The following is a 72,089-nucleotide window of genomic DNA, read 5'->3' on the forward strand; positions in this document are numbered from 1 at the left end:
GTGTGTTTCTGGAGACTGTGTATTGTCAGGTGCAAGAGAGATCTGCATGGACGCTTACACAACTGCATGAAGATTGCAGGGATGTATGTAAGATCACCTGTGGTAAGGGTTAATTGGAGTTTTGAACATGTAGGAACTACCTCACCCATTGCAGGAGTGGAAGGAAAATCTACCCTGTTGTTTTCAAATGTGTTACAATTTGCCTCTCATCTGTGAGATAGTGATTTGTGCTGAATGCTAACCATCACAGTTCAAGAAAACAAGCTGCCCCTTTCCTACGAGTGCAAGTCTTACAGAACAAGAGCAACACAAATTAAATCTCTGACAACAATTCCTGTGTGCACACAGACTCATGGTGTGATTCTCGGCAGAAAACGATATTTGATTGGCAATTTCAAAGCACACTTACTACTGTGGTAGAGCAAGTGATAATTACTGTAACAGCCTGACACATTTTCCTTATAGTTTAGAGAGGTAGAAAAGAGCACATGTCCTAACAGCTACTTGAGACCATGAGCATGTGGAACCTGGGTGAGTGATTAGACTAGAGCAAAGGAAATGAGCCTTGGGGATGTTGAATGTGTTAGCATTACACACTGCTATCAGAAATACCACACAGTGCTAAATAGTAAGCATGGGAATGCAGGAGAAGCAGCTGCCTGTGTGCTAAGAGTGTGTTTCTGGAGACTGTGTAATGTCAGGTGCAAGAGAGATCTGCATGGACACTTGCACAACTGCATGAAGACTGCATAGATGTATGTAAGATCACCTGTGGTAAGGTTTAATTGGAGTTTTGAACATGTAGGAACTACCTCACCCATTGCAGGAGTGGAAGGAAAATCTACCCTGTTGTTTTCAAATTTGTTACCATTTGCCTCTCATCGGTGAGATAGTGATTTGTGCTGAATGCTAACCATCACAGTTCAAGAAAACAAGCTGCCCCTTTCCTACGAGTGGAAGTCTTACAGAACAAGAGCAACACAAATTAAATCTCTGACAACAATTCCGGTGTGCACACAGACTCATGGTGTGATTCTAGGCAGAAAACGATATTTGATTGGCAATTTCAAAGCACATTTACCACTGTGGTAGAGCAAGTGATAATTACTGTAACAGCCTGACACATTTTCCTTATAGTTTAGAGAGGCAGAAAAGAGCACATGTCCTAACAGCTACTTGAGACCATGAGCATGTGGAACCTGGGTGAGTGATTAGACGAGAGCAAAGGAAATGAGCCTTGGTGATGTTGAATGTGTTAGCGTTACACACTGCTATCTGAAATACCACACAGTGCTGAATAGTAAGCATGGGAATGCAGGAGAAGCAGCTGCCTGTTTGCTAAGAGTGTGTTTCTGGAGACTGTGTATTGTCAGGTGCAAGAGAGATCTGCATGGACGCTTGCAAAACTGCATGAAGACTGCAGAGATGTATGTAAGATCACATGTGGTAAGGATTAATTGCAGTTTTGAACATGTAGGAACTACCTCACCCATTGCAGGAGTGGAAGGAAAATCTACCCTGTTGTTTTCAAATGTGTTACCATTTGCCTCTCATCTGTGAGATAGTGATTTGTGCTGAATGCTAACCATCACAGTTCAAGAAAACAAGCTGCACCTTTCCAACGAGTGCAAGTCTTACAGAACAAGAGCAACACAAATTAAATCTCTGACAACAATTCCTGTGTGCACACAGACTCATGGTGTGATTCTAGGCAGAAAACGATATTTGATTGTCAATTTTAAAGCACATTTACCACTGTGGTAGAGCAAGTGATAATTACTGTAACAGCCTGACACATTTTCCTTATAGTTTAGAGAGGCAGAAAAGAGCACATGTCCTAACAGCTACTGGAGACCATGAGCATGTGGAACCTGGGTGAGTGATTAGACTAGAGCAAAGGAAATGAGCCTTAGTGATGTTGAATGTGCTAGCGTTACACACTGCTATCAGAAATACCACACAGTGCTGAATAGTAAGCATGGGAATGCAGGAGAAGCAGCTGCCGGTGTGCTAAGAGTGTGTTTCTGGAGACTGTGTATTGTCAGGTGCAAGAGAGATCTGCATGGACGCTTATACAACTGCATGAAGACTGCAGAGATGTATGTAAGATCACCTGTGGTAAGGGTTAATTGGAGTTTTGAACATGTAGGAACTACCTCACCCATTGCAAGAGTGGAAGGAAAATCTACCCTGTTGTTTTCAAATGTGTTACCATTTGCCTCTCATCTGTGAGATAGTGATTTGTGCTGATCGCTAACCATCACAGTTCAAGAAAACAAGCTGCCCCTTTCCTACGAGTGCAAGTCTTACAGAACAAGAGCAACACGAATTAAATCTCTGACAACAATTCCCGTGTGCACACAGACTCATGGTGTGATTCTCGGCAGAAAACGATATTTGATTGGCAATTTCAAAGCACATTTACTACTATGGTAGAGCAAGTGATAATTACTGTAACAGCCTGACAAATTTTCCTTATAGTTTAGAGAGGCAGAAAAGAGCACATGTCCTAACAGCTACTTGAGACCATGAGCATGTGGAACCTGGGTGAGTGATTAGACGAGAGCAAAGGAAATGAGCCTTGGTGATGTTGAATGTGTTAGCGTTACACACTGCTATCTGAAATACCACACAGTGCTGAATAGTAAGCATGGGAATGCAGGAGAAGCAGCTGCCTGTTTGCTAAGAGTGTGTTTCTGGAGACTGTGTATTGTCAGGTGCAAGAGAGATCTGCATGGACGCTTGCAAAACTGCATGAAGACTGCAGAGATGTATGTAAGATCACATGTGGTAAGGATTAATTGCAGTTTTGAACATGTAGGAACTACCTCACCCATTGCAGGAGTGGAAGGAAAATCTACCCTGTTGTTTTCAAATGTGTTACCATTTGCCTCTCATCTGTGAGATAGTGATTTGTGCTGAATGCTAACCATCACAGTTCAAGAAAACAAGCTGCACCTTTCCAACGAGTGCAAGTCTTACAGAACAAGAGCAACACAAATTAAATCTCTGACAACAATTCCTGTGTGCACACAGACTCATGGTGTGATTCTAGGCAGAAAACGATATTTGATTGTCAATTTTAAAGCACATTTACCACTGTGGTAGAGCAAGTGATAATTACTGTAACAGCCTGACACATTTTCCTTATAGTTTAGAGAGGCAGAAAAGAGCACATGTCCTAACAGCTACTGGAGACCATGAGCATGTGGAACCTGGGTGAGTGATTAGACTAGAGCAAAGGAAATGAGCCTTAGTGATGTTGAATGTGCTAGCGTTACACACTGCTATCAGAAATACCACACAGTGCTGAATAGTAAGCATGGGAATGCAGGAGAAGCAGCTGCCGGTGTGCTAAGAGTGTGTTTCTGGAGACTGTGTATTGTCAGGTGCAAGAGAGATCTGCATGGACGCTTATACAACTGCATGAAGACTGCAGAGATGTATGTAAGATCACCTGTGGTAAGGGTTAATTGGAGTTTTGAACATGTAGGAACTACCTCACCCATTGCAAGAGTGGAAGGAAAATCTACCCTGTTGTTTTCAAATGTGTTACCATTTGCCTCTCATCTGTGAGATAGTGATTTGTGCTGATCGCTAACCATCACAGTTCAAGAAAACAAGCTGCCCCTTTCCTACGAGTGCAAGTCTTACAGAACAAGAGCAACACGAATTAAATCTCTGACAACAATTCCCGTGTGCACACAGACTCATGGTGTGATTCTCGGCAGAAAACGATATTTGATTGGCAATTTCAAAGCACATTTACTACTATGGTAGAGCAAGTGATAATTACTGTAACAGCCTGACAAATTTTCCTTATAGTTTAGAGAGGCAGAAAAGAGCACATGTCCTAACAGCTACTTGAGACCATGAGCATGTGGAACCTGGGTGAGTGATTAGACTTGAGCAAAGGAAATGAGCCTTGGTGATGTTGAATGTGTTAGCGTTACACACTGCTATCTGAAATACCACACAGTGCTGAATAGTAAGCATGGGAATGCAGGAGAAGCAGCTGCCTGTTTGCTAAGAGTGTGTTTCTGGAGACTGTGTATTGTCAGGTGCAAGAGAGATCTGCATGGACACTTGCACAACTGCATGAAGACTGCAGAGATGTATGTAAGATCACCTATGGTAAGGATTAATTGGAGTTTTGAACATGTAGGAACTACCTCACCCATTGCAGGAGTGGAAGGAAAATCTACCCTGTTGTTTTCAAATGTGTTACCATTTGCCTCTCATCTGTGAGATAGTGATTTGTGCTGAATGCTAACCATCACAGTTCAAGAAAACAAGCTGCCCCTTTCCTACGAGTGCAAGTCTTACAGAACAAGAGCAGCACGAATTAAATATCTGACAGCAATTCCTGTGTGCACACAGACTCTTGGTGTGATTCTAGGCAGAAAACGATATTTGATTGGCAATTTCAAAGCACATTTACTACTGTGGTAGAGCAAGTGATAATTACTGTAACAGCCTGACACATTTTGCTTATAGTTTAGAGAGGCAGAAAAGAGCACATGTCCTAACAGCTACTTGAGACCATGAGCATGTGGAACCTGGGTGAGTGATTAGACTAGAGCAAAGGAAATGAGCCTTAGTGATGTTGAATGTGCTAGCGTTACACACTGCTATCAGAAATACCACACAGTGCTGAATAGTAAGCATGGGAATGCAGGAGAAGCAGCTGCCTGTGTGCTAAGAGTGTGTTTCTAGAGACTGTGTATTGTCAGGTGCAAGAGAGATCTGCATGGACGCTTACACAACTGCATGAAGACTGCAGAGATGTATGTAAGATCACCTGTGGTAAGGGTTAATTGGAGTTTTGAACATGTAGGAACTACCTCACCCATTGCAAGAGTGGAAGGAAAATCTACCCTGTTGTTTTCAAATGTGTTACCATTTGCCTCTCATCTGTGAGATAGTGATTTGTGCTGATCGCTAACCATCACAGTTCAAGAAAACAAGCTGCCCCTTTCCTACAAATGCAAGTCTTACAGAACAAGAGCAACACGAATTAAATCTCTGACAACAATTCCCGTGTGCACACAGACTCATGGTGTGATTCTCGGCAGAAAACGATATTTGATTGGCAATTTCAAAGCACATTTACTACTATGGTAGAGCAAGTGATAATTACTGTAACAGCCTGACACATTTTCCTTATAGTTTAGAGAGGCAGAAAAGAGCACATGTCCTAACAGCTACTTGAGACCATGAGCATGTGGAACCTGGGTGAGTGATTAGACTTGAGCAAAGGAAATGAGCCTTGGTGATGTTGAATGTGTTAGCGTTACACACTGCTATCTGAAATACCACACAGTGCTGAATAGTAAGCATGGGAATGCAGGAGAAGCAGCTGCCTGTGTACTAAGAGTGTGTTTCTGGAGACTGTGTATTGTCAGGTGCAAGAGAGATCTGCATGGACGCTTACACAACTGCATGAAGACTGCAGAGATGTATGTAAGATCACCTGTGGTAAGGGTTAATTGGAGTTTTGAACATGTAGGAACTACCTCACCCATTGCAAGAGTGGAAGGAAAATCTACCCTGTTGTTTTCAAATGTGTTACCATTTGCCTCTCATCTGTGAGATAGTGATTTGTGCTGAATGCTAACCATCACAGTTCAAGCAAACAAGCTGCCCCTTTCCTACCAGTGCAAGTCTTACAGAACAAGAGCAACACAAATTAAATCTCTGACAACAATTCCTGTGTGCACACAGACTCATGGTGTGATACTCGGAAGAAAACGATATTTGATTGGCAATTTCAAAGCACATTTACTACTATGGTAGAGCAAGTGATAATTACTGTAACAGCCTGACACATTTTCCTTATAGTTTAGAGAGTCAGAAAAGAGCACTTGTCCTAACAGCTACTTGAGACCATGAGAATGTGGAACCTGGGTGAGTGATTAGACTAGAGCAAAGGAAATGAGCCTTGGTGATGTTGAATGTGTTAGCGTTACACATTGCTATCTGAAATACCAGACAGTGCTGAATAGTAAGCATGGGAATGCAGGAGAAGCAGCTGCCTGTGTGCTAAGAGTGTGTTTCTGGAGACTGTGTATTGTCAGGTGCAAGAGAGATCTGCATGGACGCTTACACAACTGCATGAAGACTGCAGAGATGTATGTAAGATCACCTGTGGTAAGGGTTAATTGGAGTTTTGAACATGTAGGAACTACCTCACCCATTGCAGGAGTGGAAGGAAAATCTACCCTGTTGTTTTCAAATGTGTTACCATTTGCCTCTCATCTGTGAGATAGTGATTTGTGCTGAATGTTAACCATCACAGTTCAAGAAAACAAGCTGCCCCTTTCCTGCGAGTGCAAGTCTTACAGAACAAGAGCAACACAAATTAAATATCTGACAGCAATTCCTGTGTGCACACAGACTCATGGTGTGATTCTAGGCAGAAAACAATTTTTGATTGGCAATTTCAAAGCACATTTACTACTGTGGTAGAGCAAGTGATAATTACTGTAACAGCCTGACACATTTTGCTTATAGTTTAGAGAGGCAGAAAAGAGCACATGTCCTAACAGCTACTTGAGACCATAAGCATGTGGAACCTGGGTGAGTGATTAGACTAGAGCAAAGGAAATGAGCCTTAGTGATGTTGAATGTGCTAGCGTTACACACTGCTATCTAAAATACCACACAGTGCTGAATAGTAAGCATGGGAATGCAGGAGAAGCAGCTGCCTGTGTCCTAAGAGTGTGTTTCTGGAGACTGTGTAATGTCAGGTGCAAGAGAGATCTGCATGGACGCTTGCACAACTGCATGAAGACTGCAGAGATGTATGTAAGATCACCTGTGGTAAGGGTTAATTGGAGTTTTGAACATGTAGGAACTACCTCACCCATTTCAGGAGTGGAAGGAAAATCTACCCTGTTGTTTTCAAATGTGTTACCATTTGCCTCTCATCTGTGAGATAGTGATTTGTGCTGAATGCTAACCATCACAGTTCAAGAAAACAAGCTGCCCCTTTCCTACGATTGCAAGTCTTACAGACCAAGAGCAACACAAATTAAATCTCTGACAACAATTCCTGTGTGCACACAGACTCATGGTGTGATTCTAGGCAGAAAACGATATTTGATTGGCAATTTCAAAGCACATTTACCACTTTGGTAGAGCAAGTGATAATTACTGTAACAGCCTGACACATTTTCCTTATAGTTTAGAGAGGCAGAAAAGAGCACATGTCCTAACAGCTACATGCGACCATGAGCATGTGGAACTTGGGTGAGTGATTAGACTAGAGCAAAGGAAATGAGCCTTGGTGATGTTGAATGTGTTAGCGTTACACACTGCTATCTGAAATACCACACAGTGCTGAATAGTAAGCATGGGAATGCAGGAGAAGCAGCTGCCTGTGTGCTAAGAGTGTGTTTCTGGAGACTGTGTATTGTCAGGTGCAAGAGAGATCTGCATGGACGCTTACACAACTGCATGAAGACTGCAGAGATGTATGTAAGATCACCAGTGGTAAGGGTTAATTGGAGTTTTGAACATGTAGGAACTACCTCACCCATTGCAGGAGTGGAAGGAAAATCTACAATGTTGTTTTCAAATGTGTTACCATTTGCCTCTCATCTGTGAGATAGTGATTTGTGCTGAATGCTAACCATCACAGTTCAAGAAAACAAGCTGCCCCTTTCCTACGAGTGCAAGTCTTACAGAACAAGAGCAGCACAAATTAAATATCTGACAGCAATTCCTGTGTGCACACAGACTCTTGGTGTGATTCTAGGCAGAAAACGAAATTTGATTGGCAATTTCAAAGCACATTTACTACTGTGGTAGAGCAAGTGATAATTACTGTAACAGCCTGACACATTTTGCTTATAGTTTAGAGAGGCAGAAAAGAGCACATGTCCTAACAGCTACTTGAGACCATGAGCATGTGGAACCTGGGTGAGTGATTAGACTTGAGCAAAGGAAATGAGCCTTGGTGATGTTGAATGTGTTAGCGTTACACACTGCTATCTGAAATACCACACAGTGCTGAATAGTAAGCATGGGAATGCAGGAGAAGCAGCTGCCTGTGTGCTAAGAGTGTGTTTCTGGAGACTGTGTATTGTCAGGTGCAAGAGAGATCTGCATGGACGCTTACACAACTGCGTGAAGACTGCAGAGATGTATGTAAGATCACCAGTGGTAAGGGTTAATTGGAGTTTTGAACATGTAGGAACTACCTCACCCATTGCAGGAGTGGAAGGAAAATCTACCCTGTTGTTTTCAAATGTGTTACCATTTGCCTCTCATCTGTGAGATAGTGATTTGTGCTGAATGTTAACCATCACAGTTCAAGAAAACAAGCTGCCCCTTTCCTGCGAGTGCAAGTCTTACAGAACAAGAGCAACACAAATTAAATATCTGACAGCAATTCCTGTGTGCACACAGACTCATGGTGTGATTCTAGGCAGAAAACAATATTTGATTGGCAATTTCAAAGCACATTTACTACTGTGGTAGAGCAAGTGATAATTACTGTAACAGCCTGACACATTTTGCTTATAGTTTAGAGAGGCAGAAAAGAGCACATGTCCTAACAGCTACTTGAGACCATAAGCATGTGGAACCTGGGTGAGTGATTAAACTAGAGCAAAGGAAATGAGCCTTAGTGATGTTGAATGTGCTAGCGTTACACACTGCTATCTGAAATACCACACAGTGCTGAATAGTAAGCATGGGAATGCAGGAGAAGCAGCTGCCTGTGTGCTAAGAGTGTGTTTCTGGAGACTGTGTAATGTCAGGTGCAAGAGAGATCTGCATGGACGCTTGCACAACTGCATGAAGACTGCAGAGATGTATGTAAGATCACCTGTGGTAAGGGTTAATTGGAGTTTTGAACATGTAGGAACTACCTCACCCATTGCAGGAGTGGAAGGAAAATCTACCCTGTTGTTTTCAAATGTGTTACCATTTGCCTCTCATCTGTGAGATAGTGATTTGTGCTGAATGCTAAACATCACAGTTCAAGAAAACAAGCTGCCCCTTTCCTACGAGTGCAAGTCTTACAGAACAAGAGCAACACAAATTAAATCTCTGACAACAATTCCTGTGTGCACACAGACTCATGGTGTGATTCTAGGCAGAAAACGATATTTGATTGGCAATTTCAAAGCACATTTACCACTTTGGTAGAGCAAGTGATAATTACTGTAACAGCCTGACACATTTTGCTTATAGTTTAGAGAGGCAGAAAAGAGCACATGTCCTAACAGCTACTTGAGACCATAAGCATGTGGAACCTGGGTGAGTGATTAAACTAGAGCAAAGGAAAGGAGCCTTAGTGATGTTGAATGTGCTAGCGTTACACACTGCTATCTGAAATACCACACAGTGCTGAATAGTAAGCATGGGAATGCAGGAGAAGCAGCTGCCTGTGTGCTAAGAGTGTGTTTCTGGAGACTGTGTAATGTCAGGTGCAAGAGAGATCTGCATGGACGCTTGCACAACTGCATGAAGACTGCAGAGATGTATGTAAGATCACCTGTGGTAAGGGTTAATTGGAGTTTTGAACATGTAGGAACTACCTCACCCATTGCAGGAGTGGAAGGAAAATCTACCCTGTTGTTTTCAAATGTGTTACCATTTGCCTCTCATCTGTGAGATAGTGATTTGTGCTGAATGCTAACCATCACAGTTCAAGAAAACAAGCTGCCCCTTTCCTACGAGTGCAAGTCTTACAGAACAAGAGCAACACAAATTAAATCTCTGACAACAATTCCTGTGTGCACACAGACTCATGGTGTGATTCTAGGCAGAAAACGATATTTGATTGGCAATTTCAAAGCACATTTACCACTTTGGTAGAGCAAGTGATAATTACTGTAACAGCCTGACACATGTTGCTTATAGTTTAGAGAGGCAGAAAAGAGCACATGTCCTAACAGCTACTTGAGACCATAAGCATGTGGAACCTGGGTGAGTGATTAGACTAGAGCAAAGGAAATGAGCCTTAGTGATGTTGAATGTGCTAGCGTTACACACTGCTATCTAAAATACCACACAGTGCTGAATAGTAAGCATGGGAATGCAGGAGAAGCAGCTGCCTGTGTCCTAAGAGTGTGTTTCTGGAGACTGTGTAATGTCAGGTGCAAGAGAGATCTGCATGGACGCTTGCACAACTGCATGAAGACTGCAGAGATGTATGTAAGATCACCTGTGGTAAGGGTTAATTGGAGTTTTGAACATGTAGGAACTACCTCACCCATTGCAGGAGTGGAAGGAAAATCTACCCTGTTGTTTTCAAATGTGTTACCATTTGCCTCTCATCTGTGAGATAGTGATTTGTGCTGAATGCTAACCATCACAGTTCAAGAAAACAAGCTGCCCCTTTCCTACGAGTGCAAGTCTTACAGAACAAGAGCAACACAAATTAAATCTCTGACAACAATTCCTGTGTGCACACAGACTCATGGTGTGATTCTAGGCAGAAAACGATATTTGATTGGCAATTTCAAAGCACATTTACCACTTTGGTAGAGCAAGTGATAATTACTGTAACAGCCTGGCACATTTTCCTTATAGTTTAGAGAGGCAGAAAAGAGCACATGTCCTAACAGCTACATGAGACCATGAGCATGTGGAACTTGGGTGAGTGATTAGACTAGAGCAAAGGAAATGAGCCTTGGTGATGTTGAATGTGTTAGCGTTACACACTGCTATCTGAAATACCACACAGTGCTGAATAGTAAGCATGGGAATGCAGGAGAAGCAGCTGCCTGTGTGCTAAGAGTGTGTTTCTGGAGACTGTGTATTGTCAGGTGCAAGAGAGATCTGCATGGACGCTTACACAACTGCATGAAGACTGCAGAGATGTATGTAAGATCACCAGTGGTAAGGGTTAATTGGAGTTTTGAACATGTAGGAACTACCTCACCCATTGCAGGAGTGGAAGGAAAATCTACAATGTTGTTTTCAAATGTGTTACCATTTGCCTCTCATCTGTGAGATAGTGATTTGTGCTGAATGCTAACCATCACAGTTCAAGAAAACAAGCTGCCCCTTTCCTACGAGTGCAAGTCTTACAGAACAAGAGCAGCACGAATTAAATATCTGACAGCAATTCCTGTGTGCACACAGACTCTTGGTGTGATTCTAGGCAGAAAACAAAATTTGATTGGCAATTTCAAAGCACATTTACTACTGTGGTAGAGCAAGTGATAATTACTGTAACAGCCTGACACATTTTGCTTATAGTTTAGAGAGGCAGAAAAGAGCACATGTCCTAACAGCTACTTGAGACCATGAGCCTGTGGAACCTGGGTGAGTGATTAGACTAGAGCAAAGGAAATGAGCCTTAGTGATGTTGAATGTGCTAGCGTTACACACTGCTATCAGAAATACCACACAGTGCTGAATAGTAAGCATGGGAATGCAGGAGAAGCAGCTGCCTGTGTGCTAAGAGTGTGTTTCTAGAGACTGTGTATTGTCAGGTGCAAGAGAGATCTGCATGGACGCTTACACAACTGCATGAAGACTGCAGAGATGTATGTAAGATCACCTGTGGTAAGGGTTAATTGGAGTTTTGAACATGTAGGAACTACCTCACCCATTGCAAGAGTGGAAGGAAAATCTACCCTGTTGTTTTCAAATGTGTTACCATTTGCCTCTCATCTGTGAGATAGTGATTTGTGCTGATCGCTAACCATCACAGTTCAAGAAAACAAACTGCCCCTTTCCTACGAGTGCAAGTCTTACAGAACAAGAGCAACACGAATTAAATCTCTGACAACAATTCCCGTGTGCACACAGACTCATGGTGTGATTCTCGGCAGAAAACGATATTTGATTGGCAATTTCAAAGCACATTTACTACTATGGTAGAGCAAGTGATAACTACTGTAACAGCCTGACACATTTTCCTTATAGTTTAGAGAGGCAGAAAAGAGCACATGTCCTAACAGCTACTTGAGACCATGAGCATGTGGAACCTGGGTGAGTGATTAGACTTGAGCAAAGGAAATGAGCCTTGGTGATGTTGAATGTGTTAGCGTTACACACTGCTATCTGAAATACCACACAGTGCTGAATAGTAAGCATGGGAATGCAGGAGAAGCAGCTGCCTGTGTGCTAAGAGTGTGTTTCTGGAGACTGTGTATTGTCAGGTGCAAGAGAGATCTGCATGGACGCTTACACAACTGCGTGAAGACTGCAGAGATGTATGTAAGATCACCAGTGGTAAGGGTTAATTGGAGTTTTGAACATGTAGGAACTACCTCACCCATTGCAGGAGTGGAAGGAAAATCTACCCTGTTGTTTTCAAATGTGTTACCATTTGCCTCTCATCTGTGAGATAGTGATTTGTGCTGAATGCTAACCATCACAGTTCAAGAAAACAAGTTGCCCCTTTCCTACGAGTGCAAGTCTTAAAGAACAAGAGCAACACGAATTAAATCTCTGACAACAATTCCTGTGTGCACACAGACTCATGGTGTGATACTCGGCAGAAAACGATATTTGATTGGCAATTTCAAAGCACATTTACTACTATGGTAGAGCAAGTGATAATTACTGTAACAGCCTGACACATTTTCCTTATAGTTTAGAGAGGCAGAAAAGAGCACTTGTCCTAACAGCTACTGGAGACCATGAGCATGTGGAACCTGGGTGAGTGATTAGACTAGAGCAAAGGAAATGAGCCTTGGTGATATTGAATGTGTTAGCGTTACACACTGCTATCTGAAATACCACACAGTGCTGAATAGTAAGCATGGGAATGCAGGAGAAGCAGCTGCCTGTGTGCTAAGAGTGTGTTTCTAGAGACTGTGTATTGTCAGGTGCAAGAGAGATCTGCATGGACGCTTACACAACTGCATGAAGACTGCAGAGATGTATGTAAGATCACCTGTGGTAAGGGTTAATTGGAGTTTTGAACATGTAGGAACTACCTCACCCATTGCAGGAGTGGAAGGAAAATCTACCCTGTTGTTTTCAAATGTGTTACCATTTGCCTCTCATCTGTGAGATAGTGATTTGTGCTGAATGTTAACCATCACAGTTCAAGAAAACAAGCTGCCCCTTTCCTGCGAGTGCAAGTCTTACAGAACAAGATTAACATGAATTAAATATCTGACAGCAATTCCTGTGTGCACACAGACTCATGGTGTGATTCTAGGCAGAAAACGATATTTGATTGGCAATTTCAAAGCACATTTACCACTTTGGTAGAGCAAGTGATAATTACTGTAACAGCCTGACACATTTTCCTTATAGTTTAGAGAGGCAGAAAAGAGCACATGTCCTAACAGCTACATGAGACCATGAGCATGGGGAACTTGGTTGAGTGATTAGACTAGAGCAAAGGAAATGAGCCTTGGTGATGTTGAATGTGTTAGCGTTACACACTGCTATCTGAAATACCACACAGTGCTGAATAGTAAGCATGGGAATGCAGGAGAAGCAGCTGCCTGTGTGCTAAGAGTGTGTTTCTGGAGACTGTGTATTGTCAGGTGCAAGAGAGATCTGCATGGACGCTTACACAACTGCATGAAGACTGCAGAGATGTATGTAAGATCACCAGTGGTAAGGGTTAATTGGTGTTTTGAACATGTAGGAACTACCTCACCCATTGAAGGAGTGGAAGGAAAATCTACACTGTTGTTTTCAAATGTGTTACCATTTGCCTCTCATCTGTGAGATAGTGATTTGTGCTGAATGCTAACCATCACAGTTCAAGAAAACAAGCTGCCCCTTTCCTACAAGTGCAAGTCTTACAGAACAAGAGCAGCACGAATTAAATATCTGACAGCAATTCCTGTGTGCACACAGACTCTTGGTGTGATTCTAGGCAGAAAACGAAGTTTGATTGGCAATTTCAAAGCACATTTACTACTGTGGTAGAGCAAGTGATAATTACTGTAACAGCCTGACACATTTTGCTTATAGTTTAGAGAGGCAGAAAAGAGCACATGTCCTAACAGCTACTTGAGACCATGAGCATGTGGAACCTGGGTGAGTGATTAGACTAGAGCAAAGGAAATGAGCCTTAGTGATGTTGAATGTGCTAGCGTTACACACTGCTATCAGAAATACCACACAGTGCTGAATAGTAAGCATGGGAATGCAGGAGAAGCAGCTGCCGGTGTGCTAAGAGTGTGTTTCTGGAGACTGTGTATTGTCAGGTGCAAGAGAGATCTGCATGGACGCTTATACAACTGCATGAAGACTGCAGAGATGTATGTAAGATCACCTGTGGTAAGGGTTAATTGGAGTTTTGAACATGTAGGAACTATCTCACCCATTGCAAGAGTGGAAGGAAAATCTACCCTGTTGTTTTCAAATGTGTTACCATTTGCCTCTCATCTGTGAGATAGTGATTTGTGCTGATCGCTAACCATCACAGTTCAAGAAAACAAGCTGCCGCTTTCCTACGAGTGCAAGTCTTACAGAACAAGAGCAACACGAATTAAATCTCTGACAACAATTCCCGTGTGCACACAGACTCATGGTGTGATTCTCGGCAGAAAACGATATTTGATTGGCAATTTCAAAGCACATTTACTACTATGGTAGAGCAAGTGATAATTACTGTAACAGCCTGACACATTTTCCTTATAGTTTAGAGAGGCAGAAAAGAGCACATGTCCTAACAGCTACTTGAGACCATGAGCATGTGGAACCTGGGTGAGTGATTAGACTTGAGCAAAGGAAATGAGCCTTGGTGATGTTGAATGTGTTAGCGTTACACACTGCTATCTGAAATACCACACAGTGCTGAATAGTAAGCATGGGAATGCAGGAGAAGCAGCTGCCTGTTTGCTAAGAGTGTGTTTCTGGAGACTGTGTATTGTCAGGTGCAAGAGAGATCTGCATGGACACTTGCACAACTGCATTAAGACTGCAGAGATGTATGTAAGATCACCTATGGTAAGGATTAATTGGAGTTTTGAACATGTAGGAACTACCTCACCCATTGCAGGAGTGGAAGGAAAATCTACCCTGTTGTTTTCAAATGTGTTACCATTTGCCTCTCATCTGTGAGATAGTGATTTGTGCTGAATGCTAACCATCACAGTTCAAGAAAACAAGCTGCCCCTTTCCTACGAGTGCAAGTCTTACAGAACAAGAGCAGCACGAATTAAATATCTGACAGCAATTCCTGTGTGCACACAGACTCTTGGTGTGATTCTAGGCAGAAAACGATATTTGATTGGCAATTTCAAAGCACATTTACTACTGTGGTAGAGCAAGTGATAATTACTGTAACAGCCTGACACATTTTGCTTATAGTTTAGAGAGGCAGAAAAGAGCACATGTCCTAACAGCTACTTGAGACCATGAGCATGTGGAACCTGGGTGAGTGATTAGACTAGAGCAAAGGAAATGAGCCTTAGTGATGTTGAATGTGCTAGCGTTACACACTGCTATCAGAAATACCACACAGTGCTGAATAGTAAGCATGGGAATGCAGGAGAAGCAGCTGCCTGTGTGCTAAGAGTGTGTTTCTAGAGACTGTGTATTGTCAGGTGCAAGAGAGATCTGCATGGATGCTTACACAACTGCATGAAGACTGCAGAGATGTATGTAAGATCACCTGTGGTAAGGGTTAATTGGAGTTTTGAACATGTAGGAACTACCTCACCCATTGCAAGAGTGGAAGGAAAATCTACCCTGTTGTTTTCAAATGTGTTACCATTTGCCTCTCATCTGTGAGATAGTGATTTGTGCTGATCGCTAACCATCACAGTTCAAGAAAACAAGCTGCCCCTTTCCTACAAATGCAAGTCTTACAGAACAAGAGCAACACGAATTAAATCTCTGACAACAATTCCCGTGTGCACACAGACTCATGGTGTGATTCTCGGCAGAAAACGATATTTGATTCGCAATTTCAAAGCACATTTACTACTATGGTAGAGCAAGTGATAATTACTGTAACAGCCTGACACATTTTCCTTATAGTTTAGAGAGGCAGAAAAGAGCACATGTCCTAACAGCTACTTGAGACCATGAGCATGTGGAACCTGGGTGAGTGATTAGACTTGAGCAAAGGAAATGAGCCTTGGTGATGTTGAATGTGTTAGCGTTACACACTGCTATCTGAAATACCACACAGTGCTGAATAGTAAGCATGGGAATGCAGGAGAAGCAGCTGCCTGTGTGCTAAGAGTGTGTTTCTGGAGACTGTGTATTGTCAGGTGCAAGAGAGATCTGCATGGACGCTTACACAACTGCATGAAGACTGCAGAGATGTATGTAAGATCACCTGTGGTAAGGGTTAATTGGAGTTTTGAACATGTAGGAACTACCTCACCCATTGCAAGAGTGGAAGGAAAATCTACCCTGTTGTTTTCAAATGTGTTACCATTTGCCTCTCATCTGTGAGATAGTGATTTGTGCTGAATGCTAACCATCACAGTTCAAGAAAACAAGCTGCCCCTTTCCTACGAGTGCAAGTCTTACAGAACAAGAGCAACACAAATTAAATCTCTGACAACAATTCCTGTGTGCACACAGACTCATGGTGTGATACTCGGCAGAAAACGATATTTGATTGGCAATTTCAAAGCACATTTACTACTATGGTAGAGCAAGTGATAATTACTGTAACAGCCTGACACATTTTCCTTATAGTTTAGAGAGGCAGAAAAGAGCACTTGTCCTAACAGCTACTTGAGACCATGAGCATGTGGAACCTGGGTGAGTGATTAGACTAGAGCAAAGGAAATGAGCCTTGGTGATGTTGAATGTGTTAGCGTTACACATTGCTATCTGAAATACCAGACAGTGCTGAATAGTAAGCATGGGAATGCAGGAGAAGCAGCTGCCTGTGTGCTAAGAGTGTGTTTCTGGAGACTGTGTATTGTCAGGTGCAAGAGAGATCTGCATGGACGCTTACACAACTGCATGAAGACTGCAGAGATGTATGTAAGATCACCTGTGGTTAGGGTTAATTGGAGTTTTGAACATGTAGGAACTACCTCACCCATTGCAGGAGTGGAAGGAAAATCTACCCTGTTGTTTTCAAATGTGTTACCATTTGCCTCTCATCTGTGAGATAGTGATTTGTGCTGAATGTTAACCATCACAGTTCAAGAAAACAAGCTGCCCCTTTCCTGCGAGTGCAAGTCTTACAGAACAAGAGCAACACAAATTAAATATCTGACAGCAATTCCTGTGTGCACACAGACTCATGGTGTGATTCTAGGCAGAAAACAATATGTGATTGGCAATTTCAAAGCACATTTACTACTGTGGTAGAGCAAGTGATAATTACTGTAACAGCCTGACACATTTTGCTTATAGTTTAGAGAGGCAGAAAAGAGCACATGTCCTAACAGCTACTTGAGACCATAAGCATGTGGAACCTGGGTGAGTGATTAGACTAGAGCAAAGGAAATGAGCCTTAGTGATGTTGAATGTGCTAGCGTTACACACTGCTATCTAAAATACCACACAGTGCTGAATAGTAAGCATGGGAATGCAGGAGAAGCAGCTGCCTGTGTCCTAAGAGTGTGTTTCTGGAGACTGTGTAATGTCAGGTGCAAGAGAGATCTGCATGGACGCTTGCACAACTGCATGAAGACTGCAGAGATGTATGTAAGATCACCTGTGGTAAGGGTTAATTGGAGTTTTGAACATGTAGGAACTACCTCACCCATTGCAGGAGTGGAAGGAAAATCTACCCTGTTGTTTTCAAATGTGTTACCATTTGCCTCTCATCTGTGAGATAGTGATTTGTGCTGAATGTTAACCATCACAGTTCAAGAAAACAAGCTGCCCCTTTCCTGCGAGTGCAAGTCTTAGAGAACAAGAGCAACACAAATTAAATATCTGACAACAATTCCTGTGTGCACACAGACTCATGGTGTGATTCTAGGCAGAAAACGATATTTGATTGGCAATTTCAAAGCACATTTACCACTTTGGTAGAGCAAGTGATAATTACTGTAACAGCCTGACACATTTTGCTTATAGTTTAGAGAGGCAGAAAAGAGCACATGTCCTAACAGCTACTTGAGACCATAAGCATGTGGAACTTGGGTGAGTGATTAGACAAGAGCAAAGGAAATGAGCCTTGGTGATGTTGAATGTGTTAGCGTTACACACTGCTATCTGAAATACCACACAGTGCTGAATAGTAAGCATGGGAATGCAGGAGAAGCAGCTGCCTGTGTGCTAAGAGTGTGTTTCTGGAGACTGTGTATTGTCAGGTGCAAGAGAGATCTGCATGGACGCTTACACAACTGCATGAAGACTGCAGAGATGTATGTAAGATCACCAGTGGTAAGGGTTAATTGGAGTTTTGAACATGTAGGAACTACCTCACCCATCGCAGGAGTGGAATGAAAATCTACAATGTTGTTTTCAAATGTGTTACCATTTGCCTCTCATCTGTGAGATAGTGATTTGTGCTGAATGCTAACCATCACAGTTCAAGAAAACAAGCTGCCCCTTTCCTACGAGTGCAAGTCTTACAGAACAAGAGCAACACGAATTAAATCTCTGACAACAATTCCTGTGTGCACACAGACTCATGGTGTGATACTCGGCAGAAAACGATATTTGATTGGCAATTTCAAAGCACATTTACTACTATGGTAGAGCAAGTGATAATTACCGTAACAGCCTGACACATTTTCCTTATAGTTTAGAGAGGCAGAAAAGAGCACTTGTCCTAACAGCTACTGGAGACCATGAGCATGTGGAACCTGGGTGAGTGATTAGACTAGAGCAAAGGAAATGAGCCTTGGTGATATTGAATGTGTTAGCGTTACACACTGCTATCTGAAATACCACACAGTGCTGAATAGTAAGCATGGGAATGCAGGAGAAGCAGCTGCCTGTGTGCTAAGAGTGTGTTTCTAGAGACTGTGTATTGTCAGGTGCAAGAGAGATCTGCATGGACGCTTACACAACTGCATGAAGACTGCAGAGATGTATGTAAGATCACCTGTGGTAAGGGTTAATTGGAGTTTTGAACATGTAGGAACTACCTCACCCATTGCAGGAGTGGAAGGAAAATCTACCCTGTTGTTTTCAAATGTGTTACCATTTGCCTCTCATCTGTGAGATAGTGATTTGTGCTGAATGTTAACCATCACAGTTCAAGAAAACAAGCTGCCCCTTTCCTGCGAGTGCAAGTCTTACAGAACAAGATTAACACGAATTAAATATCTGACAGCAATTCCTGTGTGCACACAGACTCTTGGTGTGATTCTAGGCAGAAAACGATATTTGATTGGCAATTTCAAAGCACATTTACTACTGTGGTAGAGCAAGTGATAATTACTGTAACAGCCTGACACATTTTGCTTATAGTTTAGAGAGGCAGAAAAGAGCACATGTCCTAACAGCTACTTGAGACCATGAGCATGTGGAACCTGGGTGAGTGATTAGACTAGAGCAAAGGAAATGAGCCTTAGTGATGTTGAATATGCTAGCGTTACACACTGCTATCAGAAATACCACACAGTGCTGAATAGTAAACATGGGAATGCAGGAGAAGCAGCTGCCGGTGTGCTAAGAGTGTGTTTCTGGAGACTGTGTATTGTCAGGTGCAAGAGAGATCTGCATGGACGCTTATACAACTGCATGAAGACTGCAGAGATGTATGTAAGATCACCTGTGGTAAGGGTTAATTGGAGTTTTGAACATGTAGGAACTACCTCACCCATTGCAAGAGTGGAAGGAAAATCTACCCTGTTGTTTTCAAATGTGTTACCATTTGCCTCTCATCTGTGAGATAGTGATTTGTGCTGATCGCTAACCATCACAGTTCAAGAAAACAAGCTGCCGCTTTCCTACGAGTGCAAGTCTTACAGAACAAGAGCAACACGAATTAAATCTCTGACAACAATTCCCGTGTGCACACAGACTCATGGTGTGATTCTCGGCAGAAAACGATATTTGATTGGCAATTTCAAAGCACATTTACTACTATGGTAGAGCAAGTGATAATTACTGTAACAGCCTGACACATTTTCCTTATAGTTTAGAGAGGCAGAAAAGAGCACATGTCCTAACAGCTACTTGAGACCATGAGCATGTGGAACCTGGGTGAGTGATTAGACTTGAGCAAAGGAAATGAGCCTTGGTGAAGTTGAATGTGTTAGCGTTACACACTGCTATCTGAAATACCACACAGTGCTGAATAGTAAGCATGGGAATGCAGGAGAAGCAGCTGCCTATTTGCTAAGAGTGTGTTTCTGGAGACTGTGTATTGTCAGGTGCAAGAGAGATCTGCATGGACGCTTACACAACTGCATGAAGACTGCAGAGATGTATGTAAGATCACCTGTGGTAAGGGTTAATTGGAGTTTTGAACATGTAGGAACTACCTCACCCATTGCAGGAGTGGAAGGAAAATCTACCCTGTTGTTTTCAAATGTGTTACCATTTGCCTCTCATCTGTGAGATAGTGATTTGTGCTGAATGCTAACCATCACAGTTCAAGAAAACAAGCTGCCCCTTTCCTACGAGTGCAAGTCTTACAGAACAAGAGCAGCACGAATTAAATATCTGACAGCAATTCCTGTGTGCACACAGACTCTTGGTGTGATTCTAGGCAGAAAACGATATTTGATTGGCAATTTCAAAGCACATTTACTACTGTGGTAGAGCAAGTGATAATTACTGTAACAGCCTGACACATTTTGCTTATAGTTTAGAGAGGCAGAAAAGAGCACATGTCCTAACAGCTACTTGAGACCATGAGCATGTGGAACCTGGGTGAGTGATTAGACTAGAGCAAAGGAAATGAGCCTTAGTGATGTTGAATGTGCTAGCGTTACACACTGCTATCAGAAATACCACACAGTGCTGAATAGTAAGCATGGGAATGCAGGAGAAGCAGCTGCCTGTGTGCTAAGAGTGTGTTTCTAGAGACTGTGTATTGTCAGGTGCAAGAGAGATCTGCATGGACGCTTACACAACTGCATGAAGACTGCAGAGATGTATGTAAGATCACCTGTGGTAAGGGTTAATTGGAGTTTTGAACATGTAGGAACTACCTCACCCATTGCAAGAGTGGAAGGAAAATCTACCCTGTTGTTTTCAAATGTGTTACCATTTGCCTCTCATCTGTGAGATAGTGATTTGTGCTGATCGCTAACCATCACAGTTCAAGAAAACAAGCTGCCCCTTTCCTACAAATGCAAGTCTTACAGAACAAGAGCAACACGAATTAAATCTCTGACAACAATTCCTGTGTGCACACAGACTCATGGTGTGATTCTCGGCAGAAAACGATATTTGATTGGCAATTTCAAAGCACAGTTACTACTATGGTAGAGCAAGTGATAATTACTGTAACAGCCTGACACATTTTCCTTATAGTTTAGAGAGGCAGAAAAGAGCACATGTCCTAACAGCTACTTGAGACCATGAGCATGTGGAACCTGGGTGAGTGATTAGACTTGAGCAAAGGAAATGAGCCTTGGTGATGTTGAATGTGTTAGCGTTACACACTGCTATCTGAAATACCACACAGTGCTGAATAGTAAGCATGGGAATGCAGGAGAAGCAGCTGCCTGTGTGCTAAGAGTGTGTTTCTGGAGACTGTGTATTGTCAGGTGCAAGAGAGATCTGCATGGACGCTTACACAACTGCATGAAGACTGCAGAGATGTATGTAAGATCACCTGTGGTAAGGGTTAATTGGAGTTTTGAACATGTAGGAACTACCTCACCCATTGCAAGAGTGGAAGGAAAATCTACCCTGTTGTTTTCAAATGTGTTACCATTTGCCTCTCATCTGTGGGATAGTGATTTGTGCTGAATGCTAACCATCACAGTTCAAGAAAACAAGCTGCCCCTTTCCTACGAGTGCAAGTCTTACAGAACAAGAGCAACACAAATTAAATCTCTGACAACAATTCCTGTGTGCACACAGACTCATGGTGTGATACTCGGCAGAAAACGATATTTGATTGGCAATTTCAAAGCACATTTACTACTATGGTAGAGCAAGTGATAATTACTGTAACAGCCTGACACATTTTCCTTATAGTTTAGAGAGGCAGAAAAGAGCACTTGTCCTAACAGCTACTTGAGACCATGAGCATGTGGAACCTGGGTGAGTGATTAGACTAGAGCAAAGGAAATGAGCCTTGGTGATGTTGAATGTGTTAGCGTTACACATTGCTATCTGAAATACCAGACAGTGCTGAATAGTAAGCATGGGAATGCAGGAGAAGCAGCTGCCTGTGTGCTAAGAGTGTGTTTCTGGAGACTGTGTATTGTCAGGTGCAAGAGAGATCTGCATGGACGCTTACACAACTGCATGAAGACTGCAGAGATGTATGTAAGATCACCTGTGGTAAGGGTTAATTGGAGTTTTGAACATGTAGGAACTACCTCACCCATTGCAGGAGTGGAAGGAAAATCTACCCTGTTGTTTTCAAATGTGTTACCATTTGCCTCTCATCTGTGAGATAGTGATTTGTGCTGAATGTTAACCATCACAGTTCAAGAAAACAAGCTGCCCCTTTCCTGCGAGTGCAAGTCTTACAGAACAAGAGCAACACAAATTAAATATCTGACAGCAATTCCTGTGTGCACACAGACTCATGGTGTGATTCTAGGCAGAAAACAATATTTGATTGGCAATTTCAAAGCACATTTACTACTGTGGTAGAGCAAGTGATAATTACTGTAACAGCCTGACACATTTTGCTTATAGTTTAGAGAGGCAGAAAAGAGCACATGTCCTAACAGCTACTTGAGACCATAAGCATGTGGAACCTGGGTGAGTGATTAGACTAGAGCAAAGGAAATGAGCGTTAGTGATGTTGAATGTGCTAGCGTTACACACTGCTATCTAAAATACCACACAGTGCTGAATAGTAAGCATGGGAATGCAGGAGAAGCAGCTGCCTGTGTCCTAAGAGTGTGTTTCTGGAGACTGTGTAATGTCAGGTGCAAGAGAGATCTGCATGGACGCTTGCACAACTGCATGAAGACTGCAGAGATGTATGTAAGATCACCTGTGGTAAGGGTTAATTGGAGTTTTGAACATGTAGGAACTACCTCACCCATTGCAGGAGTGGAAGGAAAATCTACCCTGTTGTTTTCAAATGTGTTACCATTTGCCTCTCATCTGTGAGATAGTGATTTGTGCTGAATGTTAACCATCACAGTTCAAGAAAACAAGCTGCCCCTTTCCTGCGAGTGCAAGTCTTACAGAACAAGAGCAACACAAATTAAATATCTGACAACAATTCCTGTGTGCACACAGACTCATGGTGTGATTCTAGGCAGAAAACGATATTTGATTGGCAATTTCAAAGCACATTTACCACTTTGGTAGAGCAAGTGATAATTACTGTAACAGCCTGACACATTTTCCTTATAGTTTAGAGAGGCAGAAAAGAGCACATGTCCTAACAGCTACATGAGACCATGAGCATGTGGAACTTGGGTGAGTGATTAGACTAGAGCAAAGGAAATGAGCCTTGGTGATGTTGAATGTGTTAGCGTTACACACTGCTATCTGAAATACCACACAGTGCTGAATAGTAAGCATGGGAATGCAGGAGAAGCAGCTGCCTGTGTGCTAAGAGTGTGTTTCTGGAGACTGTGTATTGTCAGGTGCAAGAGAGATCTGCATGGACGCTTACACAACTGCATGAAGACTGCAGAGATGTATGTAAGATCACCAGTGGTAAGGGTTAATTGGAGTTTTGAACATGTAGGAACTACCTCACCCATCGCAGGAGTGGAAGGAAAATCTACAATGTTGTTTTCAAATGTGTTACCATTTGCCTCTCATCTGTGAGATAGTGATTTGTGCTGAATGCTAACCATCACAGTTCAAGAAAACAAGCTGCCCCTTTCCTACGAGTGCAAGTCTTACAGAACAAGAGCAACACGAATTAAATCTCTGACAACAATTCCTGTGTGCACACAGACTCATGGTGTGATACTCGGCAGAAAACGATATTTGATTGGCAATTTCAAAGCACATTTACTACTATGGTAGAGCAAGTGATAATTACTGTAACAGCCTGACACATTTTCCTTATAGTTTAGAGAGGCAGAAAAGAGCACTTGTCCTAACAGCTACTGGAGACCATGAGCATGTGGAACCTGGGTGAGTGATTAGACTAGAGCAAAGGAAATGAGCCTTGGTGATATTGAATGTGTTAGCGTTACACACTGCTATCTGAAATACCACACAGTGCTGAATAGTAAGCATGGGAATGCAGGAGAAGCAGCTGCCTGTGTGCTAAGAGTGTGTTTCTAGAGACTGTGTATTGTCAGGTGCAAGAGAGATCTGCATGGACGCTTACACAACTGCATGAAGACTGCAGAGATGTATGTAAGATCACCTGTGGTAAGGGTTAATTGGAGTTTTGAACATGTAGGAACTACCTCACCCATTGCAGGAGTGGAAGGAAAATCTACCCTGTTGTTTTCAAATGTGTTACCATTTGCCTCTCATCTGTGAGATAGTGATTTGTGCTGAATGTTAACCATCACAGTTCAAGAAAACAAGCTGCCCCTTTCCTGCGAGTGCAAGTCTTACAGAACAAGATTAACACGAATTAAATATCTGACAGCAATTCCTGTGTGCACACAGACTCTTGGTGTGATTCTAGGCAGAAAACGATATTTGATTGGCAATTTCAAAGCACATTTACTACTGTGGTAGAGCAAGTGATAATTACTGTAACAGCCTGACACATTTTGCTTATAGTTTAGAGAGGCAGAAAAGAGCACATGTCCTAACAGCTACTTGAGACCATGAGCATGTGGAACCTGGGTGAGTGATTAGACTAGAGCAAAGGAAATGAGCCTTAGTGATGTTGAATGTGCTAGCGTTACACACTGCTATCAGAAATACCACACAGTGCTGAATAGTAAGCATGGGAATGCAGGAGAAGCAGCTGCCGGTGTGCTAAGAGTGTGTTTCTGGAGACTGTGTATTGTCAGGTGCAAGAGAGATCTGCATGGACGCTTATACAACTGCATGAAGACTGCAGAGATGTATGTAAGATCACCAGTGGTAAGGGTTAATTGGAGTTTTGAACATGTAGGAACTACCTCACCCATCGCAGGAGTGGAAGGAAAATCTACAATGTTGTTTTCAAATGTGTTACCATTTGCCTCTCATCTGTGAGATAGTGATTTGTGCTGAATGCTAACCATCACAGTTCAAGAAAACAAGCTGCCCCTTTCCTACGAGTGCAAGTCTTACAGAACAAGAGCAGCACGAATTAAATATCTGACAGCAATTCCTGTGTGCACACAGACTCTTGGTGTGATTCTAGGCAGAAAACGAAATTTGATTGGCAATTTCAAAGCACATTTACTACTGTGGTAGAGCAAGTGATAATTACTGTAACAGCCTGACACATTTTGCTTATAGTTTAGAGAGGCAGAAAAGAGCACATGTCCTAACAGCTACTTGAGACCATGAGCATGTGGAACCTGGGTGAGTGATTAGACTAGAGCAAAGGAAATGAGCCTTAGTGATGTTGAATGTGCTAGCGTTACACACTGCTATCAGAAATACCACACAGTGCTGAATAGTAAGCATGGGAATGCAGGAGAAGCAGCTGCCTGTGTGCTAAGAGTGTGTTTCTAGAGACTGTGTATTGTCAGGTGCAAGAGAGATCTGCATGGACGCTTACACAACTGCATGAAGACTGCAGAGATGTATGTAAGATCACCTGTGGTACGGGTTAATTGGAGTTTTGAACATGTAGGAACTACCTCACCCATTGCAAGAGTGGAAGGAAAATCTACCCTGTTGTTTTCAAATGTGTTACCATTTGCCTCTCATCTGTGAGATAGTGATTTGTGCTGATCGCTAACCATCACAGTTCAAGAAAACAAACTGCCCCTTTCCTACGAGTGCAAGTCTTACAGAACAAGAGCAACACAAATTAAATCTCTGACAACAATTCCCGTGTGCACACAGACTCATGGTGTGATTCTCGGCAGAAAACGATATTTGATTGGCGATTTCAAAGCACATTTACTACTATGGTAGAGCAAGTGATAACTACTGTAACAGCCTGACACATTTTCCTTATAGTTTAGAGAGGCAGAAAAGAGCACATGTCCTAACAGCTACTTGAGACCATGAGCATGTGGAACCTGGGTGAGTGATTAGACTTGAGCAAAGGAAATGAGCCTTGGTGATGTTGAATGTGTTAGCGTTACACAATGCTATCTGAAATACCACACAGTGCTGAATAGTAAGCATGGGAATGCAGGAGAAGCAGCTGCCTGTGTGCTAAGAGTGTGTTTCTGGAGACTGTGTATTGTCAGGTGCAAGAGAGATCTGCATGGACGCTTACACAACTGCGTGAAGACTGCAGAGATGTATGTAAGATCACCAGTGGTAAGGGTTAATTGGAGTTTTGAACATGTAGGAACTACCTCACCCATTGCAGGAGTGGAAGGAAAATCTACCCTGTTGTTTTCAAATGTGTTACCATTTGCCTCTCATCTGTGAGATAGTGATTTGTGCTGAATGTTAACCATCACAGTTCAAGAAAACAAGCTGCCCCTTTCCTGCGAGTGCAAGTCTTACAGAACAAGAGCAACACAAATTAAATATCTGACAGCAATTCCTGTGTGCACACAGACTCATGGTGTGATTCTAGGCAGAAAACAATATTTGATTGGCAATTTCAAAGCACATTTACTACTGTGGTAGAGCAAGTGATAATTACTGTAACAGCCTGACACATTTTGCTTATAGTTTAGAGAGGCAGAAAAGAGCACATGTCCTAACAGCTACTTGAGACCATAAGCATGTGGAACCTGGGTGAGTGATTAGACTAGAGCAAAGGAAATGAGCCTTAGTGATGTTGAATGTGCTAGCGTTACACACTGCTATCTGAAATACCACACAGTGCTGAATAGTAAGCATGGGAATGCAGGAGAAGCAGCTGCCTGTGTGCTAAGAGTGTGTTTCTGGAGACTGTGTAATGTCAGGTGCAAGAGAGATCTGCATGGACGCTTGCACAACTGCATGAAGACTGCAGAGATGTATGTAAGATCACCTGTGGTAAGGGTTAATTGGAGTTTTGAACATGTAGGAACTACCTCACCCATTGCAGGAGTGGAAGGAAAATCTACCCTGTTGTTTTCAAATGTGTTACCATTTGCCTCTCATCTGTGAGATAGTGATTTGTGCTGAATGCTAACCATCACAGTTCAAGAAAACAAGCTGCCCCTTTCCTACGAGTGCAAGTCTTACAGAACAAGAGCAACACAAATTAAATCTCTGACAACAATTCCTGTGTGCACACAGACTCATGGTGTGATACTCGGCAGAAAACGATATTTGATTGGCAATTTCAAAGCACATTTACTACTATGGTAGAGCAAGTGATAATTACTGTAACAGCCTGACACATTTTCCTTATAGTTTAGAGAGGCAGAAAAGAGCACTTGTCCTAACAGCTACTTGAGACCATGAGCATGTGGAACCTGGGTGAGTGATTAGACTAGAGCAAAGGAAATGAGCCTTGGTGATGTTGAATGTGTTAGCGTTACACATTGCTATCTGAAATACCAGACAGTGCTGAATAGTAAGCATGGGAATGCAGGAGAAGCAGCTGCCTGTGTGCTAAGAGTGTGTTTCTGGAGACTGTGTATTGTCAGGTGCAAGAGAGATCTGCATGGACGCTTACACAACTGCATGAAGACTGCAGAGATGTATGTAAGATCACCTGTGGTAAGGGTTAATTGGAGTTTTGAACATGTAGGAACTACCTCACCCATTGCAGGAGTGGAAGGAAAATCTACCCTGTTGTTTTCAAATGTGTTACCATTTGCCTCTCATCTGTGAGATAGTGATTTGTGCTGAATGTTAACCATCACAGTTCAAGAAAACAAGCTGCCCCTTTCCTGCGAGTGCAAGTCTTACAGAACAAGAGCAACACAAATTAAATATCTGACAGCAATTCCTGTGTGCACACAGACTCATGGTGTGATTCTAGGCAGAAAACAATATTTGATTGGCAATTTCAAAGCACATTTACTACTGTGGTAGAGCAAGTGATAATTACTGTAACAGCCTGACACATTTTGCTTATAGTTTAGAGAGGCAGAAAAGAGCACATGTCCTAACAGCTACTTGAGACCATAAGCATGTGGAACCTGGGTGAGTGATTAGACTAGAGCAAAGGAAATGAGCCTTAGTGATGTTGAATGTGCTAGCGTTACACACTGCTATCTAAAATACCACACAGTGCTGAATAGTAAGCATGGGAATGCAGGAGAAGCAGCTGCCTGTGTCCTAAGAGTGTGTTTCTGGAGACTGTGTAATGTCAGGTGCAAGAGAGATCTGCATGGACGCTTGCACAACTGCATGAAGACTGCAGAGATGTATGTAAGATCACCTGTGGTAAGGGTTAATTGGAGTTTTGAACATGTAGGAACTACCTCACCCATTGCAGGAGTGGAAGGAAAATCTACCCTGTTGTTTTCAAATGTGTTACCATTTGCCTCTCATCTGTGAGATAGTGATTTGTGCTGAATGCTAACCATCACAGTTCAAGAAAACAAGCTGCCCCTTTCCTACGAGTGCAAGTCTTACAGAACAAGAGCAACACAAATTAAATCTCTGACAACAATTCCTGTGTGCACACAGACTCATGGTGTGATTCTAGGCAGAAAACGATATTTGATTGGCAATTTCAAAGCACATTTACCACTTTGGTAGAGCAAGTGATAATTACTGTAACAGCCTGACACATTTTCCTTATAGTTTAGAGAGGCAGAAAAGAGCACATGTCCTAACAGCTACTTGAGACCATGAGCATGTGGAACTTGGGTGAGTGATTAGACTAGAGCAAAGGAAATGAGCCTTGGTGATGTTGAATGTGTTAGCGTTACACACTGCTATCTGAAATACCACACAGTGCTGAATAGTAAGCATGGGAATGCAGGAGAAGCAGCTGCCTGTGTGCTAAGAGTGTGTTTCTGGAGACTGTGTATTGTCAGGTGCAAGAGAGATCTGCATGGACGCTTACACAACTGCATGAAGACTGCAGAGATGTATGTAAGATCACCAGTGGTAAGGGTTAATTGGAGTTTTGAACATGTAGGAACTACCTCACCCATTGCAGGAGTGGAAGGAAAATCTACAATGTTGTTTTCAAATGTGTTACCATTTGCCTCTCATCTGTGAGATAGTGATTTGTGCTGAATGCTAACCATCACAGTTCAAGAAAACAAGCTGCCCCTTTCCTACGAGTGCAAGTCTTACAGAACAAGAGCAGCACGAATTAAATATCTGACAGCAATTCCTGTGTGCACACAGACTCTTGGTGTGATTCTAGGCAGAAAACGAAATTTGATTGGCAATTTCAAAGCACATTTACTACTGTGGTAGAGCAAGTGATAATTACTGTAACAGCCTGACACATTTTGCTTATAGTTTAGAGAGGCAGAAAAGAGCACATGTCCTAACAGCTACTTGAGACCATGAGCATGTGGAACCTGGGTGAGTGATTAGACTAGAGCAAAGGAAATGAGCCTTAGTGATGTTGAATGTGCTAGCGTTACACACTGCTATCAGAAATACCACACAGTGCTGAATAGTAAGCATGGGAATGCAGGAGAAGCAGCTGCCTGTGTGCTAAGAGTGTGTTTCTAGAGACTGTGTATTGTCAGGTGCAAGAGAGATCTGCATGGACGCTTACACAACTGCATGAAGACTGCAGAGATGTATTTAAGATCACCTGTGGTAAGGGTTAATTGGAGTTTTGAACATGTAGGAACTACCTCACCCATTGCAAGAGTGGAAGGAAAATCTACCCTGTTGTTTTCAAATGTGTTACCATTTGCCTCTCATCTGTGAGATAGTGATTTGTGCTGATCGCTAACCATCACAGTTCAAGAAAACAAACTGCCCCTTTCCTACGAGTGCAAGTCTTACAGAACAAGAGCAACACAAATTAAATCTCTGACAACAATTCCCGTGTGCACACAGACTCATGGTGTGATTCTCGGCAGAAAACGATATTTGATTGGCAATTTCAAAGCACATTTACTACTATGGTAGAGCAAGTGATAACTACTGTAACAGCCTGACACATTTTCCTTATAGTTTAGAGAGGCAGAAAAGAGCACATGTCCTAACAGCTACTTGAGACCATGAGCATGTGGAACCTGGGTGAGTGATTAGACTTGAGCAAAGGAAATGAGCCTTGGTGATGTTGAATGTGTTAGCGTTACACACTGCTATCTGAAATACCACACAGTGCTGAATAGTAAGCATGGGAATGCAGGAGAAGCAGCTGCCTGTGTGCTAAGAGTGTGTTTCTGGAGACTGTGTATTGTCAGGTGCAAGAGAGATCTGCATGGACGCTTACACAACTGCGTGAAGACTGCAGAGATGTATGTAAGATCACCAGTGGTAAGGGTTAATTGGAGTTTTGAACATGTAGGAACTACCTCACCCATTGCAGGAGTGGAAGGAAAATCTACCCTGTTGTTTTCAAATGTGTTACCATTTGCCTCTCATCTGTGAGATAGTGATTTGTGCTGAATGTTAACCATCACAGTTCAAGAAAACAAGCTGCCCCTTTCCTGCGAGTGCAAGTCTTACAGAACAAGAGCAACACAAATTAAATATCTGACAGCAATTCCTGTGTGCACACAGACTCATGGTGTGATTCTAGGCAGAAAACAATATTTGATTGGCAATTTCAAAGCACATTTACTACTGTGGTAGAGCAAGTGATAATTACTGTAACAGCCTGACACATTTTCCTTATAGTTTAGAGAGGCAGAAAAGAGCACATGTCCTAACAGCTACATGAGACCATGAGCATGGGGAACTTGGTTGAGTGATTAGACTAGAGCAAAGGAAATGAGCCTTGGTGATGTTGAATGTGTTAGCGTTACACACTGCTATCTGAAATACCACACAGTGCTGAATAGTAAGCATGGGAATGCAGGAGAAGCAGCTGCCTGTGTGCTAAGAGTGTGTTTCTGGAGACTGTGTATTGTCAGGTGCAAGAGAGATCTGCATGGACGCTTACACAACTGCATGAAGACTGCAGAGATGTATGTAAGATCACCAGTGGTAAGGGTTAATTGGTGTTTTGAACATGTAGGAACTACCTCACCCATTGAAGGAGTGGAAGGAAAATCTACACTGTTGTTTTCAAATGTGTTACCATTTGCCTCTCATCTGTGAGATAGTGATTTGTGCTGAATGCTAACCATCACAGTTCAAGAAAACAAGCTGCCCCTTTCCTACGAGTGCAAGTCTTACAGAACAAGAGCAGCACGAATTAAATATCTGACAGCAATTCCTGTGTGCACACAGACTCTTGGTGTGATTCTAGGCAGAAAACGAAGTTTGATTGGCAATTTCAAAGCACATTTACTACTGTGGTAGAGCAAGTGATAATTACTGTAACAGCCTGACACATTTTGCTAATAGTTTAGAGAGGCAGAAAAGAGCACATGTCCTAACAGCTACTTGAGACCATGAGCATGTGGAACCTGGGTGAGTGATTAGACTAGAGCAAAGGAAATGAGCCTTAGTGATGTTGAATGTGCTAGTGTTACACACTGCTATCAGAAATACCACACAGTGCTGAATAGTAAGCATGGGAATGCAGGAGAAGCAGCTGCCTGTGTGCTAAGAGTGTGTTTCTAGAGACTGTGTATTGTCAGGTGCAAGAGAGATCTGCATGGACGCTTACACAACTGCATGAAGACTGCAGAGATGTATGTAAGATCACCTGTGGTAAGGGTTAATTGGAGTTTTGAACATGTAGGAACTACCTCACCCATTGCAAGAGTGGAAGGAAAATCTACCCTGTTGTTTCCAAATGTGTTACCATTTGCCTCTCATCTGTGAGATAGTGATTTGTGCTGATCGCTAACCATCACAGTTCAAGAAAACAAACTGCCCCTTTCCTACGAGTGCAAGTCTTACAGAACAAGAGCAACACGAATTAAATCTCTGACAACAATTCCCGTGTGCACACAGACTCATGGTGTGATTCTCGGCAGAAAACGATATTTGATTGGCAATTTCAAAGCACATTTACTACTATGGTAGAGCAAGTGATAACTACTGTAACAGCCTGACACATTTTCCTTATAGTTTAGAGAGGCAGAAAAGAGCACATGTCCTAACAGCTACTTGAGACCATGAGCATGTGGAACCTGGGTGAGTGATTAGACTTGAGCAAAGGAAATGAGCCTTGGTGATGTTGAATGTGTTAGCGTTACACACTGCTATCTGAAATACCACACAGTGCTGAATAGTAAGCATGGGAATGCAGGAGAAGCAGCTGCCTGTGTGCTAAGAGTGTGTTTCTGGAGACTGTGTATTGTCAGGTGCAAGAGAGATCTGCATGGACGCTTACACAACTGCATGAAGACTGCAGAGATGTATGTAAGATCACCAGTGGTAAGGGTTAATTGGAGTTTTGAACATGTAGGAACTACCTCACCCATTGCAGGAGTGGAAGGAAAATCTACACTGTTGTTTTCAAATGTGTTACCATTTGCCTCTCATCTGTGAGATAGTGATTCGTGCTGAATGCTAACCATCACAGTTCAAGAAAACAAGCTGCCCCTTTCCTACGCGTGCAAGTCTTACAGAACAAGAGCAGCACGAATTAAATATCTGACAGCAATTCCTGTGTGCACACAGACTCTTGGTGTGATTCTAGGCAGAAAACGAAATTTGATTGGCAATTTCAAAGCACATTTACTACTGTGGTAGAGCAAGTGATAATTACTGTAACAGCCTGACACATTTTGCTTATAGTTTAGAGAGGCAGAAAAGAGCACATGTCCTAACAGCTACTTGAGACCATGAGCATGTGGAACCTGGGTGAGTGATTAGACTAGAGCAAAGGAAATGAGCCTTAGTGATGTTGAATGTGCTAGCGTTACACACTGCTATCAGAAATACCACACAGTGCTGAATAGTAAGCATGGGAATGCAGGAGAAGCAGCTGCCTGTGTGCTAAGAGTGTGTTTCTATAGACTGTGTATTGTCAGGTGCAAGAGAGATCTGCATGGACGCTTACACAACTGCATGAAGACTGCAGAGATGTATGTAAGATCACCTGTGGTAAGGGTTAATTGGAGTTTTGAACATGTAGAACCTACCTCACCCATTGCAAGAGTGGAAGGAAAATCTACCCTGTTGTTTTCAAATGTGTTACCATTTGCCTCTCATCTGTGAGATAGTGATTTGTGCTGAATGTTAACCATCACAGTTCAAGAAAACAAGCTGCCCCTTTCCTGCGAGTGCAAGTCTTACAGAACAAGAGCAACACAAATTAAATAACTGACAGCAATTCCTGTGTGCACACAGACTCATGGTGTGATTCTAGGCAGAAAACAATATTTGATTGGCAATTTCAAAGCACATTTACTACTGTGGTAGAGCAAGTGATAATTACTGTAACAGCCTGACACATTTTGCTTATAGTTTAGAGAGGCAGAAAAGAGCACATGTCCTAACAGCTACTTGAGACCATAAGCATGTGGAACCTGGGTGAGTGATTAGACTAGAGCAAAGGAAATGAGCCTTAGTGATGTTGAATGTGCTAGCGTTACACACTGCTATCTGAAATACCACACAGTGCTGAATAGTAAGCATGGGAATGCAGGAGAAGCAGCTGCCTGTGTGCTAAGAGTGTGTTTCTGGAGACTGTGTAATGTCAGGTGCAAGAGAGATCTGCATGGACGCTTGCACAACTGCATGAAGACTGCAGAGATGTATGTAAGATCACCTGTGGTAAGGGTTAATTGGAGTTTTGAACATGTAGGAACTACCTCACCCATTGCAGGAGTGGAAGGAAAATCTACCCTGTTGTTTTCAAATGTGTTACCATTTGCCTCTCATCTGTGAGATAGTGATTTGTGCTGAATGCTAACCATCACAGTTCAAGAAAACAAGCTGCCCCTTTCCTGCGAGTGCAAGTCTTACAGAACAAGAGCAACACAAATTAAATCTCTGACAACAATTCCTGTGTGCACACAGACTCATGGTGTGATTCTAGGCAGAAAACGATATTTGATTGTCAATTTCAAAGCACATTTACCACTTTGGTAGAGCAAGTGATAATTACTGTAACAGCCTGACACATTTTCCTTATAGTTTAGAGAGGCAGAAAAGAGCACATGTCCTAACAGCTAAATGAGACCATGAGCATGTGGAACTTGGGTGAGTGATTAGACTAGAGCAAAGGAAATGAGCCTTGGTGATGTTGAATGTGTTAGCGTTACACACTGCTATCTGAAATACCACACAGTGCTGAATAGTAAGCATGGGAATGCAGGAGAAGCAGCTGCCTGTGTGCTAAGAGTGTGTTTCTGGAGACTGTGTATTGTCAGGTGCAAGAGAGATCTGCATGGACGCTTACACAACTGCATGAAGACTGCAGAGATGTATGTAAGATCACCAGTGGTAAGGGTTAATTGGAGTTTTGAACATGTAGGAACTACCTCACCCATTGCAGGAGTGGAAGGAAAATCTACACTGTTGTTTTCAAATGTGTTACCATTTGCCTCTCATCTGTGAGATAGTGATTTGTGCTGAATGCTAACCATCACAGTTCAAGAAAACAAGCTGCCCCTTTCCTACGAGTGCAAGTCTTACAGAACAAGAGCAACACGAATTAAATCTCTGACAACAATTCCTGTGTGCACACAGACTCATGGTGTGATACTCGGCAGAAAACGATATTTGATTGGCAATTTCAAAGCACATTTACTACTATGGTAGAGCAAGTGATAATTACTGTAACAGCCTGACACATTTTCCTTATAGTTTAGAGAGGCAGAAAAGAGCACTTGTCCTAACAGCTACTGGAGACCATGAGCATGTGGAACCTGGGTGAGTGATTAGACTAGAGCAAAGGAAATGAGCCTTGGTGATATTGAATGTGTTAGCGTTACACACTGCTATCTGAAATACCACACAGTGCTGAATAGTAAGCATGGGAATGCAGGAGAAGCAGCTGCCTGTGTGCTAAGAGTGTGTTTCTGGAGACTGTGTATTGTCAGGTGCAAGAGAGATCTGCATGGACGCTTACACAACTGCATGAAGACTGCAGAGATGTATGTAAGATCACCTGTGGTAAGGGTTAATTGGAGTTTTGAACATGTAGGAACTACCTCACCCATTGCAGGAGTGGAAGGAAAATCTACCCTGTTGTTTTCAAATGTGTTACCATTTGCCTCTCATCTGTGAGATAGTGATTTGTGCTGAATGTTAACCATCACAGTTCAAGAAAACAAGCTGCCCCTTTCCTGCGAGTGCAAGTCTTACAGAACAAGATTAACACGAATTAAATATCTGACAGCAATTCCTGTGTGCACACAGACTCTTGGTGTGATTCTAGGCAGAAAACGATATTTGATTGGCAATTTCAAAGCACATTTACTACTGTGGTAGAGCAAGTGATAATTACTGTAACAGCCTGACACATTTTGCTTATAGTTTAGAGAGGCAGAAAAGAGCACATGTCCTAACAGCTACTTGAGACCATGAGCATGTGGAACCTGGGTGAGTGATTAGACTAGAGCAAAGGAAATGAGCCTTAGTGATGTTGAATGTGCTAGCGTTACACACTGCTATCAGAAATACCACACAGTGCTGAATAGTAAGCATGGGAATGCAGGAGAAGCAGCTGCCGGTGTGCTAAGAGTGTGTTTCTGGAGACTGTGTATTGTCAGGTGCAAGAGAGATCTGCATGGACGCTTATACAACTGCATGAAGACTGCAGAGATGTATGTAAGATCACCAGTGGTAAGGGTTAATTGGAGTTTTGAACATGTAGGAACTACCTCACCCATCGCAGGAGTGGAAGGAAAATCTACAATGTTGTTTTCAAATGTGTTACCATTTGCCTCTCATCTGTGAGATAGTGATTTGTGCTGAATGCTAACCATCACAGTTCAAGAAAACAAGCTGCCCCTTTCCTACGAGTGCAAGTCTTACAGAACAAGAGCAGCACGAATTAAATATCTGACAGCAATTCCTGTGTGCACACAGACTCTTGGTGTGATTCTAGGCAGAAAACGAAATTTGATTGGCAATTTCAAAGCACATTTACTACTGTGGTAGAGCAAGTGATAATTACTGTAACAGCCTGACACATTTTGCTTATAGTTTAGAGAGGCAGAAAAGAGCACATGTCCTAACAGCTACTTGAGACCATGAGCATGTGGAACCTGGGTGAGTGATTAGACTAGAGCAAAGGAAATGAGCCTTAGTGATGTTGAATGTGCTAGCGTTACACACTGCTATCAGAAATACCACACAGTGCTGAATAGTAAGCATGGGAATGCAGGAGAAGCAGCTGCCTGTGTGCTAAGAGTGTGTTTCTAGAGACTGTGTATTGTCAGGTGCAAGAGAGATCTGCATGGACGCTTACACAACTGCATGAAGACTGCAGAGATGTATGTAAGATCACCTGTGGTACGGGTTAATTGGAGTTTTGAACATGTAGGAACTACCTCACCCATTGCAAGAGTGGAAGGAAAATCTACCCTGTTGTTTTCAAATGTGTTACCATTTGCCTCTCATCTGTGAGATAGTGATTTGTGCTGATCGCTAACCATCACAGTTCAAGAAAACAAACTGCCCCTTTCCTACGAGTGCAAGTCTTACAGAACAAGAGCAACACAAATTAAATCTCTGACAACAATTCCCGTGTGCACACAGACTCATGGTGTGATTCTCGGCAGAAAACGATATTTGATTGGCGATTTCAAAGCACATTTACTACTATGGTAGAGCAAGTGATAACTACTGTAACAGCCTGACACATTTTCCTTATAGTTTAGAGAGGCAGAAAAGAGCACATGTCCTAACAGCTACTTGAGACCATGAGCATGTGGAACCTGGGTGAGTGATTAGACTTGAGCAAAGGAAATGAGCCTTGGTGATGTTGAATGTGTTAGCGTTACACAATGCTATCTGAAATACCACACAGTGCTGAATAGTAAGCATGGGAATGCAGGAGAAGCAGCTGCCTGTGTGCTAAGAGTGTGTTTCTGGAGACTGTGTATTGTCAGGTGCAAGAGAGATCTGCATGGACGCTTACACAACTGCGTGAAGACTGCAGAGATGTATGTAAGATCACCAGTGGTAAGGGTTAATTGGAGTTTTGAACATGTAGGAACTACCTCACCCATTGCAGGAGTGGAAGGAAAATCTACCCTGTTGTTTTCAAATGTGTTACCATTTGCCTCTCATCTGTGAGATAGTGATTTGTGCTGAATGTTAACCATCACAGTTCAAGAAAACAAGCTGCCCCTTTCCTGCGAGTGCAAGTCTTACAGAACAAGAGCAACACAAATTAAATATCTGACAGCAATTCCTGTGTGCACACAGACTCATGGTGTGATTCTAGGCAGAAAACAATATTTGATTGGCAATTTCAAAGCACATTTACTACTGTGGTAGAGCAAGTGATAATTACTGTAACAGCCTGACACATTTTGCTTATAGTTTAGAGAGGCAGAAAAGAGCACATGTCCTAACAGCTACTTGAGACCATAAGCATGTGGAACCTGGGTGAGTGATTAGACTAGAGCAAAGGAAATGAGCCTTAGTGATGTTGAATGTGCTAGCGTTACACACTGCTATCTGAAATACCACACAGTGCTGAATAGTAAGCATGGGAATGCAGGAGAAGCAGCTGCCTGTGTGCTAAGAGTGTGTTTCTGGAGACTGTGTAATGTCAGGTGCAAGAGAGATCTGCATGGACGCTTGCACAACTGCATGAAGACTGCAGAGATGTATGTAAGATCACCTGTGGTAAGGGTTAATTGGAGTTTTGAACATGTAGGAACTACCTCACCCATTGCAGGAGTGGAAGGAAAATCTACCCTGTTGTTTTCAAATGTGTTACCATTTGCCTCTCATCTGTGAGATAGTGATTTGTGCTGAATGCTAACCATCACAGTTCAAGAAAACAAGCTGCCCCTTTCCTACGAGTGCAAGTCTTACAGAACAAGAGCAACACAAATTAAATCTCTGACAACAATTCCTGTGTGCACACAGACTCATGGTGTGATACTCGGCAGAAAACGATATTTGATTGGCAATTTCAAAGCACATTTACTACTATGGTAGAGCAAGTGATAATTACTGTAACAGCCTGACACATTTTCCTTATAGTTTAGAGAGGCAGAAAAGAGCACTTGTCCTAACAGCTACTTGAGACCATGAGCATGTGGAACCTGGGTGAGTGATTAGACTAGAGCAAAGGAAATGAGCCTTGGTGATGTTGAATGTGTTAGCGTTACACATTGCTATCTGAAATACCAGACAGTGCTGAATAGTAAGCATGGGAATGCAGGAGAAGCAGCTGCCTGTGTGCTAAGAGTGTGTTTCTGGAGACTGTGTATTGTCAGGTGCAAGAGAGATCTGCATGGACGCTTACACAACTGCATGAAGACTGCAGAGATGTATGTAAGATCACCTGTGGTAAGGGTTAATTGGAGTTTTGAACATGTAGGAACTACCTCACCCATTGCAGGAGTGGAAGGAAAATCTACCCTGTTGTTTTCAAATGTGTTACCATTTGCCTCTCATCTGTGAGATAGTGATTTGTGCTGAATGTTAACCATCACAGTTCAAGAAAACAAGCTGCCCCTTTCCTGCGAGTGCAAGTCTTACAGAACAAGAGCAACACAAATTAAATATCTGACAGCAATTCCTGTGTGCACACAGACTCATGGTGTGATTCTAGGCAGAAAACAATATTTGATTGGCAATTTCAAAGCACATTTACTACTGTGGTAGAGCAAGTGATAATTACTGTAACAGCCTGACACATTTTGCTTATAGTTTAGAGAGGCAGAAAAGAGCACATGTCCTAACAGCTACTTGAGACCATAAGCATGTGGAACCTGGGTGAGTGATTAGACTAGAGCAAAGGAAATGAGCCTTAGTGATGTTGAATGTGCTAGCGTTACACACTGCTATCTAAAATACCACACAGTGCTGAATAGTAAGCATGGGAATGCAGGAGAAGCAGCTGCCTGTGTCCTAAGAGTGTGTTTCTGGAGACTGTGTAATGTCAGGTGCAAGAGAGATCTGCATGGACGCTTGCACAACTGCATGAAGACTGCAGAGATGTATGTAAGATCACCTGTGGTAAGGGTTAATTGGAGTTTTGAACATGTAGGAACTACCTCACCCATTGCAGGAGTGGAAGGAAAATCTACCCTGTTGTTTTCAAATGTGTTACCATTTGCCTCTCATCTGTGAGATAGTGATTTGTGCTGAATGCTAACCATCACAGTTCAAGAAAACAAGCTGCCCCTTTCCTACGAGTGCAAGTCTTACAGAACAAGAGCAACACAAATTAAATCTCTGACAACAATTCCTGTGTGCACACAGACTCATGGTGTGATTCTAGGCAGAAAACGATATTTGATTGGCAATTTCAAAGCACATTTACCACTTTGGTAGAGCAAGTGATAATTACTGTAACAGCCTGACACATTTTCCTTATAGTTGAGAGAGGCAGAAAAGAGCACATGTCCTAACAGCTACATGAGACCATGAGCATGTGGAACTTGGGTGAGTGATTAGACTAGAGCAAAGGAAATGAGCCTTGGTGATGTTGAATGGGTTAGCGTTACACACTGCTATCTGAAATACCACACAGTGCTGAATAGTAAGCATGGGAATGCAGGAGAAGCAGCTGCCTGTGTGCTAAGAGTGTGTTTCTGGAGACTGTGTATTGTCAGGTGCAAGAGAGATCTGCATGGACGCTTACACAACTGCATGAAGACTGCAGAGATGTATGTAAGATCACCAGTGGTAAGGGTTAATTGGAGTTTTGAACATGTAGGAACTACCTCACCCATTGCAGGAGTGGAAGGAAAATCTACAATGTTGTTTTCAAATGTGTTACCATTTGCCTCTCATCTGTGAGATAGTGATTTGTGCTGAATGCTAACCATCACAGTTCAAGAAAACAAGCTGCCCCTTTCCTACGAGTGCAAGTCTTACAGAACAAGAGCAGCACGAATTAAATATCTGACAGCAATTCCTGTGTGCACACAGACTCTTGGTGTGATTCTAGGCAGAAAACGAAATTTGATTGGCAATTTCAAAGCACATTTACTACTGTGGTAGAGCAAGTGATAATTACTGTAACAGCCTGACACATTTTGCTTATAGTTTAGAGAGGCAGAAAAGAGCACATGTCCTAACAGCTACTTGAGACCATGAGCATGTGGAACCTGGGTGAGTGATTAGACTAGAGCAAAGGAAATGAGCCTTAGTGATGTTGAATGTGCTAGCGTTACACACTGCTATCAGAAATACCACACAGTGCTGAATAGTAAGCATGGGAATGCAGGAGAAGCAGCTGCCTGTGTGCTAAGAGTGTGTTTCTAGAGACTGTGTATTGTCAGGTGCAAGAGAGATCTGCATGGACGCTTACACAACTGCATGAAGACTGCAGAGATGTATTTAAGATCACCTGTGGTAAGGGTTAATTGGAGTTTTGAACATGTAGGAACTACCTCACCCATTGCAAGAGTGGAAGGAAAATCTACCCTGTTGTTTTCAAATGTGTTACCATTTGCCTCTCATCTGTGAGATAGTGATTTGTGCTGATCGCTAACCATCACAGTTCAAGAAAACAAACTGCCCCTTTCCTACGAGTGCAAGTCTTACAGAACAAGAGCAACACAAATTAAATCTCTGACAACAATTCCCGTGTGCACACAGACTCATGGTGTGATTCTCGGCAGAAAACGATATTTGATTGGCAATTTCAAAGCACATTTACTACTATGGTAGAGCAAGTGATAATTACTGTAACAGCCTGACACATTTTCCTTATAGTTTAGAGAGGCAGAAAAGAGCACATGTCCTAACAGCTACTTGAGACCATAAGCATGTGGAACCTGGGTGAGTGATTAGACTAGAGCAAAGGAAATGAGCCTTAGTGATGTTGAATGTGCTAGCGTTACACACTGCTATCTGAAATACCACACAGTGCTGAATAGCAAGCATGGGAATGCAGGAGAAGCAGCTGCCTGTGTGCTAAGAGTGTGTTTCTGGAGACTGTGTAATGTCAGGTGCAAGAGAGATCTGCATGGACGCTTGCACAACTGCATGAAGACTGCAGAGATGTATGTAAGATCACCTGTGGTAAGGGTTAATTGGAGTTTTGAACATGTAGGAACTACCTCACCCATTGCAGGAGTGGAAGGAAAATCTACCCTGTTGTTTTCAAATGTGTTACCATTTGCCTCTCATCTGTGAGATAGTGATTTGTGCTGAATGCTAACCATCACAGTTCAAGAAAACAAGCTGCCCCTTTCCTACGAGTGCAAGTCTTACAGAACAAGAGCAACACAAATTAAATCTCTGACAACAATTCCTGTGTGCACACAGACTCATGGTGTGATTCTAGGCAGAAAACGATATTTGATTGGCAATTTCAAAGCACATTTACCACTTTGGTAGAGCAAGTGATAATTACTGTAACAGCCTGACACATTTTCCTTATAGTTTAGAGAGGCAGAAAAGAGCACATGTCCTAACAGCTACATGAGACCATGAGCATGGGGAACTTGGTTGAGTGATTAGACTAGAGCAAAGGAAATGAGCCTTGGTGATGTTGAATGTGTTAGCGTTACACACTGCTATCTGAAATACCACACAGTGCTGAATAGTAAGCATGGGAATGCAGGAGAAGCAGCTGCCTGTGTGCTAAGAGTGTGTTTCTGGAGACTGTGTATTGTCAGGTGCAAGAGAGATCTGCATGGACGCTTACACAACTGCATGAAGACTGCAGAGATGTATGTAAGATCACCAGTGGTAAGGGTTAATTGGTGTTTTGAACATGTAGGAACTACCTCACCCATTGAAGGAGTGGAAGGAAAATCTACACTGTTGTTTTCAAATGTGTTACCATTTGCCTCTCATCTGTGAGATAGTGATTTGTGCTGAATGCTAACCATCACAGTTCAAGAAAACAAGCTGCCCCTTTCCTACGAGTGCAAGTCTTACAGAACAAGAGCAGCACGAATTAAATATCTGACAGCAATTCCTGTGTGCACACAGACTCTTGGTGTGATTCTAGGCAGAAAACGAAGTTTGATTGGCAATTTCAAAGCACATTTACTACTGTGGTAGAGCAAGTGATAATTACTGTAACAGCCTGACACATTTTGCTAATAGTTTAGAGAGGCAGAAAAGAGCACATGTCCTAACAGCTACTTGAGACCATGAGCATGTGGAACCTGGGTGAGTGATTAGACTAGAGCAAAGGAAATGAGCCTTAGTGATGTTGAATGTGCTAGTGTTACACACTGCTATCAGAAATACCACACAGTGCTGAATAGTAAGCATGGGAATGCAGGAGAAGCAGCTGCCTGTGTGCTAAGAGTGTGTTTCTAGAGACTGTGTATTGTCAGGTGCAAGAGAGATCTGCATGGACGCTTACACAACTGCATGAAGACTGCAGAGATGTATGTAAGATCACCTGTGGTAAGGGTTAATTGGAGTTTTGAACATGTAGGAACTACCTCACCCATTGCAAGAGTGGAAGGAAAATCTACCCTGTTGTTTCCAAATGTGTTACCATTTGCCTCTCATCTGTGAGATAGTGATTTGTGCTGATCGCTAACCATCACAGTTCAAGAAAACAAACTGCCCCTTTCCTACGAGTGCAAGTCTTACAGAACAAGAGCAACACGAATTAAATCTCTGACAACAATTCCCGTGTGCACACAGACTCATGGTGTGATTCTCGGCAGAAAACGATATTTGATTGGCAATTTCAAAGCACATTTACTACTATGGTAGAGCAAGTGATAACTACTGTAACAGCCTGACACATTTTCCTTATAGTTTAGAGAGGCAGAAAAGAGCACATGTCCTAACAGCTACTTGAGACCATGAGCATGTGGAACCTGGGTGAGTGATTAGACTTGAGCAAAGGAAATGAGCCTTGGTGATGTTGAATGTGTTAGCGTTACACACTGCTATCTGAAATACCACACAGTGCTGAATAGTAAGCATGGGAATGCAGGAGAAGCAGCTGCCTGTGTGCTAAGAGTGTGTTTCTGGAGACTGTGTATTGTCAGGTGCAAGAGAGATCTGCATGGACGCTTACACAACTGCATGAAGACTGCAGAGATGTATGTAAGATCACCAGTGGTAAGGGTTAATTGGAGTTTTGAACATGTAGGAACTACCTCACCCATTGCAGGAGTGGAAGGAAAATCTACACTGTTGTTTTCAAATGTGTTACCATTTGCCTCTCATCTGTGAGATAGTGATTCGTGCTGAATGCTAACCATCACAGTTCAAGAAAACAAGCTGCCCCTTTCCTACGCGTGCAAGTCTTACAGAACAAGAGCAGCACGAATTAAATATCTGACAGCAATTCCTGTGTGCACACAGACTCTTGGTGTGATTCTAGGCAGAAAACGAAATTTGATTGGCAATTTCAAAGCACATTTACTACTGTGGTAGAGCAAGTGATAATTACTGTAACAGCCTGACACATTTTGCTTATAGTTTAGAGAGGCAGAAAAGAGCACATGTCCTAACAGCTACTTGAGACCATGAGCATGTGGAACCTGGGTGAGTGATTAGACTAGAGCAAAGGAAATGAGCCTTAGTGATGTTGAATGTGCTAGCGTTACACACTGCTATCAGAAATACCACACAGTGCTGAATAGTAAGCATGGGAATGCAGGAGAAGCAGCTGCCTGTGTGCTAAGAGTGTGTTTCTATAGACTGTGTATTGTCAGGTGCAAGAGAGATCTGCATGGACGCTTACACAACTGCATGAAGACTGCAGAGATGTATGTAAGATCACCTGTGGTAAGGGTTAATTGGAGTTTTGAACATGTAGAACCTACCTCACCCATTGCAAGAGTGGAAGGAAAATCTACCCTGTTGTTTTCAAATGTGTTACCATTTGCCTCTCATCTGTGAGATAGTGATTTGTGCTGAATGTTAACCATCACAGTTCAAGAAAACAAGCTGCCCCTTTCCTGCGAGTGCAAGTCTTACAGAACAAGAGCAACACAAATTAAATAACTGACAGCAATTCCTGTGTGCACACAGACTCATGGTGTGATTCTAGGCAGAAAACAATATTTGATTGGCAATTTCAAAGCACATTTACTACTGTGGTAGAGCAAGTGATAATTACTGTAACAGCCTGACACATTTTGCTTATAGTTTAGAGAGGCAGAAAAGAGCACATGTCCTAACAGCTACTTGAGACCATAAGCATGTGGAACCTGGGTGAGTGATTAGACTAGAGCAAAGGAAATGAGCCTTAGTGATGTTGAATGTGCTAGCGTTACACACTGCTATCTGAAATACCACACAGTGCTGAATAGTAAGCATGGGAATGCAGGAGAAGCAGCTGCCTGTGTGCTAAGAGTGTGTTTCTGGAGACTGTGTAATGTCAGGTGCAAGAGAGATCTGCATGGACGCTTGCACAACTGCATGAAGACTGCAGAGATGTATGTAAGATCACCTGTGGTAAGGGTTAATTGGAGTTTTGAACATGTAGGAACTACCTCACCCATTGCAGGAGTGGAAGGAAAATCTACCCTGTTGTTTTCAAATGTGTTACCATTTGCCTCTCATCTGTGAGATAGTGATTTGTGCTGAATGCTAACCATCACAGTTCAAGAAAACAAGCTGCCCCTTTCCTGCGAGTGCAAGTCTTACAGAACAAGAGCAACACAAATTAAATCTCTGACAACAATTCCTGTGTGCACACAGACTCATGGTGTGATTCTAGGCAGAAAACGATATTTGATTGTCAATTTCAAAGCACATTTACCACTTTGGTAGAGCAAGTGATAATTACTGTAACAGCCTGACACATTTTCCTTATAGTTTAGAGAGGCAGAAAAGAGCACATGTCCTAACAGCTACATGAGACCATGAGCATGTGGAACTTGGGTGAGTGATTAGACTAGAGCAAAGGAAATGAGCCTTGGTGATGTTGAATGTGTTAGCGTTACACACTGCTATCTGAAATACCACACAGTGCTGAATAGTAAGCATGGGAATGCAGGAGAAGCAGCTGCCTGTGTGCTAAGAGTGTGTTTCTGGAGACTGTGTATTGTCAGGTGCAAGAGAGATCTGCATGGACGCTTACACAACTGCATGAAGACTGCAGAGATGTATGTAAGATCACCAGTGGTAAGGGTTAATTGGAGTTTTGAACATGTAGGAACTACCTCACCCATTGCAGGAGTGGAAGGAAAATCTACACTGTTGTTTTCAAATGTGTTACCATTTGCCTCTCATCTGTGAGATAGTGATTTGTGCTGAATGCTAACCATCACAGTTCAAGAAAACAAGCTGCCCCTTTCCTACGAGTGCAAGTCTTACAGAACAAGAGCAGCACGAATTAAATATCTGACAGCAATTCCTGTGTGCTCACAGACTCTTGGTGTGATTCTAGGCAGAAAACAAAATTTGATTGGCAATTTCAAAGCACATTTACTACTGTGGTAGAGCAAGTGATAATTACTGTAACAGCCTGACACATTTTGCTTATAGTTTAGAGAGGCAGAAAAGAGCACATGTCCTAACAGCTACTTAAGACCATGAGCATGTGGAACCTGGGTGAGTGATTAGACTAGAGCAAAGGAAATGAGCCTTAGTGATGTTGAATGTGCTAGCGTTACACACTGCTATCAGAAATACCACACAGTGCTGAATAGTAAGCATGGGAATGCAGGAGAAGCAGCTGCCTGTGTGCTAAGAGTGTGTTTCTAGAGACTGTGTATTGTCAGGTGCAAGAGAGATCTGCATGGACGCTTACACAACTGCATGAAGACTGCAGAGATGTATGTAAGATCACCTGTGGTAAGGGTTAATTGGAGTTTTGAACATGTAGGAACTACCTCACCCATTGCAAGAGTGGAAGGAAAATCTACCCTGTTGTTTTCAAATGTGTTACCATTTGCCTCTCATCTGTGAGATAGTGATTTGTGCTGATCGCTAACCATCACAGTTCAAGAAAACAAACTGCCCCTTTCCTACGAGTGCAAGTCTTACAGATCAAGAGCAACACAAATTAAATCTCTGACAACAATTCCCGTGTGCACACAGACTCATGGTGTGATTCTCGGCAGAAAACGATATTTGATTGGCAATTTCAAAGCACATTTACTACTATGGTAGAGCAAGTGATAACTACTGTAACAGCCTGACACATTTTCCTTATAGTTTAGAGAGGCAGAAAAGAGCACATGTCCTAACAGCTACTTGAGACCATGAGCATGTGGAACCTGGGTGAGTGATTAGACTTGAGCAAAGGAAATGAGCCTTGGTGATGTTGAATGTGTTAGCGTTACACACTGCTATCTGAAATACCACACAGTGCTGAATAGTAAGCATGGGAATGCAGGAGAAGCAGCTGCCTGTGTGCTAAGAGTGTGTTTCTGGAGACTGTGTATTGTCAGGTGCAAGAGAGATCTGCATGGACGCTTACACAACTGCATGAAGACTGCAGAGATGTATGTAAGATCACCTGTGGTAAGGGTTAATTGGAGTTTTGAACATGTAGGAACTACCACACCCATCGCAAGAGTGGAAGGAAAATCTACCCTGTTGTTTTCAAATGTGTTACCATTTGCCTCCCATCTGTGAGATAGTGATTTGTGCTGAATGCTAACCATCACAGTTCAAGAAAACAAGCTGCCCCTTTACTACGAGTGCAAGTCTTACAGAACAAGAGCAACACAAATTAAATCTCTGACAACAATTCCTGTGTGCACACAGACTCATGGTGTGATACTCGGCAGAAAACGATATTTGATTGGCAATTTCAAAGCACATTTACTACTATGGTAGAGCAAGTGATAATTACTGTAACAGCCTGACACATTTTCCTTATAGTTTAGAGAGGCAGAAAAGAGCACTTGTCCTAACAGCTACTTGAGACCATGAGCATGTGGAACCTGGGTGAGTGATTAGACTAGAGCAAAGGAAATGAGCCTTGGTGATGTTGATTGTGTTAGAGTTACACACTGCTATCTGAAATACCACACAGTGCTGAATAGTAAGCATGGGAATGCAGGAGAAGCAGCTGCCTGTGTGCTAAGAGTGTGTTTCTGGAGACTGTGTATTGTCAGGTGCAAGAGAGATCTGCATGGACGCTTACACAACTGCATGAAGACTGCAGAGATGTATGTAAGATCACCTGTGGTAAGGGTTAATTGGAGTTTTGAACATGTAGGAACTACCTCACCCATTGCAGGAGTGGAAGGAAAATCTACCCTGTTGTTTTCAAATGTGTTACCATTTGCCTCTCATCTGTGAGATAGTGATTTGTGCTGAATGTTAACCATCACAGTTCAAGAAAACAAGCTGCCCCTTTCCTGCGAGTGCAAGTCTTACAGAACTAGAGCAACACAAATTAAATATCTGACAGCAATTCCTGTGTGCACACAGACTCATGGTGTGATTCTAGGCAGAAAACAATATTTGATTGGCAATTTCAAAGCACATTTACTACTGTGGTAGAGCAAGTGATAATTACTGTAACAGCCTGACACATTTTGCTTATAGTTTAGAGAGGCAGAAAAGAGCACATGTCCTAACAGCTACTTGAGACCATAAGCATGTGGAACCTGGGTGAGTGATTAGACTAGAGCAAAGGAAATGAGCCTTAGTGATGTTGAATGTGCTAGCGTTACACACTGCTATCTGAAATACCACACAGTGCTGAATAGTAAGCATGGGAATGCAGGAGAAGCAGCTGCCTGTGTGCTAAGAGTGTGTTTCTGGAGACTGTGTAATGTCAGGTGCAAGAGAGATCTGCATGGACGCTTGCACAACTGCATGAAGACTGCAGAGATGTATGTAAGATCACCTGTGGTAAGGGTTAATTGGAGTTTTGAACATGTAGGAACTACCTCACCCATTGCAGGAGTGGAAGGAAAATCTACCCTGTTGTTTTCAAATGTGTTACCATTTGCCTCTCATCTGTGAGATAGTGATTTGTGCTGAATGCTAACCATCACAGTTCAAGAAAACAAGCTGCCCCTTTCCTACGAGTGCAAGTCTTACAGAACAAGAGCAACACAAATTAAATCTCTGACAACAATTCCTGTGTGCACACAGACTCATGGTGTGATTCTAGGCAGAAAACGATATTTGATTGGCAATTTCAAAGCACATTTACCACTTTGGTAGAGCAAGTGATAATTACTGTAACAGCCTGACACATTTTCCTTATAGTTTAGAGAGGCAGAAAAGAGCACATGTCCTAACAGCTACATGAGACCATGAGCATGTGGAACTTGGGTGAGTGATTAGACTAGAGCAAAGGAAATGAGCCTTGGTGATGTTGAATGTGCTAGCGTTACACACTGCTATCTGAAATACCACACAGTGCTGAATAGTAAGCATGGGAATGCAGGAGAAGCAGCTGCCTGTGTGCTAAGAGTGTGTTTCTGGAGACTGTGTAATGTCAGGTGCAAGAGAGATCTGCATGGACGCTTGCACAACTGCATGAAGACTGCAGAGATGTATGTAAGATCACCTGTGGTAAGGGTTAATTGGAGTTTTGAACATGTAGGAACTACCTCACCCATTGCAGGAGTGGAAGGAAAATCTACCCTGTTGTTTTCAAATGTGTTACCATTTGCCTCTCATCTGTGAGATAGTGATTTGTGCTGAATGCTAACCATCACAGTTCAAGAAAACAAGCTGCCCCTTTCCTACGAGTGCAAGTCTTACAGAACAAGAGCAACACAAATTAAATCTCTGACAACAATTCCTGTGTGCACACAGACTCATGGTGTGATACTCGGCAGAAAACGATATTTGATTGGCAATTTCAAAGCACATTTACTACTATGGTAGAGCAAGTGATAATTACTGTAACAGCCTGACACATTTTCCTTATAGTTTAGAGAAGCAGAAAAGAGCACTTGTCCTAACAGCTACTTGAGACCATGAGCATGTGGAACCTGGGTGAGTGATTAGACTAGAGCAAAGGAAATGAGCCTTGGTGATGTTGAATGTGTTAGCGTTACACATTGCTATCTGAAATACCAGACAGTGCTGAATAGTAAGCATGGGAATGCAGGAGAAGCAGCTGCCTGTGTGCTAAGAGTGTGTTTCTGGAGACTGTGTATTGTCAGGTGCAAGAGAGATCTGCATGGACGCTTACACAACTGCATGAAGACTGCAGAGATGTATGTAAGATCACATGTGGTAAGGGTTAATTGGAGTTTTGAACATGTAGGAACTACCTCACCCATTGCAGGAGTGGAAGGAAAATCTACCCTGTTGTTTTCAAATGTGTTACCATTTGCCTCTCATCTGTGAGATAGTGATTTGTGCTGAATGTTAACCATCACAGTTCAAGAAAACAAGCTGCCCCTTTCCTGCGAGTGCAAGTCTTACAGAACAAGAGCAACACAAATTAAATATCTGACAGCAATTCCTGTGTGCACACAGACTCATGGTGTGATTCTAGGCAGAAAACAATATTTGATTGGCAATTTCAAAGCACATTTACTACTGTGGTAGAGCAAGTGATAATTACTGTAACAGCCTGACACATTTTGCTTATAGTTTAGAGAGGCAGAAAAGAGCACATGTCCTAACAGCTACTTGAGACCATAAGCATGTGGAACCTGGGTGAGTGATTAGACTAGAGCAAAGGAAATGAGCCTTAGTGATGTTGAATGTGCTAGCGTTACACACTGCTATCTAAAATACCACACAGTGCTGAATAGTAAGCATGGGAATGCAGGAGAAGCAGCTGCCTGTGTCCTAAGAGTGTGTTTCTGGAGACTGTGTAATGTCAGGTGCAAGAGAGATCTGCATGGACGCTTGCACAACTGCATGAAGACTGCAGAGATGTATGTAAGATCACCTGTGGTAAGGGTTAATTGGAGTTTTGAACATGTAGGAACTACCTCACCCATTGCAGGAGTGGAAGGAAAATCTACCCTGTTGTTTTCAAATGTGTTACCATTTGCCTCTCATCTGTGAGATAGTGATTTGTGCTGAATGCTAACCATCACAGTTCAAGAAAACAAGCTGCCCCTTTCCTACGAGTGCAAGTCTTACAGAACAAGAGCAACACAAATTAAATCTCTGACAACAATTCCTGTGTGCACACAGACTCATGGTGTGATTCTAGGCAGAAAACGATATTTGATTGGCAATTTCAAAGCACATTTACCACTTTGGTAGAGCAAGTGATAATTACTGTAACAGCCTGACACATTTTCCTTATAGTTTAGAGAGGCAGAAAAGAGCACATGTCCTAACAGCTACATGAGACCATGAGCATGTGGAACTTGGGTGAGTGATTAGACTAGAGCAAAGGAAATGAGCCTTGGTGATGTTGAATGTGTTAGCGTTACACACTGCTATCTGAAATACCACACAGTGCTGAATAGTAAGCATGGGAATGCAGGAGAAGCAGCTGCCTGTGTGCTAAGAGTGTGTTTCTGGAGACTGTGTATTGTCAGGTGCAAGAGAGATCTGCATGGACGCTTACACAACTGCATGAAGACTGCAGAGATGTATGTAAGATCACCAGTGGTAAGGGTTAATTGGAGTTTTGAACATGTAGGAACTACCTCACCCATTGCAGGAGTGGAAGGAAAATCTACAATGTTGTTTTCAAATGTGTTACCATTTGCCTCTCATCTGTGAGATAGTGATTTGTGCTGAATGCTAACCATCACAGTTCAAGAAAACAAGCTGCCCCTTTCCTACGAGTGCAAGTCTTACAGAACAAGAGCAGCACGAATTAAATATCTGACAGCAATTCCTGTGTGCACACAGACTCTTGGTGTGATTCTAGGCAGAAAACGAAATTTGATTGGCAATTTCAAAGCACATTTACTACTGTGGTAGAGCAAGTGATAATTACTGTAACAGCCTGACACATTTTGCTTATAGTTTAGAGAGGCAGAAAAGAGCACATGTCCTAACAGCTACTTGAGACCATGAGCATGTGGAACCTGGGTGAGTGATTAGACTAGAGCAAAGGAAATGAGCCTTAGTGATGTTGAATGTGCTAGCGTTACACACTGCTATCAGAAATACCACACAGTGCTGAATAGTAAGCATGGGAATGCAGGAGAAGCAGCTGCCTGTGTGCTAAGAGTGTGTTTCTAGAGACTGTGTATTGTCAGGTGCAAGAGAGATCTGCATGGACGCTTACACAACTGCATGAAGACTGCAGAGATGTATTTAAGATCACCTGTGGTAAGGGTTAATTGGAGTTTTGAACATGTAGGAACTACCTCACCCATTGCAAGAGTGGAAGGAAAATCTACCCTGTTGTTTTCAAATGTGTTACCATTTGCCTCTCATCTGTGAGATAGTGATTTGTGCTGATCGCTAACCATCACAGTTCAAGAAAACAAACTGCCCCTTTCCTACGAGTGCAAGTCTTACAGAACAAGAGCAACACAAATTAAATCTCTGACAACAATTCCCGTGTGCACACAGACTCATGGTGTGATTCTCGGCAGAAAACGATATTTGATTGGCAATTTCAAAGCACATTTACTACTATGGTAGAGCAAGTGATAACTACTGTAACAGCCTGACACATTTTCCTTATAGTTTAGAGAGGCAGAAAAGAGCACATGTCCTAACAGCTACTTGAGACCATGAGCATGTGGAACCTGGGTGAGTGATTAGACTTGAGCAAAGGAAATGAGCCTTGGTGATGTTGAATGTGTTAGCGTTACACACTGCTATCTGAAATACCACACAGTGCTGAATAGTAAGCATGGGAATGCAGGAGAAGCAGCTGCCTGTGTGCTAAGAGTGTGTTTCTGGAGACTGTGTATTGTCAGGTGCAAGAGAGATCTGCATGGACGCTTACACAACTGCGTGAAGACTGCAGAGATGTATGTAAGATCACCAGTGGTAAGGGTTAATTGGAGTTTTGAACATGTAGGAACTACCTCACCCATTGCAGGAGTGGAAGGAAAATCTACCCTGTTGTTTTCAAATGTGTTACCATTTGCCTCTCATCTGTGAGATAGTGATTTGTGCTGAATGTTAACCATCACAGTTCAAGAAAACAAGCTGCCCCTTTCCTGCGAGTGCAAGTCTTACAGAACAAGAGCAACACAAATTAAATATCTGACAGCAATTCCTGTGTGCACACAGACTCATGGTGTGATTCTAGGCAGAAAACAATATTTGATTGGCAATTTCAAAGCACATTTACTACTGTGGTAGAGCAAGTGATAATTACTGTAACAGCCTGACACATTTTGCTTATAGTTTAGAGAGGCAGAAAAGAGCACATGTCCTAACAGCTACTTGAGACCATAAGCATGTGGAACCTGGGTGAGTGATTAGACTAGAGCAAAGGAAATGAGCCTTAGTGATGTTGAATGTGCTAGCGTTACACACTGCTATCTGAAATACCACACAGTGCTGAATAGCAAGCATGGGAATGCAGGAGAAGCAGCTGCCTGTGTGCTAAGAGTGTGTTTCTGGAGACTGTGTAATGTCAGGTGCAAGAGAGATCTGCATGGACGCTTGCACAACTGCATGAAGACTGCAGAGATGTATGTAAGATCACCTGTGGTAAGGGTTAATTGGAGTTTTGAACATGTAGGAACTACCTCACCCATTGCAGGAGTGGAAGGAAAATCGACCCTGTTGTTTTCAAATGTGTTACCATTTGCCTCTCATCTGTGAGATAGTGATTTGTGCTGAATGCTAACCATCACAGTTCAAGAAAACAAGCTGCCCCTTTCCTACGAGTGCAAGTCTTACAGAACAAGAGCAACACAAATTAAATCTCTGACAACAATTCCTGTGTGCACACAGACTCATGGTGTGATTCTAGGCAGAAAACGATATTTGATTGGCAATTTCAAAGCACATTTACCACTTTGGTAGAGCAAGTGATAATTACTGTAACAGCCTGACACATTTTCCTTATAGTTTAGAGAGGCAGAAAAGAGCACATGTCCTAACAGCTACATGAGACCATGAGCATGGGGAACTTGGTTGAGTGATTAGACTAGAGCAAAGGAAATGAGCCTTGGTGATGTTGAATGTGTTAGCGTTACACACTGCTATCTGAAATACCACACAGTGCTGAATAGTAAGCATGGGAATGCAGGAGAAGCAGCTGCCTGTGTGCTAAGAGTGTGTTTCTGGAGACTGTGTATTGTCAGGTGCAAGAGAGATCTGCATGGACGCTTACACAACTGCATGAAGACTGCAGAGATGTATGTAAGATCACCAGTGGTAAGGGTTAATTGGTGTTTTGAACATGTAGGAACTACCTCACCCATTGAAGGAGTGGAAGGAAAATCTACACTGTTGTTTTCAAATGTGTTACCATTTGCCTCTCATCTGTGAGATAGTGATTTGTGCTGAATGCTAACCATCACAGTTCAAGAAAACAAGCTGCCCCTTTCCTACGAGTGCAAGTCTTACAGAACAAGAGCAGCACGAATTAAATATCTGACAGCAATTCCTGTGTGCACACAGACTCTTGGTGTGATTCTAGGCAGAAAACGAAGTTTGATTGGCAATTTCAAAGCACATTTACTACTGTGGTAGAGCAAGTGATAATTACTGTAACAGCCTGACACATTTTGCTAATAGTTTAGAGAGGCAGAAAAGAGCACATGTCCTAACAGCTACTTGAGACCATGAGCATGTGGAACCTGGGTGAGTGATTAGACTAGAGCAAAGGAAATGAGCCTTAGTGATGTTGAATGTGCTAGTGTTACACACTGCTATCAGAAATACCACACAGTGCTGAATAGTAAGCATGGGAATGCAGGAGAAGCAGCTGCCTGTGTGCTAAGAGTGTGTTTCTAGAGACTGTGTATTGTCAGGTGCAAGAGAGATCTGCATGGACGCTTACACAACTGCATGAAGACTGCAGAGATGTATGTAAGATCACCTGTGGTAAGGGTTAATTGGAGTTTTGAACATGTAGGAACTACCTCACCCATTGCAAGAGTGGAAGGAAAATCTACCCTGTTGTTTCCAAATGTGTTACCATTTGCCTCTCATCTGTGAGATAGTGATTTGTGCTGATCGCTAACCATCACAGTTCAAGAAAACAAACTGCCCCTTTCCTACGAGTGCAAGTCTTACAGAACAAGAGCAACACGAATTAAATCTCTGACAACAATTCCCGTGTGCACACAGACTCATGGTGTGATTCTCGGCAGAAAACGATATTTGATTGGCAATTTCAAAGCACATTTACTACTATGGTAGAGCAAGTGATAACTACTGTAACAGCCTGACACATTTTCCTTATAGTTTAGAGAGGCAGAAAAGAGCACATGTCCTAACAGCTACTTGAGACCATGAGCATGTGGAACCTGGGTGAGTGATTAGACTTGAGCAAAGGAAATGAGCCTTGGTGATGTTGAATGTGTTAGCGTTACACACTGCTATCTGAAATACCACACAGTGCTGAATAGTAAGCATGGGAATGCAGGAGAAGCAGCTGCCTGTGTGCTAAGAGTGTGTTTCTGGAGACTGTGTATTGTCAGGTGCAAGAGAGATCTGCATGGACGCTTACACAACTGCATGAAGACTGCAGAGATGTATGTAAGATCACCAGTGGTAAGGGTTAATTGGAGTTTTGAACATGTAGGAACTACCTCACCCATTGCAGGAGTGGAAGGAAAATCTACACTGTTGTTTTCAAATGTGTTACCATTTGCCTCTCATCTGTGAGATAGTGATTCGTGCTGAATGCTAACCATCACAGTTCAAGAAAACAAGCTGCCCCTTTCCTACGCGTGCAAGTCTTACAGAACAAGAGCAGCACGAATTAAATATCTGACAGCAATTCCTGTGTGCACACAGACTCTTGGTGTGATTCTAGGCAGAAAACGAAATTTGATTGGCAATTTCAAAGCACATTTACTACTGTGGTAGAGCAAGTGATAATTACTGTAACTGCCTGACACATTTTGCTTATAGTTTAGAGAGGCAGAAAAGAGCACATGTCCTAACAGCTACTTGAGACCATGAGCATGTGGAACCTGGGTGAGTGATTAGACTAGAGCAAAGGAAATGAGCCTTAGTGATGTTGAATGTGCTAGCGTTACACACTGCTATCAGAAATACCACACAGTGCTGAATAGTAAGCATGGGAATGCAGGAGAAGCAGCTGCCTGTGTGCTAAGAGTGTGTTTCTATAGACTGTGTATTGTCAGGTGCAAGAGAGATCTGCATGGACGCTTACACAACTGCATGAAGACTGCAGAGATGTATGTAAGATCACCTGTGGTAAGGGTTAATTGGAGTTTTGAACATGTAGAACCTACCTCACCCATTGCAAGAGTGGAAGGAAAATCTACCCTGTTGTTTTCAAATGTGTTACCATTTGCCTCTCATCTGTGAGATAGTGATTTGTGCTGAATGTTAACCATCACAGTTCAAGAAAACAAGCTGCCCCTTTCCTGCGAGTGCAAGTCTTACAGAACAAGAGCAACACAAATTAAATAACTGACAGCAATTCCTGTGTGCACACAGACTCATGGTGTGATTCTAGGCAGAAAACAATATTTGATTGGCAATTTCAAAGCACATTTACTACTGTGGTAGAGCAAGTGATAATTACTGTAACAGCCTGACACATTTTGCTTATAGTTTAGAGAGGCAGAAAAGAGCACATGTCCTAACAGCTACTTGAGACCATAAGCATGTGGAACCTGGGTGAGTGATTAGACTAGAGCAAAGGAAATGAGCCTTAGTGATGTTGAATGTGCTAGCGTTACACACTGCTATCTGAAATACCACACAGTGCTGAATAGTAAGCATGGGAATGCAGGAGAAGCAGCTGCCTGTGTGCTAAGAGTGTGTTTCTGGAGACTGTGTAATGTCAGGTGCAAGAGAGATCTGCATGGACGCTTGCACAACTGCATGAAGACTGCAGAGATGTATGTAAGATCACCTGTGGTAAGGGTTAATTGGAGTTTTGAACATGTAGGAACTACCTCACCCATTGCAGGAGTGGAAGGAAAATCTACCCTGTTGTTTTCAAATGTGTTACCATTTGCCTCTCATCTGTGAGATAGTGATTTGTGCTGAATGCTAACCATCACAGTTCAAGAAAACAAGCTGCCCCTTTCCTGCGAGTGCAAGTCTTACAGAACAAGAGCAACACAAATTAAATCTCTGACAACAATTCCTGTGTGCACACAGACTCATGGTGTGATTCTAGGCAGAAAACGATATTTGATTGTCAATTTCAAAGCACATTTACCACTTTGGTAGAGCAAGTGATAATTACTGTAACAGCCTGACACATTTTCCTTATAGTTTAGAGAGGCAGAAAAGAGCACATGTCCTAACAGCTACATGAGACCATGAGCATGTGGAACTTGGGTGAGTGATTAGACTAGAGCAAAGGAAATGAGCCTTGGTGATGTTGAATGTGTTAGCGTTACACACTGCTATCTGAAATACCACACAGTGCTGAATAGTAAGCATGGGAATGCAGGAGAAGCAGCTGCCTGTGTGCTAAGAGTGTGTTTCTGGAGACTGTGTATTGTCAGGTGCAAGAGAGATCTGCATGGACGCTTACACAACTGCATGAAGACTGCAGAGATGTATGTAAGATCACCAGTGGTAAGGGTTAATTGGAGTTTTGAACATGTAGGAACTACCTCACCCATTGCAGGAGTGGAAGGAAAATCTACACTGTTGTTTTCAAATGTGTTACCATTTGCCTCTCATCTGTGAGATAGTGATTTGTGCTGAATGCTAACCATCACAGTTCAAGAAAACAAGCTGCCCCTTTCCTACGAGTGCAAGTCTTACAGAACAAGAGCAGCACGAATTAAATATCTGACAGCAATTCCTGTGTGCTCACAGACTCTTGGTGTGATTCTAGGCAGAAAACAAAATTTGATTGGCAATTTCAAAGCACATTTACTACTGTGGTAGAGCAAGTGATAATTACTGTAACAGCCTGACACATTTTGCTTATAGTTTAGAGAGGCAGAAAAGAGCACATGTCCTAACAGCTACTTAAGACCATGAGCATGTGGAACCTGGGTGAGTGATTAGACTAGAGCAAAGGAAATGAGCCTTAGTGATGTTGAATGTGCTAGCGTTACACACTGCTATCAGAAATACCACACAGTGCTGAATAGTAAGCATGGGAATGCAGGAGAAGCAGCTGCCTGTGTGCTAAGAGTGTGTTTCTAGAGACTGTGTATTGTCAGGTGCAAGAGAGATCTGCATGGACGCTTACACAACTGCATGAAGACTGCAGAGATGTATGTAAGATCACCTGTGGTAAGGGTTAATTGGAGTTTTGAACATGTAGGAACTACCTCACCCATTGCAAGAGTGGAAGGAAAATCTACCCTGTTGTTTTCAAATGTGTTACCATTTGCCTCTCATCTGTGAGATAGTGATTTGTGCTGATCGCTAACCATCACAGTTCAAGAAAACAAACTGCCCCTTTCCTACGAGTGCAAGTCTTACAGATCAAGAGCAACACGAATTAAATCTCTGACAACAATTCCCGTGTGCACACAGACTCATGGTGTGATTCTCGGCAGAAAACGATATTTGATTGGCAATTTCAAAGCACATTTACTACTATGGTAGAGCAAGTGATAACTACTGTAACAGCCTGACACATTTTCCTTATAGTTTAGAGAGGCAGAAAAGAGCACATGTCCTAACAGCTACTTGAGACCATGAGCATGTGGAACCTGGGTGAGTGATTAGACTTGAGCAAAGGAAATGAGCCTTGGTGATGTTGAATGTGTTAGCGTTACACACTGCTATCTGAAATACCACACAGTGCTGAATAGTAAGCATGGGAATGCAGGAGAAGCAGCTGCCTGTGTGCTAAGAGTGTGTTTCTGGAGACTGTGTATTGTCAGGTGCAAGAGAGATCTGCATGGACGCTTACACAACTGCATGAAGACTGCAGAGATGTATGTAAGATCACCTGTGGTAAGGGTTAATTGGAGTTTTGAACATGTAGGAACTACCACACCCATCGCAAGAGTGGAAGGAAAATCTACCCTGTTGTTTTCAAATGTGTTACCATTTGCCTCCCATCTGTGAGATAGTGATTTGTGCTGAATGCTAACCATCACAGTTCAAGAAAACAAGCTGCCCCTTTACTACGAGTGCAAGTCTTACAGAACAAGAGCAACACAAATTAAATCTCTGACAACAATTCCTGTGTGCACACAGACTCATGGTGTGATACTCGGCAGAAAACGATATTTGATTGGCAATTTCAAAGCACATTTACTACTATGGTAGAGCAAGTGATAATTACTGTAACAGCCTGACACATTTTCCTTATAGTTTAGAGAGGCAGAAAAGAGCACTTGTCCTAACAGCTACTTGAGACCATGAGCATGTGGAACCTGGGTGAGTGATTAGACTAGAGCAAAGGAAATGAGCCTTGGTGATGTTGATTGTGTTAGAGTTACACACTGCTATCTGAAATACCACACAGTGCTGAATAGTAAGCATGGGAATGCAGGAGAAGCAGCTGCCTGTGTGCTAAGAGTGTGTTTCTGGAGACTGTGTATTGTCAGGTGCAAGAGAGATCTGCATGGACGCTTACACAACTGCATGAAGACTGCAGAGATGTATGTAAGATCACCTGTGGTAAGGGTTAATTGGAGTTTTGAACATGTAGGAACTACCTCACCCATTGCAGGAGTGGAAGGAAAATCTACCCTGTTGTTTTCAAATGTGTTACCATTTGCCTCTCATCTGTGAGATAGTGATTTGTGCTGAATGTTAACCATCACAGTTCAAGAAAACAAGCTGCCCCTTTCCTGCGAGTGCAAGTCTTACAGAACTAGAGCAACACAAATTAAATATCTGACAGCAATTCCTGTGTGCACACAGACTCATGGTGTGATTCTAGGCAGAAAACAATATTTGATTGGCAATTTCAAAGCACATTTACTACTGTGGTAGAGCAAGTGATAATTACTGTAACAGCCTGACACATTTTGCTTATAGTTTAGAGAGGCAGAAAAGAGCACATGTCCTAACAGCTACTTGAGACCATAAGCATGTGGAACCTGGGTGAGTGATTAGACTAGAGCAAAGGAAATGAGCCTTAGTGATGTTGAATGTGCTAGCGTTACACACTGCTATCTGAAATACCACACAGTGCTGAATAGTAAGCATGGGAATGCAGGAGAAGCAGCTGCCTGTGTGCTAAGAGTGTGTTTCTGGAGACTGTGTAATGTCAGGTGCAAGAGAGATCTGCATGGACGCTTGCACAACTGCATGAAGACTGCAGAGATGTATGTAAGATCACCTGTGGTAAGGGTTAATTGGAGTTTTGAACATGTAGGAACTACCTCACCCATTGCAGGAGTGGAAGGAAAATCTACCCTGTTGTTTTCAAATGTGTTACCATTTGCCTCTCATCTGTGAGATAGTGATTTGTGCTGAATGCTAACCATCACAGTTCAAGAAAACAAGCTGCCCCTTTCCTACGAGTGCAAGTCTTACAGAACAAGAGCAACACAAATTAAATCTCTGACAACAATTCCTGTGTGCACACAGACTCATGGTGTGATTCTAGGCAGAAAACGATATTTGATTGGCAATTTCAAAGCACATTTACCACTTTGGTAGAGCAAGTGATAATTACTGTAACAGCCTGACACATTTTCCTTATAGTTTAGAGAGGCAGAAAAGAGCACATGTCCTAACAGCTACATGAGACCATGAGCATGTGGAACTTGGGTGAGTGATTAGACTAGAGCAAAGGAAATGAGCCTTGGTGATGTTGAATGTGCTAGCGTTACACACTGCTATCTGAAATACCACACAGTGCTGAATAGTAAGCATGGGAATGCAGGAGAAGCAGCTGCCTGTGTGCTAAGAGTGTGTTTCTGGAGACTGTGTAATGTCAGGTGCAAGAGAGATCTGCATGGACGCTTGCACAACTGCATGAAGACTGCAGAGATGTATGTAAGATCACCTGTGGTAAGGGTTAATTGGAGTTTTGAACATGTAGGAACTACCTCACCCATTGCAGGAGTGGAAGGAAAATCTACCCTGTTGTTTTCAAATGTGTTACCATTTGCCTCTCATCTGTGAGATAGTGATTTGTGCTGAATGCTAACCATCACAGTTCAAGAAAACAAGCTGCCCCTTTCCTACGAGTGCAAGTCTTACAGAACAAGAGCAACACAAATTAAATCTCTGACAACAATTCCTGTGTGCACACAGACTCATGGTGTGATACTCGGCAGAAAACGATATTTGATTGGCAATTTCAAAGCACATTTACTACTATGGTAGAGCAAGTGATAATTACTGTAACAGCCTGACACATTTTCCTTATAGTTTAGAGAGGCAGAAAAGAGCACTTGTCCTAACAGCTACTTGAGACCATGAGCATGTGGAACCTGGGTGAGTGATTAGACTAGAGCAAAGGAAATGAGCCTTGGTGATGTTGAATGTGTTAGCGTTACACATTGCTATCTGAAATACCAGACAGTGCTGAATAGTAAGCATGGGAATGCAGGAGAAGCAGCTGCCTGTGTGCTAAGAGTGTGTTTCTGGAGACTGTGTATTGTCAGGTGCAAGAGAGATCTGCATGGACGCTTACACAACTGCATGAAGACTGCAGAGATGTATGTAAGATCACCTGTGGTAAGGGTTAATTGGAGTTTTGAACATGTAGGAACTACCTCACCCATTGCAGGAGTGGAAGGAAAATCTACCCTGTTGTTTTCAAATGTGTTACCATTTGCCTCTCATCTGTGAGATAGTGATTTGTGCTGAATGTTAACCATCACAGTTCAAGAAAACAAGCTGCCCCTTTCCTGCGAGTGCAAGTCTTACAGAACAAGAGCAACACAAATTAAATATCTGACAGCAATTCCTGTGTGCACACAGACTCATGGTGTGATTCTAGGCAGAAAACAATATTTGATTGGCAATTTCAAAGCACATTTACTACTGTGGTAGAGCAAGTGATAATTACTGTAACAGCCTGACACATTTTGCTTATAGTTTAGAGAGGCAGAAAAGAGCACATGTCCTAACAGCTACTTGAGACCATAAGCATGTGGAACCTGGGTGAGTGATTAGACTAGAGCAAAGGAAATGAGCCTTAGTGATGTTGAATGTGCTAGCGTTACACACTGCTATCTAAAATACCACACAGTGCTGAATAGTAAGCATGGGAATGCAGGAGAAGCAGCTGCCTGTGTCCTAAGAGTGTGTTTCTGGAGACTGTGTAATGTCAGGTGCAAGAGAGATCTGCATGGACGCTTGCACAACTGCATGAAGACTGCAGAGATGTATGTAAGATCACCTGTGGTAAGGGTTAATTGGAGTTTTGAACATGTAGGAACTACCTCACCCATTGCAGGAGTGGAAGGAAAATCTACCCTGTTGTTTTCAAATGTGTTACCATTTGCCTCTCATCTGTGAGATAGTGATTTGTGCTGAATGCTAACCATCACAGTTCAAGAAAACAAGCTGCCCCTTTCCTACGAGTGCAAGTCTTACAGAACAAGAGCAACACAAATTAAATCTCTGACAACAATTCCTGTGTGCACACAGACTCATGGTGTGATTCTAGGCAGAAAACGATATTTGATTGGCAATTTCAAAGCACATTTACCACTTTGGTAGAGCAAGTGATAATTACTGTAACAGCCTGACACATTTTCCTTATAGTTTAGAGAGGCAGAAAAGAGCACATGTCCTAACAGCTACATGAGACCATGAGCATGTGGAACTTGGGTGAGTGATTAGACTAGAGCAAAGGAAATGAGCCTTGGTGATGTTGAATGTGTTAGCGTTACACACTGCTATCTGAAATACCACACAGTGCTGAATAGTAAGCATGGGAATGCAGGAGAAGCAGCTGCCTGTGTGCTAAGAGTGTGTTTCTGGAGACTGTGTATTGTCAGGTGCAAGAGAGATCTGCATGGACGCTTACACAACTGCATGAAGACTGCAGAGATGTATGTAAGATCACCAGTGGTAAGGGTTAATTGGAGTTTTGAACATGTAGGAACTACCTCACCCATTGCAGGAGTGGAAGGAAAATCTACAATGTTGTTTTCAAATGTGTTACCATTTGCCTCTCATCTGTGAGATAGTGATTTGTGCTGAATGCTAACCATCACAGTTCAAGAAAACAAGCTGCCCCTTTCCTACGAGTGCAAGTCTTACAGAACAAGAGCAGCACGAATTAAATATCTGACAGCAATTCCTGTGTGCACACAGACTCTTGGTGTGATTCTAGGCAGAAAACGAAATTTGATTGGCAATTTCAAAGCACATTTACTACTGTGGTAGAGCAAGTGATAATTACTGTAACAGCCTGACACATTTTGCTTATAGTTTAGAGAGGCAGAAAAGAGCACATGTCCTAACAGCTACTTGAGACCATGAGCATGTGGAACCTGGGTGAGTGATTAGACTAGAGCAAAGGAAATGAGCCTTAGTGATGTTGAATGTGCTAGCGTTACACACTGCTATCAGAAATACCACACAGTGCTGAATAGTAAGCATGGGAATGCAGGAGAAGCAGCTGCCTGTGTGCTAAGAGTGTGTTTCTAGAGACTGTGTATTGTCAGGTGCAAGAGAGATCTGCATGGACGCTTACACAACTGCATGAAGACTGCAGAGATGTATTTAAGATCACCTGTGGTAAGGGTTAATTGGAGTTTTGAACATGTAGGAACTACCTCACCCATTGCAAGAGTGGAAGGAAAATCTACCCTGTTGTTTTCAAATGTGTTACCATTTGCCTCTCATCTGTGAGATAGTGATTTGTGCTGATCGCTAACCATCACAGTTCAAGAAAACAAACTGCCCCTTTCCTACGAGTGCAAGTCTTACAGAACAAGAGCAACACAAATTAAATCTCTGACAACAATTCCCGTGTGCACACAGACTCATGGTGTGATTCTCGGCAGAAAACGATATTTGATTGGCAATTTCAAAGCACATTTACTACTATGGTAGAGCAAGTGATAACTACTGTAACAGCCTGACACATTTTCCTTATAGTTTAGAGAGGCAGAAAAGAGCACATGTCCTAACAGCTACTTGAGACCATGAGCATGTGGAACCTGGGTGAGTGATTAGACTTGAGCAAAGGAAATGAGCCTTGGTGATGTTGAATGTGTTAGCGTTACACACTGCTATCTGAAATACCACACAGTGCTGAATAGTAAGCATGGGAATGCAGGAGAAGCCGCTGCCTGTGTGCTAAGAGTGTGTTTCTGGAGACTGTGTATTGTCAGGTGCAAGAGAGATCTGCATGGACGCTTACACAACTGCGTGAAGACTGCAGAGATGTATGTAAGATCACCAGTGGTAAGGGTTAATTGGAGTTTTGAACATGTAGGAACTACCTCACCCATTGCAGGAGTGGAAGGAAAATCTACCCTGTTGTTTTCAAATGTGTTACCATTTGCCTCTCATCTGTGAGATAGTGATTTGTGCTGAATGTTAACCATCACAGTTCAAGAAAACAAGCTGCCCCTTTCCTGCGAGTGCAAGTCTTACAGAACAAGAGCAACACAAATTAAATATCTGACAGCAATTCCTGTGTGCACACAGACTCATGGTGTGATTCTAGGCAGAAAACAATATTTGATTGGCAATTTCAAAGCACATTTACTACTGTGGTAGAGCAAGTGATAATTACTGTAACAGCCTGACACATTTTGCTTATAGTTTAGAGAGGCAGAAAAGAGCACATGTCCTAACAGCTACTTGAGACCATAAGCATGTGGAACCTGGGTGAGTGATTAGACTAGAGCAAAGGAAATGAGCCTTAGTGATGTTGAATGTGCTAGCGTTACACACTGCTATCTGAAATACCACACAGTGCTGAATAGCAAGCATGGGAATGCAGGAGAAGCAGCTGCCTGTGTGCTAAGAGTGTGTTTCTGGAGACTGTGTAATGTCAGGTGCAAGAGAGATCTGCATGGACGCTTGCACAACTGCATGAAGACTGCAGAGATGTATGTAAGATCACCTGTGGTAAGGGTTAATTGGAGTTTTGAACATGTAGGAACTACCTCACCCATTGCAGGAGTGGAAGGAAAATCGACCCTGTTGTTTTCAAATGTGTTACCATTTGCCTCTCATCTGTGAGATAGTGATTTGTGCTGAATGCTAACCATCACAGTTCAAGAAAACAAGCTGCCCCTTTCCTACGAGTGCAAGTCTTACAGAACAAGAGCAACACAAATTAAATCTCTGACAACAATTCCTGTGTGCACACAGACTCATGGTGTGATTCTAGGCAGAAAACGATATTTGATTGGCAATTTCAAAGCACATTTACCACTTTGGTAGAGCAAGTGATAATTACTGTAACAGCCTGACACATTTTCCTTATAGTTTAGAGAGGCAGAAAAGAGCACATGTCCTAACAGCTACATGAGACCATGAGCATGGGGAACTTGGTTGAGTGATTAGACTAGAGCAAAGGAAATGAGCCTTGGTGATGTTGAATGTGTTAGCGTTACACACTGCTATCTGAAATACCACACAGTGCTGAATAGTAAGCATGGGAATGCAGGAGAAGCAGCTGCCTGTGTGCTAAGAGTGTGTTTCTGGAGACTGTGTATTGTCAGGTGCAAGAGAGATCTGCATGGACGCTTACACAACTGCATGAAGACTGCAGAGATGTATGTAAGATCACCAGTGGTAAGGGTTAATTGGTGTTTTGAACATGTAGGAACTACCTCACCCATTGAAGGAGTGGAAGGAAAATCTACACTGTTGTTTTCAAATGTGTTACCATTTGCCTCTCATCTGTGAGATAGTGATTTGTGCTGAATGCTAACCATCACAGTTCAAGAAAACAAGCTGCCCCTTTCCTACGAGTGCAAGTCTTACAGAACAAGAGCAGCACGAATTAAATATCTGACAGCAATTCCTGTGTGCACACAGACTCTTGGTGTGATTCTAGGCAGAAAACGAAGTTTGATTGGCAATTTCAAAGCACATTTACTACTGTGGTAGAGCAAGTGATAATTACTGTAACAGCCTGACACATTTTGCTAATAGTTTAGAGAGGCAGAAAAGAGCACATGTCCTAACAGCTACTTGAGACCATGAGCATGTGGAACCTGGGTGAGTGATTAGACTAGAGCAAAGGAAATGAGCCTTAGTGATGTTGAATGTGCTAGTGTTACACACTGCTATCAGAAATACCACACAGTGCTGAATAGTAAGCATGGGAATGCAGGAGAAGCAGCTGCCTGTGTGCTAAGAGTGTGTTTCTAGAGACTGTGTATTGTCAGGTGCAAGAGAGATCTGCATGGACGCTTACACAACTGCATGAAGACTGCAGAGATGTATGTAAGATCACCTGTGGTAAGGGTTAATTGGAGTTTTGAACATGTAGGAACTACCTCACCCATTGCAAGAGTGGAAGGAAAATCTACCCTGTTGTTTCCAAATGTGTTACCATTTGCCTCTCATCTGTGAGATAGTGATTTGTGCTGATCGCTAACCATCACAGTTCAAGAAAACAAACTGCCCCTTTCCTACGAGTGCAAGTCTTACAGAACAAGAGCAACACGAATTAAATCTCTGACAACAATTCCCGTGTGCACACAGACTCATGGTGTGATTCTCGGCAGAAAACGATATTTGATTGGCAATTTCAAAGCACATTTACTACTATGGTAGAGCAAGTGATAACTACTGTAACAGCCTGACACATTTTCCTTATAGTTTAGAGAGGCAGAAAAGAGCACATGTCCTAACAGCTACTTGAGACCATGAGCATGTGGAACCTGGGTGAGTGATTAGACTTGAGCAAAGAAAATGAGCCTTGGTGATGTTGAATGTGTTAGCGTTACACACTGCTATCTGAAATACCACACAGTGCTGAATAGTAAGCATGGGAATGCAGGAGAAGCAGCTGCCTGTGTGCTAAGAGTGTGTTTCTGGAGACTGTGTATTGTCAGGTGCAAGAGAGATCTGCATGGACGCTTACACAACTGCATGAAGACTGCAGAGATGTATGTAAGATCACCAGTGGTAAGGGTTAATTGGAGTTTTGAACATGTAGGAACTACCTCACCCATTGCAGGAGTGGAAGGAAAATCTACACTGTTGTTTTCAAATGTGTTACCATTTGCCTCTCATCTGTGAGATAGTGATTCGTGCTGAATGCTAACCATCACAGTTCAAGAAAACAAGCTGCCCCTTTCCTACGCGTGCAAGTCTTACAGAACAAGAGCAGCACAAATTAAATATCTGACAGCAATTCCTGTGTGCACACAGACTCTTGGTGTGATTCTAGGCAGAAAACGAAATTTGATTGGCAATTTCAAAGCACATTTACTACTGTGGTAGAGCAAGTGATAATTACTGTAACAGCCTGACACATTTTGCTTATAGTTTAGAGAGGCAGAAAAGAGCACATGTCCTAACAGCTACTTGAGACCATGAGCATGTGGAACCTGGGTGAGTGATTAGACTAGAGCAAAGGAAATGAGCCTTAGTGATGTTGAATGTGCTAGCGTTACACACTGCTATCAGAAATACCACACAGTGCTGAATAGTAAGCATGGGAATGCAGGAGAAGCAGCTGCCTGTGTGCTAAGAGTGTGTTTCTATAGACTGTGTATTGTCAGGTGCGAGAGAGATCTGCATGGACGCTTACACAACTGCATGAAGACTGCAGAGATGTTTGTAAGATCACCTGTGGTAAGGGTTAATTGGAGTTTTGAACATGTAGAACCTACCTCACCCATTGCAAGAGTGGAAGGAAAATCTACCCTGTTGTTTTCAAATGTGTTACCATTTGCCTCTCATCTGTGAGATAGTGATTTGTGCTGAATGTTAACCATCACAGTTCAAGAAAACAAGCTGCCCCTTTCCTGCGAGTGCAAGTCTTACAGAACAAGAGCAACACAAATTAAATATCTGACAGCAATTCCTGTGTGCACACAGACTCATGGTGTGATTCTAGGCAGAAAACAATATTTGATTGGCAATTTCAAAGCACATTTACTACTGTGGTAGAGCAAGTGATAATTACTGTAACAGCCTGACACATTTTGCTTATAGTTTAGAGAGGCAGAAAAGAGCACATGTCCTAACAGCTACTTGAGACCATGAGCATGTGGAACCTGGGTGAGTGATTAGACTAGAGCAAAGGAAATGAGCCTTAGTGATGTTGAATGTGCTAGTGTTACACACTGCTATCAGAAATACCACACAGTGCTGAATAGTAAGCATGGGAATGCAGGAGAAGCAGCTGCCTGTGTGCTAAGAGTGTGTTTCTAGAGACTGTGTATTGTCAGGTGCAAGAGAGATCTGCATGGACGCTTACACAACTGCATGAAGACTGCAGAGATGTATGTAAGATCACCTGTGGTAAGGGTTAATTGGAGTTTTGAACATGTAGGAACTACCTCACCCATTGCAAGAGTGGAAGGAAAATCTACCCTGTTGTTTCCAAATGTGTTACCATTTGCCTCTCATCTGTGAGATAGTGATTTGTGCTGATCGCTAACCATCACAGTTCAAGAAAACAAACTGCCCCTTTCCTACGAGTGCAAGTCTTACAGAACAAGAGCAACACGAATTAAATCTCTGACAACAATTCCCGTGTGCACACAGACTCATGGTGTGATTCTCGGCAGAAAACGATATTTGATTGGCAATTTCAAAGCACATTTACTACTATGGTAGAGCAAGTGATAACTACTGTAACAGCCTGACACATTTTCCTTATAGTTTAGAGAGGCAGAAAAGAGCACATGTCCTAACAGCTACTTGAGACCATGAGCATGTGGAACCTGGGTGAGTGATTAGACTTGAGCAAAGGAAATGAGCCTTGGTGATGTTGAATGTGTTAGCGTTACACACTGCTATCTGAAATACCACACAGTGCTGAATAGTAAGCATGGGAATGCAGGAGAAGCAGCTGCCTGTGTGCTAAGAGTGTGTTTCTGGAGACTGTGTATTGTCAGGTGCAAGAGAGATCTGCATGGACGCTTACACAACTGCATGAAGACTGCAGAGATGTATGTAAGATCACCAGTGGTAAGGGTTAATTGGAGTTTTGAACATGTAGGAACTACCTCACCCATTGCAGGAGTGGAAGGAAAATCTACACTGTTGTTTTCAAATGTGTTACCATTTGCCTCTCATCTGTGAGATAGTGATTCGTGCTGAATGCTAACCATCACAGTTCAAGAAAACAAGCTGCCCCTTTCCTACGCGTGCAAGTCTTACAGAACAAGAGCAGCACAAATTAAATATCTGACAGCAATTCCTGTGTGCACACAGACTCTTGGTGTGATTCTAGGCAGAAAACGAAATTTGATTGGCAATTTCAAAGCACATTTACTACTGTGGTAGAGCAAGTGATAATTACTGTAACAGCCTGACACATTTTGCTTATAGTTTAGAGAGGCAGAAAAGAGCACATGTCCTAACAGCTACTTGAGACCATGAGCATGTGGAACCTGGGTGAGTGATTAGACTAGAGCAAAGGAAATGAGCCTTAGTGATGTTGAATGTGCTAGCGTTACACACTGCTATCAGAAATACCACACAGTGCTGAATAGTAAGCATGGGAATGCAGGAGAAGCAGCTGCCTGTGTGCTAAGAGTGTGTTTCTATAGACTGTGTATTGTCAGGTGCGAGAGAGATCTGCATGGACGCTTACACAACTGCATGAAGACTGCAGAGATGTTTGTAAGATCACCTGTGGTAAGGGTTAATTGGAGTTTTGAACATGTAGAACCTACCTCACCCATTGCAAGAGTGGAAGGAAAATCTACCCTGTTGTTTTCAAATGTGTTACCATTTGCCTCTCATCTGTGAGATAGTGATTTGTGCTGAATGTTAACCATCACAGTTCAAGAAAACAAGCTGCCCCTTTCCTGCGAGTGCAAGTCTTACAGAACAAGAGCAACACAAATTAAATATCTGACAGCAATTCCTGTGTGCACACAGACTCATGGTGTGATTCTAGGCAGAAAACAATATTTGATTGGCAATTTCAAAGCACATTTACTACTGTGGTAGAGCAAGTGATAATTACTGTAACAGCCTGACACATTTTGCTTATAGTTTAGAGAGGCAGAAAAGAGCACATGTCCTAACAGCTACTTGAGACCATAAGCATGTGGAACCTGGGTGAGTGATTAGACTAGAGCAAAGGAAATGAGCCTTAGTGATGTTGAATGTGCTAGCGTTACACACTGCTATCTGAAATACCACACAGTGCTGAATAGTAAGCATGGGAATGCAGGAGAAGCAGCTGCCTGTGTGCTAAGAGTGTGTTTCTGGAGACTGTGTAATGTCAGGTGCAAGAGAGATCTGCATGGACGCTTGCACAACTGCATGAAGACTGCAGAGATGTATGTAAGATCACCTGTGGTAAGGGTTAATTGGAGTTTTGAACATGTAGGAACTACCTCACCCATTGCAGGAGTGGAAGGAAAATCTACCCTGTTGTTTTCAAATGTGTTACCATTTGCCTCTCATCTGTGAGATAGTGATTTGTGCTGAATGCTAACCATCACAGTTCAAGAAAACAAGCTGCCCCTTTCCTGCGAGTGCAAGTCTTACAGAACAAGAGCAACACAAATTAAATCTCTGACAACAATTCCTGTGTGCACACAGACTCATGGTGTGATTCTAGGCAGAAAACGATATTTGATTGTCAATTTCAAAGCACATTTACCACTTTGGTAGAGCAAGTGATAATTACTGTAACAGCCTGACACATTTTCCTTATAGTTTAGAGAGGCAGAAAAGAGCACATGTCCTAACAGCTACATGAGACCATGAGCATGTGGAACTTGGGTGAGTGATTAGACTAGAGCAAAGGAAATGAGCCTTGGTGATGTTGAATGTGTTAGCGTTACACACTGCTATCTGAAATACCACACAGTGCTGAATAGTAAGCATGGGAATGCAGGAGAAGCAGCTGCCTGTGTGCTAAGAGTGTGTTTCTGGAGACTGTGTATTGTCAGGTGCAAGAGAGATCTGCATGGACGCTTACACAACTGCATGAAGACTGCAGAGATGTATGTAAGATCACCAGTGGTAAGGGTTAATTGGAGTTTTGAACATGTAGGAACTACCTCACCCATTGCAGGAGTGGAAGGAAAATCTACACTGTTGTTTTCAAATGTGTTACCATTTGCCTCTCATCTGTGAGATAGTGATTTGTGCTGAATGCTAACCATCACAGTTCAAGAAAACAAGCTGCCCCTTTCCTACGAGTGCAAGTCTTACAGAACAAGAGCAGCACGAATTAAATATCTGACAGCAATTCCTGTGTGCTCACAGACTCTTGGTGTGATTCTAGGCAGAAAACAAAATTTGATTGGCAATTTCAAAGCACATTTACTACTGTGGTAGAGCAAGTGATAATTACTGTAACAGCCTGACACATTTTGCTTATAGTTTAGAGAGGCAGAAAAGAGCACATGTCCTAACAGCTACTTAAGACCATGAGCATGTGGAACCTGGGTGAGTGATTAGACTAGAGCAAAGGAAATGAGCCTTAGTGATGTTGAATGTGCTAGCGTTACACACTGCTATCAGAAATACCACACAGTGCTGAATAGTAAGCATGGGAATGCAGGAGAAGCAGCTGCCTGTGTGCTAAGAGTGTGTTTCTAGAGACTGTGTATTGTCAGGTGCAAGAGAGATCTGCATGGACGCTTACACAACTGCATGAAGACTGCAGAGATGTATGTAAGATCACCTGTGGTAAGGGTTAATTGGAGTTTTGAACATGTAGGAACTACCTCACCCATTGCAAGAGTGGAAGGAAAATCTACCCTGTTGTTTTCAAATGTGTTACCATTTGCCTCTCATCTGTGAGATAGTGATTTGTGCTGATCGCTAACCATCACAGTTCAAGAAAACAAACTGCCCCTTTCCTACGAGTGCAAGTCTTACAGATCAAGAGCAACACGAATTAAATCTCTGACAACAATTCCCGTGTGCACACAGACTCATGGTGTGATTCTCGGCAGAAAACGATATTTGATTGGCAATTTCAAAGCACATTTACTACTATGGTAGAGCAAGTGATAACTACTGTAACAGCCTGACACATTTTCCTTATAGTTTAGAGAGGCAGAAAAGAGCACATGTCCTAACAGCTACTTGAGACCATGAGCATGTGGAACCTGGGTGAGTGATTAGACTTGAGCAAAGGAAATGAGCCTTGGTGATGTTGAATGTGTTAGCGTTACACACTGCTATCTGAAATACCACACAGTGCTGAATAGTAAGCATGGGAATGCAGGAGAAGCAGCTGCCTGTGTGCTAAGAGTGTGTTTCTGGAGACTGTGTATTGTCAGGTGCAAGAGAGATCTGCATGGACGCTTACACAACTGCATGAAGACTGCAGAGATGTATGTAAGATCACCTGTGGTAAGGGTTAATTGGAGTTTTGAACATGTAGGAACTACCACACCCATCGCAAGAGTGGAAGGAAAATCTACCCTGTTGTTTTCAAATGTGTTACCATTTGCCTCCCATCTGTGAGATAGTGATTTGTGCTGAATGCTAACCATCACAGTTCAAGAAAACAAGCTGCCCCTTTACTACGAGTGCAAGTCTTACAGAACAAGAGCAACACAAATTAAATCTCTGACAACAATTCCTGTGTGCACACAGACTCATGGTGTGATACTCGGCAGAAAACGATATTTGATTGGCAATTTCAAAGCACATTTACTACTATGGTAGAGCAAGTGATAATTACTGTAACAGCCTGACACATTTTCCTTATAGTTTAGAGAGGCAGAAAAGAGCACTTGTCCTAACAGCTACTTGAGACCATGAGCATGTGGAACCTGGGTGAGTGATCAGACTAGAGCAAAGGAAATGAGCCTTGGTGATGTTGATTGTGTTAGAGTTACACACTGCTATCTGAAATACCACACAGTGCTGAATAGTAAGCATGGGAATGCAGGAGAAGCAGCTGCCTGTGTGCTAAGAGTGTGTTTCTGGAGACTGTGTATTGTCAGGTGCAAGAGAGATCTGCATGGACGCTTACACAACTGCATGAAGACTGCAGAGATGTATGTAAGATCACCTGTGGTAAGGGTTAATTGGAGTTTTGAACATGTAGGAACTACCTCACCCATTGCAGGAGTGGAAGGAAAATCTACCCTGTTGTTTTC

The sequence above is a fragment of the Triturus cristatus genome, chromosome 1_1 (assembly GCF_964204655.1).
Source record: "Triturus cristatus chromosome 1_1, aTriCri1.1, whole genome shotgun sequence".
Lineage (NCBI taxonomy): Eukaryota > Metazoa > Chordata > Amphibia > Caudata > Salamandridae > Triturus > Triturus cristatus.